The sequence below is a fragment of the Pteropus medius genome, unplaced genomic scaffold (assembly GCF_902729225.1).
Source record: "Pteropus medius unplaced genomic scaffold, Ma_sr-lr_union100, whole genome shotgun sequence".
Lineage (NCBI taxonomy): Eukaryota > Metazoa > Chordata > Mammalia > Chiroptera > Pteropodidae > Pteropus > Pteropus medius.
This window is the reverse complement of record NW_024349798.1, coordinates 17,813,368-17,885,456: the sequence shown is the minus strand read 5'-3', so window position 1 is coordinate 17,885,456 and position 72,089 is coordinate 17,813,368. Positions and strand designations below refer to the sequence as shown.

At 36.8% G+C, this 72,089-nt stretch overlaps 1 protein-coding gene across 11 annotated transcripts; it reads left to right on the top strand.

Annotated features, from left to right (window-relative positions):
* Positions 1-14,480: 14,480 nt before the first annotated feature.
* On the top strand, positions 14,481-63,821 carry LOC120620475 (putative selection and upkeep of intraepithelial T-cells protein 1 homolog). Of its 11 annotated transcripts, XM_039885549.1 has the most exons (15): positions 14,481-14,729; positions 17,424-17,771; positions 28,463-28,741; positions 30,019-30,135; positions 31,563-31,583; positions 33,233-33,253; positions 34,329-34,349; positions 35,000-35,020; positions 36,154-36,174; positions 39,288-39,308; positions 59,636-59,656; positions 59,734-59,760; positions 59,887-59,913; positions 62,085-62,243; positions 62,524-63,820. In XM_039885549.1, exons 1-15 carry the CDS (start codon positions 14,630-14,632, stop codon positions 62,544-62,546), a joined length of 1,227 nt encoding a protein of 408 aa, XP_039741483.1. In that variant the 5' UTR covers positions 14,481-14,629; the 3' UTR covers positions 62,547-63,820. The 11 variants fall into 11 exon arrangements, with proteins under 11 accessions (XP_039741483.1, XP_039741485.1, XP_039741475.1 ...); XM_039885551.1 differs by lacking the exon at positions 59,734-59,760 and having other exon boundaries at positions 59,636-59,687; positions 62,524-63,821; XM_039885541.1 differs by having other exon boundaries at positions 62,085-63,818.
* Positions 63,822-72,089: the final 8,268 nt, after the last annotated feature.

The following is a 72,089-nucleotide window of genomic DNA, read 5'->3' as shown; positions in this document are numbered from 1 at the left end:
AAATTACAACATATCAAAACTTTTGAGACAACAAAAGCAGTAATAGAGAAAAGTTTATTATCATTACAAGCCTATCTAAAGAAAGAAGAAGCATCCCAAATAAATGACCTAACGTTATATCTTACAAAACTAGACCAAGAAAAATAAAATGAAGCTAAAGTCAGCAGAAGAAAAGGAAATAATCAAAATTAGAGCAGAATTAAATGAAATTGAGAACAACAAAAAAAAAAGAAAAAAGAAAAAATTACTGTAACAAGGAGCTATTTTTTAAAAAAAGATTATTAAAACTGACAACCTCCTGGCTAGACTTACTAAGGAAAAAAAAAGAGAGAGAAAATACAAAAACAAAAGCAGAAATGGAAAAGGAAAAGTTACAACAGATACTACTGAAATAAAAAGGATCATACAAGAATTCTATAAAAGTTTATATACCACCTAATTCAATAACCTAGAAGAAATGGACAAGTTCTTAGAAATATACAACCTTCACAGACTCAGTCACAAATAACTGAAATATCTAAATAGACTGATCAATAGTAAGGAAATTAAACAATCATCAAAAACCTCCCAAAAAGTAAAAGTCCAGGACCAGATGGTTTCATCAGTGAATTCTACTAAAAACTCAAAGAAATTTTAATATCTGTTCTTCTCAAACGTTTCCAAAGAATTAAAGAGGAGGCAATACTTCCTAACTCATTTAATGAAGCCAACATTACCTTAATACCAAAATCTGGTAAGGATAACACAGAAAAGAAATGTGCAGACCAATATATCTGATGAATGCAGATGTAAAATTTCTAAACAAAATACTAGCAATTTGAATACAACAACACATTAAAAAGATTATACGCCATGTTCACATGGGGTTCACTTTGGTACACAAGGATGTTTCAATTTATGCAAATTGATTAATGTGACATACCACATACACAAAATAAAGCATAAAATTTATATGATCATATCAATTAATGTAGAAAAAGCATTTAGCAAGATACTTCATCCACTTATGATTAAAACTCTTAATAAAATAGATATAGAAGAAATGTACCTCATAATAAAGACCATATATGACAAACATCATCCTTAATGGTGAAAAACTGAAAACCTTTCTTTTAAGATCAGGAACAAGATAAGGCTGTTTGCTCACATGTCTCCTACTCAATACAGTGTTGGAAGTCTTAGCTAGAGCAATCGAGCAAGAGAAAGAAATAAAATGCATCTAAATTGGGAATGAAGAAGTGAAATTGTCACTTTTCAAAAATGACATGATTCTGTATATAGAAAATGCTAAAGACTCCGCTGAAAAAATATTACAAACAATAAGCAAATAGAATAAAGTTTCAGGAGACAAAATCAATGTAAAAAATCTATAGTGTTCTTATACTCTAACAATGAATTTTCAAAAAAAAAAAGATGAAAACAACTTATTTTCCAATTGCAACAAAAGAATAAAATACCTAGGAATAAACCTAATAAAGCATTTATACTAAAAACTATATGCCATTATTAAATGAAATGGAAGAAGATACAAACAAATGGCAAGACATTTTGTAGTCATGAATTAGAAGAATCAACATAGTTAAAATAACCTCATTACCTAAAGCATATACAGACTTAATAAAATCTCTATTGAAATCTCAATGGCATTTTTTTTTAAATAGAAAAAAGAACCATCAGATTTGTATGAAAGCACAAAAGACCCCAAATAGTCAAAGCCACTCTGAGGAAAAAAAGAAAAAAAGAAAAACACAAGGCCAGATGTATCATCACTATGCCTAACTTCAAGTTATACTACAAAGTGACAGTTATCAAAACAACATGGTATTGGCAGAAAATAGACACACAGATCAATGAAACAGAACAGAGTCCAGAATTAAACCCCCATATAGATGGGCAAATAACTTTCAACAAAGGAGCCAAAACATACAATCAAGAAAGATAAGCCCCTACAATAAATTGTGCTGGGTAATTGAAAAGTCACATGCAAAAGAATGGAAGTAGACTGCTATCTGTCACCATACATCAAAATTAACTCAAAATGTATCAAAGATCTGAATATAAAACCTGAAACACATAGAAGAAAACATAGGTGCCAAATTCATGGACCTTGGATTTAGAGAGGAATTTATGAATTTGAACCTCAAAGGCAAGGAAAGTAAAAGCAAAAATAAATAAATGGGACTATATCAAACTAAAAATTTTTGTACAGCAAAAGAATCCATTAACAAGACAAAGAGGCAAGCCAATTAATGGGACAAGATATTTGCAAATAATACCTTTGATAAGTACCAAATATTCGAAATACACAAATAACTCATACAACTCAACAACAAAAAAACCAAACAGTCCAATTAAAAAATGAGCACAGGACCTTAACAAACATTTCTTCCAAGAAAACATACAAATAGCCAACAGATATACGGAAAGCTGCTCAACTTCACTAGCCGTGAGGGAAATACAAATCAAAACCACAATGAAATACCACCTCACACCTGTTAGAATAACTATCATCAACAGGACAATTAATAACGACTGTTGGAGAGATTGTGGTGAAGAAGGAATTCTCATACACTATTGATGGGAATGTAAATTGGTACAGCCACTGTGGAAAACAGTATCAAGTTCCTCCAAAAACTAAATAGAATTACCACATGACTCAGCTATCCCTCTTCTAGGTATTTACATACACAAAAACTGAAAACATTTATCCACTAAGATATACGCACACCGGTTTTCATAGCAGCATTATCCACAGTGGCCAAGACATGGAAATAACCAATGTGTCCTACAATGGGTGATTGGATAAAGAAGTGGTACATATATACAATGAAATATTACTCATCCATAAGATGAAATAGTGTCATTTGTGACAATATGGATGGATCTTGAGATTATTGTGCTAAGCAAAATAAGTCAGTCAGAAAATGTTGAGAACCATATGATCTCACTCATATGTTGGATATAAAATTGAAAGCAACAAACAAGACAAACAAAGTCTCTTGGACCAGGAAAGTAGATTAGTCATTACTAGAGAGAAGAGGGGGAGAGAGGAGGTAAATAGGGGTAAAGGGGGTCAAATATATGGTGACAGAAGGAAATCTAACTTTGGGTGATGAGCACACAATGAAATATACATATGATGTATTATAAAATTGTACACTCAAAACATAATTTTATTAATAAATGTCATCCCAATTTATTAATTTTTTATTATGTTTTAAGATCAGTTTGTGGACTCATTAATTGTATGTCTTTATTTCTAACACTTATCTATTCAGAGTGTGTATGTATTTTTAAAATTGTGAGTTATTTTATTTAGCATCATATCCTCTAGTTTCATCTATGATTTTACAAATCATAACATTTCATTTCATGTATGGCTGAGTAATATTTTAGTGTATATTCCTTTTACATATCTTTATCCAATTGTCTATGGAACAGAGACCAAGGAATGGTTACCAGAAAAGATGGAGGATGGGTAAAAAAGAGAAGAGGATTATAGTTGATAATAATCATGTTACGTTTTTGCAGTGACAGATGATTATTAAAATTAGTATAGTGATCACACTGTAAGGTATAAAAATGTGAAATCACTATATTGTACATATGAAACTAATATAACCAATATAAGATTCTATACCATTTTACTTAAAAAAAACTCTCTTCTTGTCTTTGATTTTGTATAATGTGCCTTTAAGAAGGTTGTTTCAGATTGAAATTTTTAGTTAACCTATTACCTTCATGAACTTCTGTGTCCAAATTTCTTTTCAGAATTTGGAAGTTCTTAGCCACTATTGCTTTAAATAAACTTACTTTCACTATCTCTTTTCAATATGAGATTTCAATAATGTGTAGTTTTTTTTTAATGTTTTCTCATAATTCATATAAGCTCTCTTTACTTTTTTCTTATTCTTTTTCCCCTCTATGACTGGATTATTTTAAATAATTTCTCTTCCAAATTACTGTTTTTCTTTCTGCTTATTAAAATATGCTTTTGAAACTCTCTTGAGTTTTTCAGCCAAATTATTGTATTCTTCAGCTCTGGCATTTCAGTGTTGTTTCTTTGCTTTAGTGTACTCTATTTTTTTGTTGTTGTTCTTGAGCTTATTTTGTTTATGCATAATTTTTCTATTTAAAAATTTCTCTGTGTTCTTCTAGTTTACTAAATTCCTTTAAGAAGATTGTTATGAATTTTTGTCAGAGTATATAGATCTGTATTTCTTTTGGGTCAGTCATTGGTATTTCTTTGATGACTTCATACATTTTTAGTTATTCAAGATCCTTTTGGCCTTGCGTTTGTGTCTGCACATTTGATGAAGGAGAGACCTCTTTCAGACTTTGAAGACTGGCTTCAGCAGGCAACATATCAAATATTCTGGGTGGGCTGTCCGGTGGTGTCTGCAGCCAGGAGTGCTTCTGGCGTTCTCATGTAGGCCAGCCTGGTGCCCGGGTGAGCAGGTGGCAGGCCTGATGCTTAGTTCCCTGGACTCTACTATGGTACCTGTGACCATGGGGGTGTGAAGCCTGAAATCACTGAGAGTCCTGGCACTTCGGTCTGTGGTAATATGATTGATTCTGTGTAGTTACCCCTGCATCCTGATTTGTGGGTGGCCAACCGAGTACCAGGGCCCCTGGGAATGGGCGTGGCATCTCAGTCTTCAGGCCCTCACTTGGTCCTAAAGAGGGCTAAGACCTTTGGTGTTCACTCTCTGGCCTGGAGGCTAGGGATGCATAGGCTAGCCTGCCACTGTGTTTGCCTGCAAGTTGTGCTTCAGGAGGCAATATAAGACTTGGATTATAAAGGAGCCTGAAGCTGTAGGTTACAGCATGGCACTTGGGCAGGGCAGTAGCCTGGGTATGTGAGACCCACAGGAACTAGCTTGGCATTGGTATGGATCTGGTGCTGAGGTCTGAGGTGACACTAGGTACTTATTTTACTTTACCTTCTCCACGAGAGGGTGTCTTTCTCAGTGCTGGGGTGCCTAAATTGGAAGAGGGCTGATAGGGGTAATGTGAAACTGCCTTTCCTATCTACTTTAATGCATATATTTTTATAATTGTGCTTCAGTGAGTTCTGTATCCCTTAACTGGAATTTTTAACTCCTTTGGAAGTATTTGTGGAAATATATATGTGTCCAATTTGATGTTTTTTTGGCACGGACACGTGATAAAAATTTCTTTACTGCCATCTTGTTGACATCACCCTGAGAAAGTTTTCTACTCTTTTTTTGCCTGTACATTTTAAATACATATAGTTTATTTTAATTCATTACATTCTAATAAGTTAAAAGAAAAAAACGATGTATGACTCATAGAAGGGTCTATATCACAGGTAGTTGAGTCACATTGCACAGGTGTGTAATATATGTCTTTTATCTGGACAAAAGTATTATTTATGGCTATAGATACAGTAGAATTAAAATAAGGCAAATTACATTTGACAAAGTCATTTTTGTTAAACTAGATGACCTTAGATATAGAAAGAAATTAACTTATCATAATTGGGTTTAAGACAGAAGAGCAAAACAACCATGCAAAGATTGATGAGTGAGCCTTAGCAAAACAATATTGAGGTCAATAGCTAATTACAGACTCGTTAGGAGCCCACAGAGCTCAAAAAATCTCCCAACCATATCATCCTATTCAGTAATAAAATCGCTATGTTAAACCAGATGGCTAGTTATGTAGAAATAGCTATAGATACAAAAATTAACAGGAGTGGAATTAAGGGCAATGATAATCTACTGCTTTTAGTTTTTGCCTTTTGTTCTGACATTTAAAGACATTTCTGATTACTCTATTATTCAAGATTTTTCCAGATAAATGTATTAAATGGTAAATGTATTTATGTTTCTTTCCAGGTACCCAGGCAAGCTTATAAATATTTCAGTGTTTCTGAAGAAAAGCTGCTGACACTGAATCATACAACCAGGTAGGAAATCAAGTTATCTTATGAATCAAGTTTGATCATAAAAATTGAAGAAATATCTTTCTATATAGGAGATAGATAGTGAATTATATCGTTTATTTAGTGTCCTGTTAGAACTTCTGACAATTTAGAAAAGAATTAAATATTTTATTTAAAGTAGTGGAAACAAAAACTTAAAAAATTTGGCACAGTGAAGACAGTGAAGGAAATCATTAAAAAAATACAACTTACTGAATGGGAGAAGATATATGACAACAATACATACAATAAGGGGTTAATATTAAAATAAATTAGAAACACAGACACACACACACACACAAAACCCCCCACAACAATCAATTTAAAAATGGTCAGAGGATTTAAGTAGACATTTCTCCAAGGAGGACATATAGATGGCTTACAGACACATGAAAAGATGTTCAACATCACTAATCTTCTCTGAAATTCAATTTAAAGCCACACTGAGATGTTACCTCATACCTGTCAGAATGGCCGTCATCAATAAATCAACAAACTACAAGCGTTGGCAAAGATGTAGAGAAAAGGGAACCCTCAGGTGCTGTTGGTAGGAATGTAAAATGGAGCAGCTACTATGGAAAACAATATAAAGATTCCTTAGAAAATAAAAATAGACCTGCTATTTGACATAGAAATCCCACTTCTGAATATTTATACAAAGAAACCCAAAACGCTAATTCACAAAGATCTATGTACCTACCCCTATGTTTATTGCAGCATTATTTACAAAAGTAAATTGGATATGGAAACAACCTAAGTGCCCATTGATGGATGATTGGGTAAAGATATGGTACATACATACGATGAAATATTACTCAGCCATAAATGGGAATGAAATCTAGTCATTTACGACAACATGGATGGACCTAGAGTGTGTTCTGCTAAGTGAAATAAGTCAGAGAAAGACAAATACCATATGATTTCACTTATATGTGGAATCCAAAACACAAACTACATGAAGAAACAAAACAGAAAAAACTTAGTTACAGAGAAGAAATTGATGCATGTCAGATGGGAACTAGGCTGGGGGAATGGGTGCAAAAGGGGAAGGGTTAAGTGTACAAATAGCAAGTTATAAAAAGTGCCATGGGGATGTGAACTACAGCACTGAGAATATAGTCAATAATATCATAATAACTACATATGGTATCAGATGGGTACTAGACAGATTGGGGTGATCACTTTGTAAGTTATATAAATGTCTAATTTTCATTTTGTACACTGAAAACTAATATAATATTCTATGCCAACTGTAATTGAAGAATAAGTAAATAAATAAATAAAATCTAATTATAGATAGCCATCCTCAGGGGCCATCCTCACCACTTTCTAATGCTAAAATATTCTACTCATTAAATATATTCGGAACTATATAAGTAATATATTAATATATCTAATTTAGAAGATATTTTTATTTTTTAAATATAGAATTTTCCAAATCATGAACTATAAGATACCTCTCCAGTAATTCATATCCTTAAATTTATTCAGTAAAATCTTGTGGTGTTATGTATATAGCATATCAATATTTTTCAAATATGTTCTTTGATGGTCCACATTTGTATAGTGAATCTCATTTTTCTTTAACATTTTCACAGTTTTAATAACATAAAATCAATATTGAAGTTTGTCCATTTATTTATCCAACATAATGTTCTGAATTATCTTATTAAGTGGTTTATTCCATTATTTTTTATGAAGAAGTCTACCAGCTAAAAAGACCGCTGCATTTATCTCCTTTTTTCAATAATTATATGACATGTTAATCTATCCTGACATTTGACGTTTACCTGAGAACAGCATGAATGTACTGGTAACCTGAAAGCTGTATCCTTGTGTTGTGCCTGATTTTAGTGGAAATCCTGCTTTAACCCATTACATACAGGTTGACTGACCACCTTCTAGAAAATTGTTTATTCTTAAAACAACTGCATAGATATGCATTACTAGTCTTATTTCACAAATGAAGAAATTGAAAAGAACTTTATTCTCTTATGTCACAAGGAAGCTCCATGGCTGACAGTTCTGACTCAGATCCTGACTGCACTGTCCGTGGTCATTTACTACAGAGTGGTGTAGGTGTACTGGTCCTTTTCAGGAGAGTAATCACTCTTATCAAAGACCGTATTCATCATTTCTATCCACAGATCTCTTGTGGCTATTATTGTATTCTAGTTCAAAGTGCTTCTTTATGAACCTTCAAGTAATTCTTAGTGTAAAGACCAATGTACCTTCTTGTCAGAACCTGTTGATCAACTTCCTCATGACTAAGTAGGAGAATTGCCAGTAAGAGCATTCACCCCAATTTTGCCTATTAATCATTATCAAGAGGCTTATCAGCTCTATGTAGAACACTGCAAATTCCACTAAAAACACTGATCAGGACAATTTAGTTTTACTTTTATTTCATTATATCTATTTCTATTAACAGAAATCTTAGAGAAACTTTGCAGAGACAGTTAGAATTTACTCAGGTAAGATCCAATCCCTATCCAGTAATTAACAACACATTAAATATTAGCTCTACTTTCTGTGTTTTCTCAATGCTAGTGATAATTGATTTATACAAAATAATCTTCAAACCAAAGGAGTAAAAAATATTTTATAACCAGCTAAACTTTGAGCTGAAGTTAGGCAAGGACTGGAACCCAGTCGTGAGTAGAACCGGGACATCTAGTTCATGTTATTTTACTTTGTGGGGAGAATACAGTCTGGGGAAATATCAATAGTTTGTGACAGAGTTAGAATAGGCTGGGTTTTTAATCTAATCAGAATTCAAGCACTGTACTACAAAACTCCTTCAGTATCAAAATTACCTTATTTCCTGAAGTAAGTTGAGGACTGTGAGAAATTATAGTTGATGTTGAAAAACACTTTTGAGAGTTGTGATGAGTTTAAAGGTTCAGTGTTCACAGTATTTATATAATCTGTACAAAACCTTAAATCATAGTCTTAAATAACACTTAAATTTTACATGTTATGGAACACACATAATTAGAGCCAGGGCGATGCAGGACAGGGCAAATTTCACCAAGTCAGGGAAAGACCAAGCCCTGTACTGAGAGAAGAAGAGGGTCCTTTGGTGGAGAGTGATAAAAGAACTCAACACACATGCCAAACTTAGTCAAAAGGAAAGTTTATTAGAAAAGGGATAACAGTCCACAGACAGAGTGGTCTCCTCTCAGAGGCAGAGAGTGAGAGGGACAGTGAGAGAGTCAGTGAGAGAAAGACAGAGTAAAGGCACTGAGAGGGACCCTGAGTGTTCAGGGAATTAATTAATTCCTGTGAGTTATTGTTTAAAAGACTTTGTTAACCCATTTCCTTTTATATGGACATATAGTGAGGAAGGGAAAGAGTATGTAGCATGAAAAGGTAAAAATATGTGGAGTGAAAGGCTTGCAGCAGTTCCCAGCCTTTAATCCTTAAGTTCCCCATGGTTTTAGCCATGTGGAATGACTCTTGGTTCCTGTTTCCCCTTCACAGGTGTGGAGAATGGATCATTAGTAATCCAGCAGAAATCTTCTTTTGTTCTGCAGGTGTCCTCCTGGCCTGGCTGCAGGGCTGATCAGCATAGTGCAGTCTCTGAAGGTAGCTTGATTAACATTTTTAATTTGTCTCCTCCCTACACTAAGGGTACTTGCCCTAAAAGGAAAGTCTGAAACTAACAGAGATGATTGGATGATAGGAAAGACCAACACAAGGCCTAATAGGGGCTGAGAAAACGTACATCATGAGGAGTTGGAAATGGAGGGATCACACAGAACTGATGAGGAGGGAAGAATTCTGAAGGAAGAGTTTTCAAATTGCCTTCTGCCTATTTGTATATCTTATAAGCTGCAGCCTGAGAGTCAGGTTCCTTTTTTAACACAAATCCAGAGGCCCACTGCAATCCTCTCTAGAAACCAGGGAGGCCTACAGGCACCATCATTGTGTTCTCTCTCTGCTCTTCCCCAGGTTGCTGGTATCATGCAGGAAGGACCTTATGCTCTCTCCAGCATCTGGCTATTACGGCTACCACCCAAAGGACACGCCTGGTGATCACTTGGCTCCAGTTGCCTGTAGGGTTACATTTTTAGGTCCCACAGTACTGTAGCAAACAAAAAATAGTTCTTAACCAGCTATTCTCCAGGGCTCAGTGAAGAGAAAGCAGACACAAAACACCCATCTCCCATTTCACATCTCTTTCCCTCAGAGAAACTTCTTTGCATACTCTAAAAGCTGCTGCCCAAGGGTCTGGTTCCCAACAAGCTGCATCTGAGTCCTAACAGAGACCCCCTTTTTTGGGACCCTGACAAGTCTTGGCACACCTTCCACTACTGGGAGCCACTAAGAACAAAGTGCATCTCAGACCATCACAAAGGTTTGGGAGACAACCAAGATCGAGAGCAGGGATAAACAACAAAGTCCATCTGCTATATTAGACCATCTGCCAAGACCGGAGGAGGATTTCAATGCACAGAAACCAACGTGGAAAGTCAAAGAAAATAAAGAAGTACAAATTGCCAGTTAAAAATAATCACGGGGATAGAAAGTACAGCAAAGAAATATAGCCAATAATATTGTAATAACTATGTATGGTGCCCGGAGGGTACTAGACTAGTCAGGGGAATCACTTTGTAAATTATATAAATGTCTAACCACTATGCTGTACCCTTGAAACTAATACAAAAACAAGCTAAGAAAGAAAGAAACAGACTCATAGAAACAGAGATCAAACTGATGGTTGCCACTGGGGAGGGGGTTGCGGGATGGGTGAAAAGGTGAGAGAAAATATAGTCAATAATATTGTGATAAGTTTGCATGGTGATGGATCATTACTAGATTTAATATGATGATCACATTGTAAGATATATAAATATTGAGTTACTATATTATATACCTGAAAATAATATAATATTGCATCCAACAATATTTAAATTAAAAAGATAAAATATTATAGCTTTCCTTGGGAGCAGGTGTTCTTAAGAAAAGGGTGGTCTGGGAATATTTCAAAAAGGCCACTTTTCTCCTGTCTCTGCTGATTGTATGAGGGCTTTTTCTCCAAACTCTACTGTGAGGATCTAGAATGATTCCTTGAGGCAAATTTCACAGAGGTGCTGGTGTCCCTTTGGGGTTTTTAACTCCCAAACACATCCACACTGAGCCTCTGGCAATTTGTCAATTACAGAGTAAGCTTCTCTCCCTGATTCTCTGTGTGTGCTTGTCTCTCTGATTTGAGGGCAGCAGTGAGCCTTGTGACCTCAATTTCTTTACAGAGCTAAGAAGAGTTGTTGGTTTTCAGTTTGCTCTACTGTTTTTGTTGTATAAGTGAAAGCAATAACTTCTAAGATGCTGACATGCCAGGTCTAGTTTCTCTGCATGCTTGCCAGTTCCAGCATAAGTTTTAAAGTTTTAGTTGTTCCAACATATGTAATGATATCTCATCATTGTTTTATGTTAAAGATTCTTCATAGCTAATGATGCTGTACATAGCTTTATAAATATATTTGTTATAAATTTGTACTTTATGGTTATCATAGAGTAACCATAAACCATATCTGTTTATGTATTTTTCCCATTTTTCCAACTAGATTTATCTTACTATTGAGTTTTTTATTTTATTTTTTTCCCAGCTTTATTGAAATACAATAGACAATTAGTTGCTTTTATTTACATTGTACAATTCAATTAGTTTTTAAATTATAGTTGGCATACAATAATATACCAGTTTCAGTTGTATAGCATATTGATCAGAGATCCACATAACTCACAAAGTGATCATCCCACTAAATCTAGTACCTCTCTTCTCCCTTACATATTTATTACAACATTATTAACTATTGTCCTCATGTTATATTCTACATCTCCATGTCTATTCTGCAACTGTCCATTTGTACCTCTTAATCCCTTTGCCTTTTTCTTTCGTCCTCAAATCCCCTCGCATCTAGTCTCTCTGTAAATAGTTTCTGTATCTATGAGTTTATTTCTGCTTTTGTTGTTGTTATTTGGTTCTTTAGATTTCACATGTATGTGAAATCATGCAATATTTGTCTTTCTCTATCCGACCCATTTCATTCAGCACAATACCCTCTAGGTCCATCAATGCAATTTCTTTCTCCATCCCCTTCCTTTTAGTCTGTGTGTGTCTTTTAATCTGGTGAATCTCTTGTAGGCAGCTTATGTAGGAGTCTTGTTTTCTTATTCTTTCAGTCACTCTATTTTTTGGTTGGAACACTTAATTCTTTTCCATTTGAGGTAATCGTTGATAAGAATGTAGTTATTACCATTCTTTATTCCTATTTTTGATACATATTTTTTCTTCTTAAAGAAGTCCCTCCAACATTTCCTGTAATACTGGCTTGGTGTTGATAAATTCCCTTAGCTTATTTTTGTCTGGGAAGTTCTTTATTTGCCCTTCAACTCTAAATGATAGCTTTGCCGGATAAAGTATTCTTTGTTGTAGATCCTGGGTTTTCATCACATTGAATATTTTGTGCCAAACCCTTCTGTCCTGCATAGTTTCTTTTGAGAAATCAGCTGCCAGTCTTATGGGTGATCCCTTTTAGATAACTAATTGCTTTTCTCTTACTGCTTTAATATTCATTCTTTGTATTTAACCTTTGACATTTTAATTATGATGTGTCTTGGTGTGAGCATCTTTGGGTTCCTAGTTTTTGGGACTCTCTGAGCCTCCTGGGATTTTATGTCTATTTCCTTCACCAGATTAGGGAAGTTTTCCATCATTATATCTTCAAATATCTCTTCAACGTCTAGTTTTCCTTCTGTACTCCTGTAACATGGATATTTTTATCTTTAATAGTGTTCCATAGGCTCCTTAAATAATTTTTATAGTCTTGGCTTCTTTTTTCTTGCCATTCTGATTGAATATCCTTGGCTTCTCCATTCTCTATATCGATGGTTTGATCCCCTTCCCTATCCATTCTGTTGATTCCCGCTAATATACTCTTCCTCTCAGGTAATGTGTTCTTCATTTCTGATTGTTTTCTTTTTATAACTTCCATTTCCATTTTTATGGTTTTTATCTCTTTGTTAAAGTTCTCACTTAATTCATCTACATTTCCCCTAAGTTCCTTGAGCATCTTTATAATCAGTGTTTTGAACTCTGCATCTGTTAGAAGTGCTTGACTTTATTTCATTATTTTTTGATCTCTGTTCTGCTCTCTCATATGGTTTCTGCTTCTTTGTCTTCTCATTTTGGCTGCCTTTTTGTGTCTGATTCTATGTACTAAGCAAAGCTCCTCAGTCTCCCAGTCTTATTAGTGTGGCTTTGTGAAGTAGGTGTCCAGTGGCAAAGTCCTGAGAGGGGTTCAGCTGCAGGCCAAGTTTAGCCCCAGACTTTGCCCCTATGGGGCCACCTGTTAAGATTCAGGAAGCAATCCACAGATGCTGTGCTTATAGTTGCCTCAAGAGGCCACGCCAGAAATTGCGGTCAGCTGCCACCAGTGTGAGTCTAGACACTGCTCAGCAAGGGGCACCTGACTTGCCAAGGATACATTTGGATGTTTCTTGGGTGAGGCCTCAATTTGGGAGAGGTGGAGTTTCAGGGAATCCTCTGGGTTGAATGACCTCTGTCATCCAGTTTGATGATGTTTCAACAATGGCAGCACTGAGTCTGCACAATTAGGTAGTGGGGAGGGCTCAAAAGAGGAACAATGGATACTGTAGGCACTTCTGTACAGAGTCATCTCACCTCCGGCCCTCACTCCAACAACTCAGTGTCCTCCTGTAAATCCTTAGTGCCCCTTGTGCAGCCCACCGGGTGCTGGTGCTCAGAGCAAGCAGGTCCATCACTGTGAAAGTCTGTTCGCAAACATGGCCTCTTTAAGAGGTATCTGCAGCTGCCAGCTGCCAGCTGCCAGCTGCCAGCTGCCACTGCTATGGCCTCTGTCCCACTCAGCTGCTTGGGACTGGGCAGCCTCGCATCTTCGCCTCATCCTACCTCCTCCTGTTGCAGGGTGATTTCTTAATTCTCTCCCTAGTTGTAGAGCTTCTTCATCTAGATCTCAGGTGATTTCCCTTGCTGTTTGCTCCTTGTTTCTGTCACAACTTTGATTTGGTCACAAGAAGGATGAACAGAGCCTCTATCATCCATGCTATTTTTTTCTCTCTACTACTGAGTTTTGAGGTTTCTTTGCATATTATATCCAAACTACTTATACAACAAGTCTGCTCCCAAAAACATAACAACAAAAAAAGAGCAGAGCCCTGTCTGGAATACATCTTGGCTGAAACACCACTCTACATGTGATTCCCACCTGCATTCTTCGGCATTGTTGGGTTTTGCCGTGTGCTTATTATGAGAATAAGATAGTCACTTAAAGTTTTTTTTCCTTGAAAGTGTAAATGAGTAATTTTTAATACCATTCAGAAAACCAAGTATAGAAACTAAGATGAAAAGAGTTGAGGGTCACAGTTTTCTTCATGCTATGAAGTGGTTTTCTCATCATGCGATCAATGCTCTGCTCTGGTTTTCTTCTTTCCTTGTTTGGCCCTTTAATACATAACAGACTGACTCAGAAGGCTCTGAGTCTGCTTACTTCCTGCTTTCACACTCCCATATGTGGGCGGCCTGACAAGTCAGGTTTCTGTTTAGGAATCACGTTCACAGTGTTTTAAAGAGGATGTGAGCACCAATGGGCGAGAAAACAGGACTGTTGCCCCCTGACAATCCATGGGAGGTGAATGTCTGGCCCCCCAGTACTGAGACCTGTTAGGATGCAGCCCTTGTGGATAAGCACCGGGACTCTCCTGCTCTCAATCCTGCTACCGTGGCCAGTCACAGGTAAGTGGGGCAGGACAGCCATGCTTTTCTTTATCCTGGAGCCCAGCATAGAAGTCACCTTAATGCAGGGAGGAGGCAAGAGAACTAAATGTTAATCAATCTACGTTCAGAGACTACAACATGCTGACCAGTCCTTCAGAATAAAGGAAGATTTTTGCTGAGATTGCTAACAACCCATTCCCTACACTCTGAAGGGGAAACAAGAAAATAGAGGCTTTAAGTGGTGCCCTACACAAATAAAATTGTTCATTCCCTATGTCTAAAATCATAGAGACCTGTGGATTAAAGGCTGGGAACTGCCAACAGGCCTTTCACACTACATATTCTTACATTTTCAGGCTACATACTCATCCTTCCTCACTGTATGCCCATGCCATCAAAAGGAAATGGGTAAACAAAGTTTTTAAATCATAATTCACAGAAATTAAGAATGATATAGAAACTGAATTCCCTGAACACTCTGGGTCCCTGTCAGTGCCTTTAATCTGTCTCCCTCACTGTCCTTGTTTCTCTCTATTGTCTCTGTCCTTCTAAGTCTTTCTCAGGCTCTCTCACTCTGCCTCTGAGAGGAGACCATGCTCTGTCCATGGAGCATTACCTCTTCTCCAATAAACTTTCCTTTTGACTCTAACTTTGGTGTGTGTTTGAATTCTCTCTTAAGCTCTGCCCAGAACCCACTTCTCTCTCCCTGCAGGGCTTGGTTCCTACCCTCAGGGAAATTCACCCTGTCCTGCCTCAACCTTATCTCACAGAAGAACATCTGCAGAGCTGCAGCTCTTTTCCTGTTTCCTGGACCTGCAAACCTGAGGACTTTTCTCATCCCTGGCTCTTTATCTCTATCTTTCTGTGTCCCTTTCCTTTTCTATTTTATCTATTTTATTGAAGATAAAATAATATAATTATTTTATATATAACTATATAATTAATTATATATAACTATATATAATATAATATAAACATGGTATGTATAATATAAACATGGTATCTTAAAATACACTTCTTGTTATTCATTCTGTTCAGTTTTACATGACACTACTTCTAAAGCTTAACCTATGAAAAAATCCACATGCCTGCTAGAGGGATGTTCTGTGCCCATTGAACTCAGGACCTAGCACAGTGTCCAGATAATTTGGGCTTCAACAAATACCCTTATGTTTATAGTTGTGTGTTTGTGCTCTTAAAATCGTTACTTCCAATGTGAAATTTTATTTTAACAGAAGAAAATTGGTCCAATTGAGAATGCACAGGATTGCCAAGCAATGGTTTGGTTGAAATAAGTACAAAGTATTCCATTTAAATGCAAAAGTATACAGTGGAATATTCATATATTTTAACAGAAAATCTATATTATAATGAAACATGCTATTGAGCAGTAAAATTAATATAGTTATTTTGTCAACAAATAAAAGATAACTTTAAATTCTAAAATCATAGCCCAGTCTACCACCTCAGAAATATCATCTACTAAAAACACAAGAAAACAATTGAAACGTTGAAAAAAATTATAACAGAACTGAAAAAAACCTATTAAATTTATGAAGTTTCCTTTTTTTTAAAATTACCTTCATGGAGTAGAAATTGATATACAAACAGTGTTTTTACTACATACAATTTGATGAGTGGATGCCACACGTGCTGTTTTCTATTCTGAGATAGTAGGTCAGGTGCAGCCACAAGAAGAGACATAGGAGAGGCTCAGGACAACAAAGTTTATTTTACAACAAATCTTAGGGATATGGTCACATTCTGTGAGGGGGCTGTGGGAGGGGGCAGGTAACAATGAGGGGAGTAAACCCAGCAGTTTGGAAGCAGAGAAAGGGAGAGGACTCATGAGCAAGTGACTTTATTGGGGTGAAACACACAAGTAAAAGGCACAAAGAAATTTCTGCTTTTGAATGTCACTAAGTCATAGTCAGAGGAGGGTAAGCAGGAAACTTGTGACAGAAACCAGCCTTGTCACACTTGTGCACGTAGCCACCTGGGTGAAGTGTTCTCAGCCTGCTTGCAACAATGTTGAGGCCACAGGAAAAACTGAAGTGTAAAAATTTACAACACATATACAAACACTTGTGAAACTACCACCACAATCAAGGCAATACTCATACTCATCGCTTTCAAAAGTTTTCTCCTGCCATTTCGTTTTTTTATTGTTTACATTATGTTCGTGTGTGATAAAAATCTAAGTGAGTTCTACACTCAAATCTAAGTGAGCACAGTATTTTAAATATAAGCCCCGTGTTTTAGCAGATCTCTGGAATTTATTAATCTTGCCAACTGTGAAGGTCTCTTTAACTGAAAAACAAATGTGAAATGAGATGCAGTTGTTTTTGGTAGACTTGGGAAAACATTTTAATGTCAAGAAGAAATAAACAAGCAAAGAAAATAACTTTAAATATTTAAATTTTAGCAATTCTCTTTAAGATTTTGTTACTGAGAAAATATTCAGAAAGACATAGATAAGACTTACAGTAATTTACATGCATTTGAATTCCAGTCCTAGGCAAATGGAAAGATAATTAAACTGTAGTTAGGGTCATATTGATGTCACACACGGGTGTGTGTCCTGTTCCCTGTCACACTCACAGTGTGACTGAGCACCCTTCCTCTAGGTCTGCCCCACCCTACCATCAGAGGGTCACACCCATGCCTGCCACCAGCCCACAGATGACACATCCTTGTATTCATTATTTCCAGGGCAATTCCACGTGATAGGACCGAGGTCGCCGGTCATCGCTGTGGTTGAGGAAGAGATTGTGCTGCCCTGTCAGCTCAGCCCTCCAAGGGACGCTGGAGACATGGAGGTGAGGTGGTACCGAGCCCACTCCCCGGGTCTGGTGCTTCGTTACCCAAGCCCCCAGGACCCCGCGGAGCCGCAAAGGCAGGATTACCGAGCAAGGGCAGAGGTCCTGCTGGAGAACGCCACCCGTGGGCTCGTGTCCCTGAGGGTCCGTCCTGTCCACGCTTCCGACGGCGGGGAGTACACGTGTTTCTTTGAGAGTCCCACCTACTACAACGAAGCAAAATTCGAGGTGTTGGTCACAGGTGAGCCTCTGCAACGAAACTCTCAATCTGTATTCTTTTTCGGTCCAGTCAGCAACCAACAGTGTAGGAACAGCTGCAGGGCGCAGATGGTTGGGTTTACACAGACACCACGCTGGGCTACAAAACTGTCGCAGAGGCGAGACTCGCCTGACGAGCTTCCTTCAGCTCCTGCAGATTATAGAAGAAATATATTCACATCTGTTTTCTTTGTCAACACAATTGCTTAAAGAGAGGAGAGAGCAGGGATTCTAGGGTGCCTCCTTTCTGAAGTCCTGAAACATGCCTCCGTCTACCTTCCAAAGCCAAAGGGGCTGCACCTGAGCGGGAGGCATCTGACCAGCCCGCCCCAGGCCTGGGACTCAGCGCCGGGACCCTGATCGCACCACACTCCTCATTACCCAGTCAAAAGTGGTCTACTCACTCTTGTTAAGGCATCTTGCTTTACTCAGACCCTTGTGCAAGTCTGTTCTCTTAGGTCCCGCCCAGCTCAGACATTTTCCCCAGAAAAATTCCCCTTGCCAGTGTGAATGGGTAAAAAAGGTTTTAGTTCCAGTCATACATGAGCCCAAATCAGCCCTTTTTCTACAAACATCAGAGGGCCTTGTGCCAAGCTCAGGTGATGAGTTTCTGTATCACCTCCCCTTATAATCTATCAGAGGGAGTCCAGTAACATTCGCCTCTCAAAGAGAGAAAAAACTTAAATACTCCCTCCCCTTCAGTGACAGTCTGGATATGCCCCAGGTAACTGTTGGACTCACATTTATATAAGTAAGAAACTTACATGATTCTTCATCAATTAAAGGAGGCTACTGCAAAGAGACTTGTTTGCAAGTTTTAAACAACTTTTTTGCCAATTTTTTGCTAGCCAGACGCTTTGGTTCATACAATTCCCTAATAAAATTTCTGCCATCATGAAGAGCATACATACCTCCCTCTAAGAGTCATTTCTGAGTTCGTAACAAAAGTTGCTTCTTTTAGCCAGCTCCCTACTGCAAGTGTCTACTGTATGCAAATGAGTGCCGCCCCTGCAGGAGGCATTTACCCAGGCACTGCCAGAGCTACAAGAGTGAGCCCTGCTGTTGTCATCCTTCATTAAGTCTCACCTCTGGACAAGGATCCAGACTTTACTGTGGTGACTTCTGAGACAATCTAGGAGTCAAACATACACTAGAACATGTCCCAAACCCTGAGTAAACACTTATCAATGGCTTTCAATTTGAAAGCCAGCTGCTACCGTTGCTTTCTAATCGAGCAATATATCATTTCTCTGGATCATCTTGTTTATCTTTACCCCAGATGCCTTTGTTCTTTGCACAAATTCTACTACTAAATAAAGTGTTAGAATACCAACTTTCCACTGCTATTCCTCTTTATCCTCTGAACCTGCATTTTCAGTTTAAAATTTATTGGCACTAAATTGAAGCGTTGTGGCTATAGCTGTTTGTTCTGAGCTCCAACAATGGTTGACATGTTCAAGAATCTTCTTTACAATCTCCTATGTCCCAGCAGGTGAGGTTTCCAGACATATCACTTCCATGACTTCTCCAAGTCAGAGAGGCAAGAGCAGTTGTGTTTGCCACCCAAGCACAAAAATACTCACATTTTAAAAAATATAACTAAGAAAAAGTCTCTGACAAACTTCTTAATTTGTGCTGTGGACATATACTACAACAATGCCTGTGAATTTCACTCACCTTTTTATTAAGCCAAATAGAGCCCACCACACCCAAAGAAGTTTGGATCACTTTCTCATGTTGCCTAAGAGCAGTAAAATACCCTGGATTTGATACTCCAAGTAGTACAATATTTGCAGATGCAATTTTTCAGTGCACCCATGGGATGAATTCAGATCTATGGACTGAGATGTACTTTTGAATATTTAGGCAAATTCTATTACCCCATGGCCCATGAGAGTATGTTTGTGTATAAATACTGAAATAATACGTAATCCAGTTTTTATTCCAAAAGAAAGATTTCTGTGCTCTCTAACTTCAGGGGTTTGTACTTTGCATGTTCTTTTTGCCATGTTTTTGTTGTTGTTGTTGGTGGTGGTGGTGGTGGTGGTGGATTTGTTTGTTTGTTTGTTTGTTTTTACGTGAGAACCATCTCATTTTGGTATGTTATCCTCCATTATTATATATAAGAAAAATAAAGTTCTGTGCTGATTCAGTGCTCTTACCTTGTCCAGGTGAACATTTTCCATTACCTTGGGTTGTCCTTCCTGAGACAGATCCACTTGTACCTGTCACCCACACATACTGTTCAACATCAAAGATTCTCATTCGTGCCAGTCTTGGCAAATGACAGTTCCTCTTTGATTCTCTCTACTAGGAGACCTCAGGTTTTTCTTTGATTTTCACGGTAGTGTGGTTTCATGCATGCATTTCTTTAATGCACCCCTTCATCCTGGAGCAGTGGTTTGGCCCAGGGTAAGTAAGCAGTTCCCACTGGATATATAGTCCCTGCAGGTAGTTATCCCCAGATTCCCATCTATCTCCAGAAAAAATTTAATCCACACCTAAAACCAAGTATACCCAGCTCACTTCCTGTGATGTTTAAATATCTAGAGAGTGTGGGTAATAAAAGTTCTACTGTGTGTAGACCTGTAGTGAATTCTGAGTTACTTTCTGCTTAAAGTCACCACACACCACTGTCCTATACATCTAACTAGTTTATCACTAGTAGGTGACAAGTAAGCAAATCCATGAACCAACAACTGCAACATTTTTGTTTGCAGCAAACAAAAATGTATTGCTGCAAACTTAACCAAAATATTTTCTAACATATCAATAGAATATGAAGGCTTGAAAATCAATAACATAATTAGAAATGCTCATTATACTAGTGAAAATTATAAGTTCCTTCTTCCCACTGTGATCATAAGAGAGTAAAAATACTAAACTCTCTCAAAATTGATAGAATAAAAAATTGATCAAATTCAGCTTTGCTATGGCAGGAACCACCCAGGCCTCAAATGAGCAGATGACAACTCTCAGGAATGGGAGAACCGAAGAAACCTGGCTTTTCTCTGGTACTGGCATTTTTCCTCCTTGACCATTGGCATCATAAATCAAATTAGAAAATTGGTGACCTAGACAACATTTAGAATACTCTTTCCAAGCTTCTTAAATTATGACTACCACCCCCCACCCCCGTTGCCCTTCCTATTCTGTAAGTGATGCTGGAATCAGCTACTATAAGTACCTATTTGCAAGATTTGCTTACCTTAAGCCCACACATTTAGTAAGGGAAACAGAACTGCATGATTCAAAGGGCAACTTTACTGTTTTGTTCCCCCCAAATCTGACACCTTAATTAAACATTTATTATGTTTTAACAAATTCCTGTTAAATATAATGACTTTACAAAAAACTTATACATAATCACATTTTTCCTCAAATTTTAGGATATCCAGATCTAATATACAATTTTTTTCAAATGAAAATATCCCAAAAGACAAATGTAAACCATCTTTTCTTTTAATTTTGACCGATTAACATTTTATTTACTAACTTTTTATGTCTTTTTTTGTGGTCATAACTTTCTTCTTTTTTTCAGTTAGAGTTGACATTCAATATTATTTTATATTAGTTTCAGGGGTACAGCATGGTGGTTAGACATTTATCTAATTTATGAAGTTATCCCCCTGACGAGTCTAGTACCATTTGATTCCATACATAGTTATTACAATATTATTGACTATATCCCCTATGCTTTACTTTATATTCCATGACTCTTTTGTAACTACCAATTTGTACTTCTTAATCCCTTCACCTGTCTTACCCAGGCCCCAAAACCCCTGCCCACATGGAAATAATCAGTCTGTATTCTGTGCATATGAATCTGTTTCTGTTTTGTTTGTTTTATTCTTTAGATTCCATATATGGTATTTATCTTTCCCTGTCTGACTTATTTCACTTAGCATAATACCTTTCAGGTTCATCCAAGTTGCTGCAAACGATAAGATTCCATTCTGTTTTATGACTGAGTAATATCCCATTGTATATAGGTATCACGGCTTCTTTATCCAATTGTCTGTTGATGGGCACTTAGATTCTTCCATGTCTTGGCTGCTGTAAATAATGCTGCAATGAACATAGAGGTGAATATAGTTTTTTGAATTAGTGTTTTGAATTACTTTGAATCAATACCCACAAGAAAATTGCTGAGTCATAAAATATTTATATATTTTTTTTATTTTTTTGAATATTTGTTAGCCAATATATTTTAAAATTAGTTTTTTTTTTAAAATTAATTAATTAATTTGGGGGTGACATTAACAAAATCCAATAAGTTTCAAGTGTACAATTCAGCAAGTCATATATATATATATATATATATATATATATATATATAGTATTATGCGTTCACCACCCATAATTAGATTTCTTTCCATCAACACATATTTGACCTATTAATGCCTATCTACCTCCCCGCTTTTCCCCTTCCCCCTGGTAATCACTAGTCCACTCTCCATGTCTACCAGTCTCTGTTTGTCATGTTTGTTTGTTGCTTTTAGATTAATATCCCACATATACACGATATCATGTGGTTTTCAATTTTTTTCTGTTTGGCTTATTTCACTTAGCATGGTTATTTCAACATCTGTCCATGTTGTTGCAAATTAAAGTATTTCAACTCTCCTTATAGCTGAGTAATATTCCATTGTATATATGTGCCACATCTCCTTTATCCAGTCATCTATTGTAGAACACTTCAGTTGCTACCATGTCCCAGACACCATGACTAATGCTACTATGAACATCATTGTGCATATATCTTTTTGGATAAATGTTTTCAAGTTTTGGGGGTAAATACCCAGTAGAGGGATTACTGGATCAAATGGTAGATCAATTATTAGTTTTCTGAGAAACCTCCATACTATTTTCCACAGTGGCTGTACCAACTTACATTCCCAATAGCAATGTTTGAGGGTTCCTTTTTCTCCACATTTTCTCCAACACTTGTTACTACTTGTCCTGTTGATAATAGCCATTCTAACAGATGTGAGATGGGATCTCATTATTGTTTTGTTTTGCTTTTCCCTAATTGCTAGTGAAGTTGAGGATCCTTTCATATGTTTATTGGCCATTTGTATGTCTTCTTGGGAGAACTGCCTGTTCAGATCCTCTGCCCATTTTTTAATTGGATTGTTTGGGGATTTTTTGTTGTTGTTGTTATTGAGTTGTGTATTTTGTTGTTATATGAGTTCTTTATACATTTTGGATATTAGGCCCTTATCGGAGGCATTTCTTGCAAATACACTTTCCCATTCGGATGATTCTCTTTGCCTTATTGATGGTTTCTTCTACTGTACAGAAGCCTTGTAGTTTGATATAGTCCCATTCATTTATTTTTGCTTTTACTTCTCTTGCTTTTGAGGTCAAATTCATAAAATCCTCTTTGAGTCTAAGGTCTATGAGTTTAGTAAATATGTTTTCTTCCATGAATTTTATTGTTTCAGGTCTTATATCCAAGTTCTTAATCTATTTTGAGTTAATTTAAATGTGTGGTGATAGACAACAGTCTAGTTTCGTTCTTTTGCATGTGGCTTTCTGGTTTTCCCAGTACCATTTATTGAAGAAGCTTTCCTTTCCCCATTTTATGTTTTTGGCTCCTTTGTTGAAAATTTTTCACTCATATAACGGGGGCTTGCTTCTGGACTCTCAATTCTGTTTCACTGGTCTGTGTGTCTATTTTTCTGCTAATAACATGCCATTTTGATTATTGTCACCTTGTAGCATAATATGAAGTCGGGCAGAGCTTATTCCTTTTTCTCAGGATAGCTTTGACTATTTGGGGTCTTTAGTACTTCCATACAAATCTTATGATTTTTTGTTTTATTTTTATTTTTTAAAAATGCCGATGGGATTTTGAAGGAATTTCATTAAATCTGTATAATGCTTTAGGTAATTAGGTAATTTCAACTATGTTGATTGTTCCATTCTAGGAACACAGAATCTTTTTCCATTTCTTTGTGTCTTCTTCAATTTCTTTTAATAGAATCTTATAATTTTCATTATACAGGTCCTTCACATGTTTTGTTTTCTTTTTTTTGTGTGTGTTATCTTTACCAAGTTTTCGTATCAGGGTAATATTAGCTTCATAAAATGTTAGGAAACATTTCCTTCTCTTCAATTTTCGGAAGACTTTGAGGAGAATAGATGTTAAATCTTCTTTGATGTTTGGTAGAATTCACTGGCAAAGCCATCTGCTCCTGGACTTTTACTTTCTGGTAGGTGTTTGACGATGGTTTCAATTTCCATGCTCCTGATCAGTCTATTTCGATTTTTCAGTTTTTCTTGATATAGTCTAAGAAGGTTGTTTTTCTTCTCTTGGAAGCTCTTTATCTCCTTTAATTCTAAATGTTAGCTTTGCTGGGTATAGTAATCTTGGTTGTAGGTCCTTGCTTTTCATCACTCTAAATAGTGCTTGACAATGTTTTCTTGCCAATCCCTTCTGGCCTGCAAAGAAAGTTCTGTTGAGAAATCATCTGACAGTCATATGAGAGCTCCCTTGTAGACAACTAACTGTCTTTCTCTTTCTGCTTTTACAATTGTCTCTTTGTCTTTAACCTTTGGCATTTTAGTTATGATGTGTCTTAGTGTGGGCCTCTTTGGGTTCATCTTGTTTGAGACTCTGTGTGCTTCCTGGACTTGTATGTCTATTTCCTTTGCCATGTAAGGGAAGTTTTCAGTCATTATTTCTTCCTATAAATTCTCAAAATTTTAATCTTTCTCTTATCTTTCTGGTACCCCTATGATGCAAATGTTGTTACTCTTGATGTTGTTTCAAAGGCCCCTTATACTATTCTCATTTAAAATTTTGTTTTTCTTTTTTAATTTCAGGTGTAAAATTTAACAGTAAGGTGCATATATATTGCATTGTGTATTCACCGCTCATAGTTAGGTTTCTTTCTGTCACTAAATATTTGACCCCTTTTACCCCATATACCTCCCTCTTTCCCTCTCCCCACCACCCTCTGGTACCATTAGTCTGTTGTCCATGTCCATGAGTCTCTGTTGTTTGTCTTGTTCATTTGTTGCTTTTAGGTTTATATCTCACATATAAGTGATATCATGTGGTTTTCAACAAAAAAAAATTGTTTTTCTTGTTGCTGTTCTGATTGAGTGTTTTCTGCTACCTTGTCTTCTAAATTGCTGATTCAGTTTTCTGTTTCATCTAATCTGCTATTGGTTCTTTCTAGATGGTTTCAGTTATTACTTTCTTCATTTTGGACTAGTTCTTTTTATGTTATTTTTTTGTCCTTTTATATGCTTATTATCTCTTTGTTGAAGTTTTCACTAAGTTCATTGAGCATCCTTATAACCAGTGTTTTGAACTCTGTATCTGGTAGGTTGTTTGTCTCCATTTTGTTTAGCTTTTTTTCTGGAGTTATCTCCTATTCTTTCATTTTGGATACATTTCTTTGTTTCCTTATTTGGGCTGCCTCTCTCTGTTTCTATGTATTAGGTAGATGTGCTATGTGTACCAGTTTTGGCAGGGTGGCCTTAACATAGCGGCATGAGAGAGAGGCCATGCTGTGAACCAAGGCCAGCTGCCACTAGTACCCAGCCTGGGGCAGCTCAGCAAAAGGCCCAGGGTACCCCAAGGCCTGCCACCACCTGCTGCGTGCTCATAAAGCTCAGCCCTTGAAAGAGCCCTAGGTGGTGTAAGATTGAGTGAGGGAGGTCTCAGTGAGTCATCTGGGTGGGGTGAGTGGTGTTTACCAGGTTAATGCAAATTCAGGTCTGGCACTAGTGCTGAACCTGTGGTCAGTGAGCAAAAGGCTCAGAGCACACCAAGACCAGCCACTGCCATTCTCAGGCTCATGAACCCTTGACAATTGTCCAAGAAAGACTGCAGTGCAGGCAGAGCTGGCTGCCCACCACTGAAAGAGCCCCTGGTAATGTGTGAGTTAGGTTCAGCAGGGTCCCAGGGAATCACCAGGGTGGAGTGAGCAGAGTTCACCAGACCAATGCAGACTCAGATTTGGTTGTGTGTATGTGTTGGAGCGGTGGGTGGAGGGAGGGGGCGGGAATCTTAACACAGGAAAGATGGAGCCTGCCCATGAGATGCAAAGGAAGAGGCCTCAACACAGGGACAATGGCAGCTGCTCCTGCAGCCTTCACCTTGAAGCCAGACAATTGAGTTACTCCCGTATGTCCCTGTTGTCTTTTAAGCAGCTGCTCCAATGTTGGAGCTCAAAGTGAATGAGTAACTCCATCAATGAGTAACTCCATCCATGGGCCATTTAAGAGGAACTCTGGCAACTTCTGCCATCCTGAATCTCACTCAGCCACAGTCTCTGCAGATTTTCAAAGCTAGAAATAGTGGAGAATTCTCTTCACAGCACTGGAACCCTGAGCCTGGTATGTGGCTGGGACATCTCACTCTTCAGTGGAGACCTCTGCAGCTGAGCTATCTCTCTTGTGGGTTTGAGGCCAGCCTGTTTCTCACCTCAGCTCCCATAGTCTCAACGTGGCTTATTCTGTGTGTCCTTAGTTATAAGACTTCTGTTCAGCTAGACTTCAGGTGATTCTCACTGATGGCTATTCTGTAGTTGTAATTTTGATGTGGTTATGGGAGGAGGCAAACACAACATTTACTTACTCTGCCATTTTGGATTCCCATCTGATTAACTTTTTTATATAACTGTTTTTATTCATCAAGGCGAGAGATAATGAAATCTTAAACTCAGAATAGGAGCTGAGGAGGTGGAAAAGAGATGGCCATTTAGAGGCATAAGTGGTGGAATTCGATAGCCTATTTCTTGATTAACTCCTTAAAGTGATTCACGTTTATTTATTAAAAAATAGTAAGCACTTTGCATGGCATAAGCTTTACTTCAACCCCATGAGTTGAGGCTGTTATTATCCTCATTTCAAAGAAAGGGATTTGAGGCATGAGGCTCTTCAGTGCTTGGTTGTAATCTGGTACTGTGTCAGGAGGTATAGATCCAACCCTTTGACTCAAGAGCCTACCCTCATAACCACAAAGCCCTACTGCTTTTGAAAGCTATTATCTTTTGAAAATACTATTTCTCAGTTCTGTTACTGGAGGCCCTCACTGTGCCATCTAGGTTGTCAGAGGCTTAGAGCAACATTCACTAGTTACCTCATGGTATATCTTTAGGACCTGATCATCTATGCACATCAGATGGCATTAGATAATTTTCCTTTATGAACATAATAGATGGTTGTGCTAACTCTGTGCTGCTGTGACAAATAGCCACATATTAAGTGGCTTAAAACAACAGATTTTTATTTTCTCAATGTTCTGGAGGCCAGAAGTCAAAATCAGTGTGTCAGCAGGGCCATGCTCCTGCCAATGCACCCCGTGGTGAGTCTTTCCTGCCTCTTCCAGTTTCTGGTAGCCTTAGGCATCCTGTCTTGTCACTACAATCTCTGTCTCTGTCTTGCATGGCTGTCTTACCTGTGTGTCTCCATCTCTTTGTCCAAATGTCCCTCTTCTTTTTTAAAGACATCAGTCATTTTGGATTGGGACTCACCCTAATCTAATGTGACTTCATCTTTACTAATTCAGTTACTGTTTTCAGATGCTGTTTCTATATAAGGTCACATTCCCAGCTGCCAGGGGTTAGAACTTGAACATATTGTTTTAGGGGGGGAAATTAAACTGACAACAAAGATGGTTCAATTCCAGTGAATTTGATCTTGATTTTGGTATAATTGTGTTGGTTAGGGAAAGACTGCCACTATACATCAAACTGCAAAGCACTGTAGCTGAATCTGAAGCTTCTCCTCATCTGAGTTCTCAGGAAGAAGGAGCACAGGGATGAAGAAACCTGGGCACTGTGAGGTGTCCACGTCACTTTAATTTGGATGCTCTGTTGCCTACAGCACAACCTTCATTTTCATATTTGAAGAAGACTCCCTGCCACCCTTGGGAAAAGAAGGAGTAAGGGGAGGGTATGGCCCCTTTTCTTTTAAGGATGTGATGCAGACAGTGCTCATGCTATCTCCATCCACAGCCCTTCACTAGCATCTCAAGGCCACTCCTAAATGGTACAGATGTTTTAACATGTCATCTGTACCTAGGCAGACATGTCCATAGCTATAACATACATTATCCTACACTATGCTACCCGTTACACTAGCTACAATCTACACATTGATATTTAAACTTAAATTTAATTGATCCTAAAAATATAAAAATAAGTCATTCATTCAGTTCTACTAACCTTATTTCAAGTACTCAAAGTCTGTTGTGTTGGACACACTGACATAGGATCCCCACCTTCACAAGAAGCCCTAATGAAAGCACTTTGCTGCAAGAAGAGTTAAATGGATATCGTGGGCATGACTAATAATTTGCCACAGAAAGCCACTAACTGAGGTGTGTTCTTAATTTCACAGGTTGCAGCTGGATTGATAGAGTAATTTACCACCCAAATTTAAGAATCATCAGATAAAATGATGAATCTCAAAGGGCAGGGAGGAAAAAGAAAACAATCAATATGTATATGCTTGGTGTTTGAGTACTTTGTTAAATACTGATATTCCTCCCCAAACTTCTATGTGGTCAGTATATTTTTATCCCCACTTTCACAAGTAAGAAAGTTGAGATACACAGAAGTTAATTAGCAAACACGGATTCATTGGCCAATGTGAGATGGATAAAAAACTTTCAGAGAAGCATACTTTCTCTACTTTTTTTTTATTTTCCAGGCACAGGTATGGCTCCTCATATTCACATTGAGTCTGGTAACACCAAGGGCATTAAGGTGACCTGCACATCCACAGGGTGGTACCCAGAGCCTGAGGTGCAGTGGAAGGACCTGCAAGGACTGCATTTGACACCAGCCTCTGAGACAAAGACAATAGAAGGAAATGGCCTATTTCACGTGCAATCATCTATCATAGTGGACAAAAGTTCAAAAAATGTGTCCTGTGTCATAAGAAACCCAGTTCTTGGTGTGGAGAAGGGAGCACGTGTTTCTGTGGCAGGTCAGTCCCTTCCAGAGTCTGCATCCCCAGCTGTCACTATTGATTAAGGTCTGATTGTCAAAGACTCATGACTGACAGGCCAGAAGGACATTCTAGCTCATTCATTTGTAGCTCTTATGAGGAGAGCTAGGAAAAGTACATCTTTTGTTCTGCTTTGTATTCCTCTCTGTAGCAAAGATATTTCAATATTTTACTTAGTAAAAGTGAATGTATGGATATACAAAAGCATTCAACAGGGGATGAAGTGTTCTGAGGAACACGCCAAAGTCCTTTCTGACTCTCCCTACTGTCACCACCAAGGAAAACACTCATACCACTTTGAGTGTTATGAGTGTTTTCTCCCATCTGTCAAACTGAGTTTGAATCCTGGCAGTGCCACCTACCAGCTTGGTGATCTTGGGCAACAATTGGCTTTCCTGACCCAGCTCCCTACTATTAATTAGATATAATAATAATGTCTAACTCATGAGGTTTTTGTGAGGATTAGCATGTACAAATTGTATCAGACCTCGGGCACCCCAATCTATTCTGTTCTTACTCAAAATGACTCTCCAAAGCCATGGGGTTTTCCCCACACACTCCCCTGCAACTCTCCTACAAGGTTTACCATAGACAGGGAGAACTCTACAGCCCATTGATAATGCTCTTTCTCTCTTGCTTTTTCTTCTTTCTCCAACTTTTTTCTGTCCCTCCTTCCCTTTCTCTCACCCTCTTCCTAATGCACACCAATCTTCCAGATGTACTTAATTATCCGGTGCACCATATTTGCCATGATTGCCACATTCTTATTTTGTCATAACTAAGAGTTTTCCACTGGCCCTTCAAGGCCTTATCTGGATATCTCCTCTCCTAGGAAACTACTCCCCACAAAATATGTATTGAGTGTCCCTCTCATTCTTCCTAAACTACTTTGGATTCTATATTTTATTATCTCCCCAAAGAGAGCCTAAACCTATATCTTAATTCTTTTATTTCTTCATAACTTAGCAAATACTTAGTCCCAAATATATTTTGCACAAAGGATACATGAATGATTGTTTGTGGGACTTTTGCAATCAGTAAAATGTCATTTTTCATATGCTTCAGTTGGAGAAGGCATATTTGTTTAAGATAGAGAGAACTTGAGATTGAACACTGCAAGAGAAGAGCAGTTGTCAGAGGAATGTCTGCACTTTCTACAAATATCTCCAAAGAGAAAACTTCTGGGGATTAATTTCTAACAGCCAAGTCACCTGATGTCAATCTGGACCTTAATAGAGACAATTTCTGTTTTTCAGATGCCTTGTTCCCAAGGAACAGTCCTTGGATAGTGGGACTGGCTGTGTTCGTGGCTCTGCTGGTATTCAGCATGATAATTATCAGTATATTATTTCTGCGTGCTAAAAAAGCCAAAGGTAAACTAGAAAAAGTGGGGAAGAGTGACTTCACTTGTGAAGAAATCAAGAGATAATAGTTTTAAAAACTCAGAAATGCACTGTTGGGATTTTTTATCACTTAAAATTGTGGAGAAAATGTCTAAAGAGAAGAACTTCTTCTGTCTTTACACTCTTAGGTCTGTGTATTTGTCAGACATTAGAGATTTTTCTGGTCAAGATCAACTATAGCATCCAGAAAAGTACACATATATGGAGTTCATTAGTGACATGACACATAAAGTTATGGTTCTGGAAAATTCATTCATTCATTGTTTATGTACCTACAGGTAATCTAATGCTCTGACATTTCTTGCTAACTAAAATCTTTTTTAAAAAAATTACATTCTATGATGAGAATGCATGTGTCCTTGGGTTTTTGTTTGTTTGTTTTGGTGAGGATAGGGATTGCAAACAAGCTGCATCAGGAATCAGAGCATTTCTTGGTGAGTGTGAGATGGTTTTGGCAGATTAGAGTTTTCATCCAGACCACAACCTGCCTGGGCCTCACCTTTCTCTCCTGGTGAAAATGCCTCTAAAGAGATGTCATTTTTCTGTCCCTTAATTTGGATATTTTTTTCTCCAAGCAGAGTTGGCTTTTTACTTTTTGATGTTGCCAAAAACCTTTGGTATTGCTGCACCTCACTTTTCTCTGTGGTCAGGGAGTTCTTTAAATCAATTCTTTCTTTAGAATTATTAATGTCACTACCTCATCTAGCCTGATGTGGTTATCCCTGTGGCATAGAGATATAGTTCTAGTTAGTTTTATTCTCTGTTAACTAAATTAGTTATTCTACTTTCTGTTTCTTGAGGGTGACCTGCCTGCCAACACAATTTACCTCATCTAGTCCTTAAAGTGGTAAAGTCAATAATCAAAGGTTAACAAAACCCAGAGTGAGATGGGGTGCATACCCTGCTGTTAAAGTGCAACTCTCATCACCTGCTGGTCTATGCACTTGGTAACCCACATTCTCATAATATAGCCAACTCTGTTAATTTGGTTACTTTGGTCAATATTGAAAACAAATTTTTTTGAGTGGGAACTTTTATTAAGGAAGAAATGAGGTATTTGGCTGCTGGAGCACAGGATGGTAACATATTGGAAACTGGTTGAAGAAATCAAAAATTGGGTGAATTTAGAAAATTTATCAAATTAATCACTCAAAATATCACAGCTTATCATTTATCTAAAATATTTAATTCGGTTAACCATTTTGGTTGTTTTTATTTTACATATGTTAATTTTATTAACTAAGTATATTAGCTTGAGCTAATTCTAGGAAAGAAATGACTAAATAATTTTTTAAATGAGAGACAGATTTAGAAAATCTTTTCATGAGCTGAAAGAGCACTAAACCAGACCCTAGATTAGTCTTAATAATGAATCTCTTTTGTAATATTTGTTTTAGGTTCTCTCAAGGAGGAGAATGGTGAGTTGGTTTAGTTCTAAACTCAGATAACTATAAATAGATGGACAGAAAGACAGTTAGATGATGGATAGATAATAGAGAGATCGGTAGGTGATTGAGAGATGATAGATTAGATAGATGATAGATAGATAGATAGATAGATAGATAGATAGATAGATAGATAGATGATAGATAGATGATAGAGATGATAGATATAGATATAGATAGATGCTCAGCTTGTTAGTAGTATTTATATAAAATAATTGGTGAACTAATCTTGCTATTCTGTTAAAACTGATTACTTTATGTTCATGTGCCTATTTTAAACCTGAGTATATATAGTAAGTTATAAGATGGAATAACTAAAGAAGACTTTCTACAACCTTACAATAAAGGATATACATCTTCATTCATTTATTTGACATACATTTATTGAGCAGATACCATGTGTCAGGAACTCTGCTAGCTGCTAAACATATGACAGGTGCAATGCAAATGTGATACCTATTCTTTTGAAAAAAGAGAGTCTGTTTTATTAATTTGTTTCTCTAGCTCTTAAGATGGTGCTCAGTACATAGATGTATCTTCATCAAAGTCTTGACATTAAATAATAATAACAGCTTTACATTTATTATATGTTTAATTTATTTTTTACGGTGCCATTGGTTAATGAAATCCAATAAGTTTCAGCTGTACACTTTAACAGTAAGGCATATATATATTTACATTGTGTGTTCACCTCCCAAAGTTAGATTTCTTTCTGTCACCACATATTTGACCCCCTTTACCCCACTTACCTCCCCATCCCCCCATCCCCTACCCTCTAGTAACTACTAGTCTATAGTCCATGTCCATGAGTCTCTGTTTGTTTGTCCTGTTCATTTGTTGCTTTTAGTTTTACATTCCAGATATAAGTAATATTATGTGATTTTCAACTTTTTCTGTCTGGCTTATTTCACTTACCGTGATTATCTTGAGATCCATCCATGTTGTCACAAATGGCAGTATTTCATCTCTTCTTATGGTTGAGTAATATTCCATTATATATATGTACCACAGCTTTTTTATCCAGTCATCAATCGTAGGACACTTCGGTTGCTTCCATGTCTTGGCCACCGTGAATAACATTATGTTTTTAAGAATTAATCTTTCTCTGACATTGCACCCTACCCTCTAAACTTGTGGTATCAATTCTTATAATAATATATGAAAATAATTAGAACTTATGCTGATTGTTGTTTAGAACAAAATGTAATCTAATTGTAAAATAAAATAGTATCTCATTCTTGCCTAATATAAACTATTAATATTCCATTAGAGGCATCCTGAAAACACTCTAAGCAAGAGTGATATTTTGTAAACTATTTCCTCTACGATGATTGCTTCGAAGGTCAAAATACTCATTTGGTAAATAAATTCTGGTCTATTGGCTTCAAGCAGCACACACACACACACACACACACAATTTTATTGTCTCTCAGTAGAGAAGATGAATACAAGTAGGTAAATACTTCATGCATTTAGGACCCCTTTAGGCAATGCAATAGAAGGGAGCAGTCAGGGTACCTGGTCCTAACAGGGTCTTCATACCATCTCATAAGCTGAAAGGTAGGTCAACCAAACCTTAGAAGATTCTTACTAATAAATTCATTTGTGTGTATTTTTTTTAGGTTCCCTCAAAGAGAAGCATGGTGAGTTGGTTCAATTTTAACTCATATATACATGCTCTAACTGTAATATATGTATATTACATATATTATATATTATATATACACACATGCACACACACATATACACACACACACACACATATATACCCAGCTGAGGTCATGCACTAATATATATATTAATATATATTTCACTTGTTAAAATTATATTTTTTAAAGAATTAGTCAACAAACATAACCTTACTCTTAAAACTGATTTCTTTGTGTCCATACGTACATTTTTTTCAGCTTACTCTAAAATATATGTGATTAGTTATTAAATGGATTTACTGAAAGACATCTGCACACCTCTATACTAAGAGATATACCTATCTGTTCATTTATTTAATACATTTATTGAGCACTAGTGTGTGTTGGAACTCTGCTAGCTGTTGAGTACATGCCTGGTGCAATACAGGTGTGACTCTTGTTTCTTTGAGGAAAGTGTGCTTAGCCCCTTAGATGGTCCTCAGTACACATCTGTCTCTCCACCAAGATTTTGACATTAATTGAGATCATATGTATCAATGATCTTATATTCACAATGTGTTTGATACGTGTTAATTATTATCTCACATCACATACTACCTTTCTAAAAATTTATTATACATTCTTACGAAAATGTATGAGGAAAACATAGCTTATGCTGATGACTGTCCAGAATAAAATGTGATCTGGTCATAGAGTAAAATTTTATCTCATTCTTACCTGATAAAAACTCACAATACTATTCCCTTAGAGGCATTCTGAAAATAGTCCAAGCATTAAAAAACAAACAAACAAACAAACAAGAAAAGCTATTATCCTTTGTAATGATTACTTGGAAAGCCGAAATACTCATGTGGTTGATACTTTCCCCCTACATTCTACTGTCTTTGGATAGGAAAGGTATGCACATGTACATAGGCTCTTTACAGTCCCTTCAGCCATTAGGAGGGAGACATTTGCATACCTGACTCTGTCCAAAGGATTGGGAAAGCATCTTCCTTTGAGCTGAAAGATAGTTCAACCAGACCCTAGAGGAGTCATACTAATGAAAGCTTTTGTGTCTGTGTTTTAGGTTCACTCAATGAGAAGCATGGTGAGTTGCTTTAGTTTTAACTCAGAGGACTTCATTCTTCTACTTAGAAGAGAAAGCCACAGATGCAGGGTGTTCGTAATGAACACACAGCAGAAAAGGTTACAAGAAATGTATATTCTTGGAACGTCCCCATGAAACTCAACTTATCCATGTTAAAATAGAGAGATTAAGGTGAAAACTTAAGTAAAGGCTAGTGTCCTATTCAGTTTGTTATGTATGTGGCTATGTTTTGTCAGTTTCAGACACTGATTGTGCCCATCGAAGTATTTCTAAGAGCTGGATAGAGCAGAGGTTCTCAAACTTGAGCGAGCATCAGAATCATGGGGGAAGGGATCTTGTTAAAACATAGATCCAGATCATTGGGCATACAGTGTTTGGAGGATCTCAGTGAGAAGGCCTTGTCACAGACCATTCTGAATCATGGCACAGGATCTCAACAGTCAACCAAGAATCTTCTCTTTCCTATGCGGGTGTAACTGATCCCTAATCCCAACCCTGTTATACAACTGTTGGCTCACACACATCAAATAGGCAATTTGCACACAGGTTCACACTCATCACAGGCTGTACTGACTTCACAGAGCAATGAACCATCAGAATGTTTAGTTAGACCTTTGCCCTGTAACCTTTTTGTGGTTTTGTTTTTAAAGGTGAGCTCCGAGAACAATATGGTAAGTCTTTAATTTCTTCCCGTGTTTAAGGACTTGGTCACAATTTAAAAGGTCAGGTGATTTTGAGGGAGATATTTTAGAAGAGGAAAAGTCTGCGTAGATATAAGGGAATGTAGATCAACTTGGGACATCAAATGTTGTGTTCCCACCTCTTTGTCCTAACTAACATGTTCAAGAAGCCCTGAACTTTGTTGGACCCTTGTCTCTATAATCCCTTCAAGTCTGTAAGCAGTACACTTTGATTCTACAGGAAAGAGAAACTGTCTAATACCTGCATAAAGTACCAAATGAAGGCCTGCAGTAAACCCTGCAGAAAATCCTGAATAGGCCCTTGGTGCTCAGTTGAAATTCAGAGCACAGCCTGCTCCACCATCAAAAGCTCCCCTGCTGTTTGTCCTCTGTTCTCATTCTTTTTGTTAGTTTGCTTTGTTTATCTAGCTTGCTGACCGACTGTCACTGGATTGAGAAGAGGAGGGCAGTGTGACATGAACTTGGAGCACCATCTTCCTTTGCATTTGCAAAGCCTGCTGGTGTTTGTAGGGTTCTCTCTAACCCACCATGACACCCTCAACTGGAGAAATGCTTGGCCACTCGCTGCACACCAGTTTCCAAGATAGGAAGTAGTGTTTGTATTATGACCAGATTATGCTCCTTACAAAGTATTCAGGGCAAATTTGTATATTGTGATTCCCAGGACATCTTTTGGGACAGAGCAGTGCAGCTGGTTGGCTGCTTCAGGTTGTTCCTGACTCCTAAGCACTCGCCGCTGCCCAAAGCTCACTGGATATGGCCCAGCAACTTGGGTCTCAGACTCATGGATACCAGATGATCTGCTTTTGGGAATAATCTATGATGAGCTCCACATGATCAGCAGGAGGATTTAGATGCAATGAGACTCTGGATAATGGAGCATGTGGCCTTTTAGCATCTCTTAGAAACCACCCAGCCAAGTCATACACAAAATGCCATTTCCCTTCCCGCTCGCCACCCCACTCCATCCCAAATTTTATGCTCAGCTAATATTTTACCAGGGCATAACTTGAGAGATTTAAGTCAAGATTGCTTCCCTAGAAATTCTTCCAAAGTTTGATGATTGTGGACTTATTTTTATTATATATCTTTTTTTTACACAGAACACTTAATTAAACAGAAAGGTGAGTATATTTGTTTATATTTTAAAGACAAATGTATCATATAAAATATATTTGATCTACTAATAATTGATTTTCATACCATAAAGTATCACTTCTTCTTAATTGTCTATACATGACAATTGTCAATTCATGACAATGATTAGTTATCAGCTGAAATTATGTTATACTTTTATATTATAAATTAGAGATTATATAATTTTTTTTGCACTTGAATAGTCACACTGAGGCATCTTTTTTCTTGAAAAGCAAAAATGTAAATACTTTATTAGTACTTTGTTTTAAAACAATCTGTCATTACCTAAGAAGTAATAAGCATATTTACAATGACCTATTTTCAAGGCATCTTTGTTGGAATATTTCCCTGTTTATCAGATGTATTTTAATTTTTAAAAACCACATAAAATATTTGGATATTTCTTCATGGTCTTTACTATTATGACTTCTAAGTTTAGAAATCAACACCTGAATTTTTTTTTTTAACTTTTATTTTTCAATTACAGTTGACATTCAATATTATACTAGTTTAAGGTGCACAGCATAGTGATTAGATATTTATATGCCTTACAAAGTGGTCCCCTTGAGAAGTCTAGTACCCACCTGGCATCATATGTAGTTATCACAATATTATTGACTATATTCCCCATCTTGTAGTTTACAGTCCCATGACTATTTTGTAACTGCCAATTTGTACTTCTTAAGCCTTTCACCTTTTTCATCCACCTCCTAACTCCCCTCCTACTTGATAATCACGTTTGTTCTCTTTATCTATGAGTTTGTTTCTGTTTTGTTTATTTCTATTATTCTTTAGATTTCACATGTAAGTGAGAGTATATGGTATTTGTTTTTCTCTGTTTGACTTATTTCACTTAGCACAATACCCTCTAGGTTTATCTACATTGCCACAAATGGCAAGATTTTATTATTTTCCATGACCTAGCAATTCCATTTCTGGGTATTTACCCAAAGAAATTTAAAACACTAATTTGAAAAGATACACTCAACCCTATGATCACTGCACTGTTATTTACAATGGCCAAGATATGGAAGAAACCTAAGTGGCCATTAGGAGACAATTGGATAAAGAAGATGTGGTACAGCACCTGAATTTTTATTTTCACCTCTGTTTTCTTCTAATTCTTGAGTGCTTTATTATTAAAAATAATTAATATTAATTTGTCTTTTGTATGATAAGATGCCAACCAAATGTGTTGACACCAACATTCAGCTCTTTAAAAGGCTTTAACAATTTTATATATTTTAAATTGTTAAAATATTATATGCATAAGCTTTGTCTGTGTCTGTTTTGTATTTTTTTTGTTTTGATTTGTTTTTTAGTTCACTTTCAACCTTCTTTCACTTTGACCTCTGAGTGTTGACATCTACTTTTCTCGATCCCTAGAATCTTTGCTTCCTTGGTAATTTCCTGATTGACCTTGTTTTCTCTGTGGGGTCCTGGTAAACCTCACTTGTTCAGAGAGGAACCTGAGTGCTCTCTGGGACACCACAGTCTGTGTCCTCTCACCATGGCATTCCATGGTGCTCTGTGAATATGCACCAGGTCTGGATATGTGTCTTTTATCACTCACAGTCAGTGGCCTTCTCAGAGATCAGGCCACCAGTTCACAAATGCTTACTGAGTAGAAAATGATTCTTATTTATGATTTTTTTCTTCTGTGTTTGTTTTGCTTCTTATTTTTTGATATAATGTAAGGCAAGAGTAATATGAGCTCTGATTTTTTTTTTGATATAGGGTTTAAACATCATATAACACCTGATTGCCACAGAATCTCTTATATCTTATGATTAATCTGTTAGATTGACTTAACCTTATATTGATGTGAACCTCACATTTTTCATCTTTCTCCTCTGGGCCAAAGGTGGGCCCAGATGAAGAAATTTGGCCTGAGCTGCCTTGAAATGGACCTATTCATGGGCTTTTAGCAAGGTTACATATGACGTCAAAATTGTGTGGAGAGAGGGGTACCTAAGGGTATTCTTGGTAGTCAGTCTACTTTTGATTATTCGAAAGGCTAATAGTAAGATTAAATAAGATTGCTTCTTACCTAAACGTAATGATTTCCAGGTCTCTCTGTGAAGCAGTTACAAAGGCACATATAACAATGGGTCAGTCACATTTTGTGCAATATTTAATAAATAGCTATTTTGCAAATGTATTTATTGAGATGAATTTGCCACTGTCCAAGAAACATAGTAGATTATTACCTACCTAAGAAACTTCTTATGACGTTTCTGGGCTCTTCTTATCTGAAATCCTCAAAAGCATGAGTCAGTTGAAGTGATTGAGGGAACCACTGTGGAATCGTGGCCGTCCTTCAGTCTGCTGCCATGCAGAGTTCATTCTCAGGGCTGAAACAGTGTGAGGTTTAGATCAACACAAGACCAAGTGTGACAGGTTCCCAAAGCTGTAGGGAAGCTAAGCAACCTACGGTTTGAAACATTTTAAGGGGTAGCTCAGAAAAGTAACAGCCTATTTCTAAACTTCAGGGGATGTGACTTAAGTTCTGTTGTAAAACTAAAGGTTCTATCACTCAGGTTGACAGTGCAAAAGCCACCACTTCACTGGCCCCAGTTGAAGTGATCCAGCCTCCTGCCAAAACCCCCTGTCCAGTGACTCTTCTCCCTCTGAGAAAAATTTCTTCTTTTTCTTTTTCTTTTTTTTTTTTTTTAATTTCTACAGATCATTTGCCAAGTCTTGTAAATAATCTTGTGATAAAGTGAGAATATGTGAGCTAGTTTTAGACTACCCTCTTTGGAGGTCCTGGGAAGACTGATTATAGTTTGTAGGTAATTGGCACCTATTTTATCAGCTTTCAGATCTCATTTAAAAGATCTCATCATTTAATACCCTGTTCCATCTCCATATAAACACATTTATCAACCAGAAAGTAGTTGTCCATTTGAATTGTGATTTCTTTTCACTCAGACAAGAGGAGTTCACCTTTGTGTTGTATATGCTAGACATTCAGATGGTTCACCTCAGGATGTCTACTGTTAAGTGAGGACCAAGTTCTGGGGTGGATGTTCTGTGGGTAGAGACAGGAGAGCACTTACTAACACACTTTTGTTTTGTTGTGTTGTGTTTCTTTATACAGAGGAAATAGAGAAAGAAAACGGTAAGTGATATTTATTTTTGACTTAAATAATGTTTGAATATTTCATACCCAAAGTTTTTTTTTTATTATAACAAAGCCAAAATCCAAATACCCTATTGATGACCTAAAAAATGTTTAGAGACAACTAAAATATCTTTCTGCAACTTTTTTAAAAGGAAGTAGTGGTATTCGTAGAATGGGGAAGGTTTTAGGCATAAATGGAAAAGGACAAGATGTCTCCATTTGTGGTGTGTTAGAACTGGGACTCCAAGGTCTTGGATCTGACCCACCAGTGAGAGCATTTTTGTGCATATAGTAATTGACTACCTCTTCCACAGTCGATGCTAAAGAAACAATAAGAAAAAGGATTCCCTGCCCTTAGGAAGGTTCTATCATGGGATAGAGGTATGCTTTGCATTTATAAAATAAATGCAAAACAAATGTTCTAATAAGTGTTAAGGAAGAGAGTTCGTGGTGCCATGAAAATGTACAATAGTGATTTGGGTTTGGTCATGGGTTGTGCACTTCCTGAGGAAGCAATGACAGAGCTGAGATGAAGGAGACAAGTAGGTCACATAGGGGACCAGCATTAGCAAGGCAGGGAGCACAGCAAGCACTAATATCTGGGAAGGGCCAGCCCCTGGTTCCATCAAAGCAGAAACATTAGCCAGGTGACTCTGCATCAGAAACCGGGCAAGGCTATGAGCTAGGACTTTTAGTGTGGTCCAAGAAACAAAATTGTCCAAAAAAACTGAACATTCTCCAAGAAAACCAGAAAATCACTGAAGTATTAAACAGAAAAAGGTATAGTGACAAGATTTTTATTTCAAAAATGTCATTTTTCTTGAAGATAGGAAATGGATTATATGGCTAAGAGTAAAAGTTTTCAGAGAGAAAAGTTAGGAGGAATTTACAGGGAGATATACATTTAATTAAATAATCTTCAATGCCATATTATATTTATTTTTTAGTCATTATATAAATATAATAATCTTTATAATAAAAAAATTCTGTATAAAATCTGTGGTTGAAAGAAAAAAGAAATTCTGTGTAAAATCTGTGGTTCTTTTTGATATTTTTTATTTGTTCATTGATTAATTCACTTACTTTAGCTCATCTCAAAGTGAAAAAAAAAGTGGGCTAATTTTTTTAATGAGCACTGAAGACAGACTGGGTTTATTTCTAATTTATTTTTTAATCATTTTTTAGTTTTTAATTACAGTTGATATACAATATTAAATTAGTTTCAGGTGGACAACACAGGGTGAAGTGATCAAATCACCCTGGTAAGTCTAGTACCCATCTGACACCATACACAGTTATTACAATATTATTGACTATATTCCTTATACTATACTTTATTATTCAAATTTTTTATCTTTTTTTCTTCTTCATCTTAAAGAAGTCCCTCTAATATTTCCTGTGTTACTAGCTTTTGATGATGAACTCTTTTAGGTTTTCAGTGTCTTGGAAGCTCTTTATCTTTTATTTGTGATAGCTTTTCTAGTAATTTTTGTTATGGGTCCTTGCTTTTCACCACTTTGAATATTTTGGGCTAATACCTTCTGGCTTGCTAAATTTCTATTGAGAAATTATCTGACAGTCTTATGAGAGCTCCCTTGTAGGTAACTAACTGCTTTTTTTCTTGCTGCTTTTAAGATTCTCTCTTTGTATTTAACCTTTGGCATTTTAGTTATGATGTTGGTTAGTTATTATGTTTAGTTATTATGTGTGGACCTCTTTGGGTTCATCTTGTTTAGGACTCTCTGTGCATCCTGGACTTGTATGTCTATTTCCTTCACCAGGTTATAAAATTTTTCCATCATTATTTCTTCAAATAGGTTTTCAATTGCTTGCTATCTCTCTTCTTCTTCTGGTATCCCTATCATGTGAATCTTAGTATGCTTGATGTTATCCCACAGGCCCCTTAGACTATCCTCATTTTTTTAAACTCTTTTCTTGTTGCTATTCTGATTGGGTGTTTTCTTTATCTTCTAAATCACTGATTCAGTCCTCCACTTTATCTAATCTACTCTTGATTCCCTTTAATGTATTCTTTATTGCAGTGATTGAATTCATTTCTGACTTTTTAATTTTTTAAAAAAATTTATTTATTTAAATTAATTTCAAGTGTACAGTACATTGGTTAGATGTCTATATCATTCATAAAATGATCCCCCCAATTGCTCCCTCTCTTCCCTGGCCCTCCACCTAGCCATCACATTAATGCTAACTGCATTCCCTCTGCCATGATCCCCATCCCCATGACCAGCTATCAACTACTAATTTGTGCTTCTTTAACCCTTTACCCCATTCTCCCAGCCCTCCAACCCCCCTCTCCTCTGTCCACCCCCAAATTGTCCACTATATTTGTGAATCTGTTTTTGATTAGTTTGTTCTTTTTGTTCCTTAGATTCTGCATATAAGTGAAATCATATGGTATTTATCTTTCTCTATCTGACTTATTTCACTCAGCATAATAACCTCTAAGTCCATTCATGCCATTGCAAATGGTACAATTTCATTTTTAATGGCTGAGTAATATTCCATTATATGTATGAACCATATTTCTTTATCCAATTGTCTGATGATGGGCATTTATGTTGCTTTCATATCTTGGCTATTATAAATTGTGCTAACATGAATATTGGAGTGCATAGATCTTTACAAATTATTGTTCTGGTTTTCTTCGGATAACTACCCAGAAGTGCAATTGCTGAGTCAAAAGGTATATCCATTTTTAATTTTTTGAGAAACCTCCATACTGCTTTTCATAGTGACTGTACCAATTCGCAATCCCACCAACAATACAGGAGGGTTCCCTTTTCTCCACATCTGCACCAACACTTGCTGTTTTTTGTTTTATTGATGATAGCCATTCTGATAGGTGTGAAGTGATATCTCATTGTGGTTTTAATTTGTATTTCTCTGTGGTTAGTGACCTTGAGCATTATTTCATGTCTATTAGCAATCTGTATTTCCTCTTTGGAGAAATATCTGTCAGGTCTTTTGCCTATTTTTTAATTGGATTGTTTGCTTTCTGATATTGAGTTGTATACGTTCTTTATATAGTTTGGATATTAACCCCTTATCAGATATATCATTAGTGAATATCTTTTCCCAGTCAATTGTCTTTTAGTTTTGTTGATGGTTTCCTTTGCTGTACAAAAACTTTTTAGTTTTATGTAGTCCCATTTGTTTATTTTTTTCTTTTGTTTCCCCTACCTGAGGAGATATATCTGAAAAGAAATTCCTATTAGTAATATAAGAGAGTTTATTGCCTATGTTTTCTTCTAGAAGTTGTACGGTTTTGGGTCTTCCATTTATGTCTTTAATCCATTTTGAGTCTATTCTTGTATACAGTGCAAGTAGGTGGTCCAGCTTCCTTTTTTTTTTTTGCATGTATCTGTCCAATTTTTTCAACACCATTTATTGAAGTGACTATATTTATCCCATTGTATATTCTTACTTCCTTTGTCATATATTAAGTGAGTGTATAGGAGTGGATTTATTTCTAGGCCCTCTATTCTGTTCCATTGATCAATGTATCTTTTTTTATGCTAGTACAGTGCTGTTTTGATTATTGTAGACTTGTAGTATAGTCTGACATCAGGTAGTGTGACACCTCCAACTTTGTTCTTGTTTCTCAAGATTGTTGTGGCTATTTGGGTTTTTGTATGGCTCTATATAAATTTTAGGATTATTTGTTCTAGCTCTCTGAAAAATGCCATTGGTATTTTGATAGGGATTGCATTGAATTTATAGATTGCTTCGGGTAGTATGGTCATTTTAATGATGTTGATTCTTCTTACCCATGAACATGGTACATGCTTCCATTTATTTGTATCTTCTTCAATTTCTTTTTTCAATGACATAATTTTCTGAAAACAAATCTTGTACCTTCTTGGTTAATTTGATTCCCAGGTATTTTATAGTTTTTGACACAAATGTATTTGTTTTCTTAATTTCTCTTTCCGAAAGTTCATTGTTGGTGTATAAAAATGCCACTGACTTCTAAATATTTATTTTGTAACTTGCTACTTTACTGAATTTATTGAACAGTTCTAACAGTTTTGGGGTGGGATCTTTAGGGTTCTCTCTATATAGTAACATGCCATTGGCAAATAATGAGAGTTTTACTTCTTCCTTCCAATTTGGATGCTTTTTATTTCTCTTTCTTGTCTTATTGCTGTGGCTAGGATTTCCAATACAGTGTTGAAGAGGAGTGGTGAAAGTGGGCATCTTTGTCTTGTTCCTGATCTTAAGAAAAACGCTTGTAGCCTTTCCCCACTGAGTATGACGTTAGCTGTAGGTTTGTTATATATGGCCTTTATTATGTTGAGGTATGTCCCTTCTATCCCCACTTTACTGAGAGTTTTTATCATAAATGGATGTTAGATTTTGTGGAACACTTTTTCCGGATTTATTGATATGATCATACACTTTTTATCTTTTGATTGTTAATGTGGCATATCACATTAATTGATTTGAGGATATTGAATCAACCTTGTATCCCAGGAATAAATCCAACTTGATCATGGTGTACGATATTTTTAATGTATTGCTGAATTCAGTTTGTTAATATTTTGTTCAGGATTTTTGCATCAATGTTCATAAGATATATCGGCCTATAGTTTTCTTTTTTTGTAATGTCTTTTTCTGGTTTTAGAATCAAGGTAATGGTGGCCTCATTAGAGGAATTAGGGAGCTTTCTCTTTCTTGAATTTTTTAGAATAGTTTGAGAAGAATAGGTAATAATTCTCCTTTGAATGTTTGGTAAATTTCACCTATGAGGTCATCTGATCCAGGACTTTTGATTTTGAGGATGCTTTTGATTACGGATTCTATTTCATTGGTGGTAATCATGTGGTTCATATTTTCTATTTCTTCTTGACTCAGTCTTGGGAGATTGTATGTTTCTAGGAATGTGTCCATTTCTTCCAGAATGTCCAATTCATTGGCATATAATTGCTTTCAGTAATTTCTCATGATCCATTGTATTTCTGTGGAGTCTATGGTTATTTCTCTTCTTTCATTTCTTATTTTATTTATTTGAGTCTTCTCTCTTTTTTCTTTGATGAGTCTGGCTAAGGGTCTGTCAATTTTGTTTATCCTTTAAAAGAACCACCTCTTGGTTTCATTAATCATTTGTATTGTTTTTCTAGACTCTATTCCATTTATTTTCACCCTGATCTTTATTATTTCCTTACTTCTACTTGCTTTGGACTTTCTTTGCTGTTCTTTTTCTAGTTCTTTTAAGTGTAAGTTTAGATTGTTTATTTGAGCTTTTTCTTGTTTCTTGTGGTAGCTTGTATTGCTACGAATTTCCCTCTTAGGATTGCTTTCACTGTGTCTCATAAATTTTGAGTTGTTGTGTTTTCATTTTCATTTGTCTCTAGGTATCTTTTGATTTCTTCCTTGATCTCATTAATATTAATATCCCATTAATTATTTAGAAGTGTGTTATTTAGCCTCCATGTGTTTGTGTATTTTCCAGTTTTTTTCCCCTTGTATTTGATATCTAATATCATACCATTGTGGTCAGAGAAGATGGTTGATATGATTTCAATCTTCTTAAATTTGAGATTTGATTTGTGTCTTCAAATGTGTCCTATCTTTGAAAATGTTCCATGTGCATTTGAGAAGAATGTATATTTTGCTGCTTTGGGGTAAAATGCTCTGAAAATATGTATTAAATATATCTGTTCTAGTGTGTCTTTTAGGCCCATTGTTTCTTTGTTGATTCTTTGCCTGGAAGATATGTCCATTGGTGTCAATGGGGTATTAAAGTCTCTTACTATGAGTGTATTACTACTGATCTCTCCTTTTATGTCAGTCAATAATTGCTTTGTAGGTGCACTTATGTTGGGTGTGTATATGTTTATTATGGTTATGTCCTCTTGATTTATCGATCCCTTTATCATTATGCAATGCTCTTTGTTTTGTCTCTTATTATAGACTGTTTTAAAGTATATTTTATCTGTACAACTTATACTTATAAGTATTGCTATTATATTATAAGTATTGCTACCCGGCTTTTTTTTTTTCTTTTTCGTTTGAATGAAATATCTTTTTCTATTCCTTTACATTCAGTCTGTGGGTGTCATTTGATCTGAAGTGGGACTCTTGTAGACAGCATATGCATGTGCCTTGTTTTCTTTTCCATTCGGTTACCCAATGTCTTTTGATTGGAGCATTTAATCCATTTACATTTAAAGCAATTACTGATAGATATATCGTTACTGCAATTTTATTATTTGTATTTGTTATTTCTATTTTCTTTTTTACCCATTCTCTTTTTATAGAAGACCCATTAAGATTTCTTGTAATGCTGGCTTGTTGTTGATGAATTCCTTAAGCTTTTTTTCCTGTCTGGGAAGCTCATTATCTCATCTTCCATTTTAATCAAAAGCCTTGCTGGGTAGAGTATTCATGGTTGTAGATTCTTGTTTTTCATAACTTTGAATGTTTCTTGCCATTCCCTTCTGGCTTGCAAAGTTTCCATTGAAAAGTCAGCAGACATTCTTATGGGAGTACACTTGTAAGTAACTAGCTCCCTTTCTCTTGCGGCTTTTAAGATTCTCTCCTTGTCTTTTACCTTTGGCATTTTAATTATGATGTGTCTTGGTGTAGGTCTGTTTGAATTCCTCTAGCTTGGGATTCTTTGTGCTTCCTGAATTTGTATGTCTAATTCCCTTTGCCAGGTCAGGGAAGTTTTCTTCATTATTTCTTCAAATAGATTCTCAATTCCATGCTCTCTCTCTTCCTCTTCAGGTACTCCTATGATCCGATATTTTTACGCTTCATGTTGTCCCAGAGATTTCTTAAACTATCCTCATTTTTTTTAATTCTTTTTTCTTTTTGTTGTTCTGATTGGGTGTACTCTGCTACCTTGTCTTCCAGTTCGCTGATTTGATCTCCTGCTTCATCCAATCTTCTGTTGAATCCTTCTAGTGTATTCTTTATTTCAGTTATTGTATTCCACATTTGTGTCTGGTTCTTTTTTATAGTTTCTATATATTTTTTATGCTTACTGTCTCTCTGTTGATGTTTTATTGTGCTCACCATTCTCCCCATAAGTTTGTTGAGCATCCTTATAACCATTATTTTGACTTCTGTTTCTGGTAGGTTGCTTGCCTCCATTTCATTTAGCTCATTTTCTGGCATTTTCTCCTGTTGTTTCACTTGTGGAATGTTTCTTTGTTTTCTCATTTTATTAACTTCTCTGTGTTCATTTCTATGTGTTAGGAATATTTGTTTTATCTCTCAACCTTGGCCAGATAGCCTAGTGTGGAAGGTGTCCTGTGTGGCCCAGTGGCGCACTCTCCCTGATCCCTTATGCCGGGGGCTCTGGATGTAATCTTTGTGTGGGTTGTATGTGATCTTCTATTGTTGCCAAGCCTTTATTGTTGATAGTACATTAGTGGATGGGATTAACGCTTAGGCTGACTAATTGTGAGAACTGGCTGCACCCACAGGATAAGAGTCGTGTGGGGGCTGACCCCATGAGTGGGATTTACCCTAACAGGCTGTGTACTTATTGCAACCATCCTTTATATGTATCACTAATGAGACTAGTCAAGGGTTGCTCCATTGTGGTCTGATGCCAGCCTCTAGATGCACTGGTTTTGTGGCCCCTTGAGAGAGGTTCCCCATAGGCCAAAGTTAGCCACTGCTTTTGATTGCTGAGGGCTACCCAGTGAGAACTACAAAGTAATCCACAGATGGTCGTTGCCTATGCTGGATCTATAGGTAAGTGGAAAAGATAATGCTGTAGGCAGCAGTTGGTAATCCCCCATTCCTGACCTATGGCAGTTTAGCAGAGGTACCAGTGCTCTTCAAGGCCTGACACTGCCTGTCAGTTGCCTTTAAGTCTCTGAAACTGGATGAGCCACTGGGCGATATGTTTGTTGAGTGGGACAGGGACCATAGGAGTCTCCTGCGTCTATTGAGTAAATTTCCCTCTGCCACTGCAATGTAAGTTTATGTGCCAACGCTGTCTCTGTGGCTCCCTGTACAAGTTTCCACTCATAGCAAGGTCAGCTGCTGTCCACCCTGGGCCTAAATGCAATACCTCAGGGCAGGGGCAGCTACCTATTGATGTTCAGTGGGCACTTTGTGTTTCGAGTGGGGCAGGAGCTCAGGGAGTCAAGGGCCATCAGGCTAATACAGACCCCTGAAATCCCCTCAAGAGATATTGCAGCTCGTACCACAACTGTGATCTGTCCACAACTGTTTTCCTTGAAATGTACTCACTGCACTAGCCAATGTCTATTTCCTGCGCTGACTGCACAACCCAAGAGCCAAGCAGGGCAAAGGAGGCTGCTTGTCAATGGGCTGCAGGCACTTAGTAGCTTGGGTGAAGTGGGATCTCAGGGAGACAAGGTCCATCCAGCTAATACAGCCTCAGTTTTGCTGCATCTTCTGTACCAGGGCATTCCCGCAGCTTCAATGTGGCTCTTTTATATTATCAGATGTAGGTGTTATGGTCAGCTGGACTTCAGGTGATTCTTCATGTTGATTATTTTATACTTTGGTTGTAATTTCAATGCAGACCTTCTGTTGGAAGATGAACTCTACTTTTACCTATTCCATCATCTTCCCCTCTCCCATTTCTGACTTTTTAAAAATTATTTTTTAGCTCCACTTTTTATTTTCTATCACCTTGTTAAAGTTCTCACTAAGTTCATCTACTCTTCCTCTAAGTTCATTGAGCATCTTTATACCAGTGTTTTGAACTCTGCATCTGGTAGATTGCTTGTCTCAATTTTGTTTAGTTCTTATTCTGGAGTTTTGTTCTGCTTTTTCATTTGGGACATGTTTATTTGTTTCCTCATTTTGGTTGCCTCTTCATGTTTGTTTTTATGTCTTAGGTAGAGCTGTTATGTCTCCCAGTCTTGGTAGAGTGGGCTTATGTAGTAGGTGTCCTGTAGGAACCAGTGACACAGTCTCCCTGGTCACTTGAGCAGTGTGCTCTGGGTATGTTCCTTCTGTAGGATGTGTGTGCCCTTCTGTGGTAGTTGAACCTTCTTTGCTGTTTGCACATTAATGGAAGGGATTGACCCTCAGGCTGATTGGTTGTAAGGACTGGCTATGACTACAATGGAGTAGCCGTTGTACAGGGGCTGACTCTGTGGAGCAGGATTCACCTTAACAGGGCTCTGGTGCCTGCCAGGTCTTCCTAGTAGTTGTGTGTTTGTGGAAGTTGTTGCGTGGTGTTCTGGTTTGGTCTTAAGTTGGCCACTGACTGCCTTACTTTTGGGGCCTCTTGGGAGGGGCTTTGGTGGAGATCAAGGTCATCTACTATCTGTGCCCTGTCAGGGGCCACTTGGTGTGAGCTACAAAGTGACCTACATATAGTTGCCACTTGTGTTGGGTTTGGAGGTGCCTGGGAGAAGGTAAACTGTGAACTGAAACTGGCTGCCACAAGGCGAGCTTGAGGCTGATTAGGAAGAAGTATGAAGCATGCCGAGACCAGATGCTGCTTTCTGGGGTTTGTGAACCTCCGAGAGATTTTAGCAAAGCCCAAGCATAAGCCAAGAGAGGCCATTTGTATGTGAAAACCACTGAAAGTGGGCCTGCAATTTGTATGGAGTCAGGTCTCAGGGAATCACGAGGGTGGGATGAATGATATGAGCCAGGTTGATAGAGACTCAGACATGGAGCTTGCCTGTGCATGCAGGCTGGGAGAGAGGAGGGTTCAATACAGAAACAATGGCTCTGCTAACACTTTTTTTCCTGGGAGAAATCTGCCCCTCCAGGCCTCACCCTAAGGCCAGAGAATTTAGTTCACCCACATATGTTCCTTCACCTTTCGAGCAGCTGTCCCAGCACTGGAGCTCAGGGTGAGTGAGTCCATCAGCAAGTAAGTGTGTGTGGTCCCTTTAAGAGGAGCACCTGAAACTCCAGCCATCTTTTATCTCACTCAGCCACCATCTCCCTTGTTTTCATGGGCCAAAGTTATTGAGACTTCTCTTCCTGGCATTGTAACCCTGAGTTAAGGAGCTTGGTATGGGGCTAAGACTCTTGTTTCTTTGGGGGGACATCTGTAGCCAAGATATCTCTCATAATTTTTAAATACCACACATGGGTGTGAGACCAGCTCACTCCACATCTCTGTCTCTTGTACCAATCTTGAGGTGATTCCTTCCATATGTTCTTAGTTGTAGGACTTCTGTTCAGTTAGACTCAGGCAGTTCTCAGTGATGGCTGTTCAGTAGTTTAGTTATAATTTGGGTGCGGTTGTGAGAGGAGGTGAGCACATTGTTTATCTTCCCTTCCATCTTGACCACAAACATCTCTGTCTGGGTCTAACTTGTATCTCTATCACTTAGCAGTTTTAAGATTTTGCAAAAATTTTTAACCCACCAAGACATATTATATTTTTCATTTGCAATATAGCTATGATAGTGGCATCTATTACATAAAGTCACTCTCAGTATTAAAAAAAATATACATTTAAATACATAATACATATATGCATATACTATAATTATTAATAGTAGCAAGAGTGTAGTTATTGAGTGAGGAAAAGAGATATTACTACCTGAGATCCAGTAAAACCACAATAGATCTACTGAATCTATTTAGTTTTGACTCCATTGTTTTTGTGAATAAAAGTTGACTCATTTTAAATGACCATAATGTATCATCAGATTGTATATTCTCCTATCAGTGGATGCTTTTTGCCATTACATATAGACAAGTACGAAAGTGCAACGACCACTCGGCTGTCCCGATGGACCAGAAGGGCTTCCCTTTACTGCCTCTTGAATGGCACTGGAAATTGCTCTACTACACACAGCAACACCACCAACCCAATGTCTACTAGGGAAAGTTTGTCCTACTGTCCTGACTAGGCGGGCCCCAGTCCACTCTTGGGGCCTCCCCAGGCCTCTATGGCTTATCAATAATGTAAAGTTGCAGCATGAGATGATTCTGCTGTGGCTGCCACCTCCATGGAAAGAGGAAGCAGCTAGACCAGGCTTTGGTCTAGCTCTCCCAAATTTCTCAAAGCTGTGCTCCTCTTCTGGAGACTTTTGTGTTAAAACAAACAAACAACAACATAAACTAAAACTATTTCAAAGGTTTCATACACAGTGTCTCACACCTGAGACATTAGTAAAATTCTATAATTCTTGGCCCAGAGACCTATATGTCAGTATGTGTGAAGTGGTCTCTGCTTCATCAAACTTTGGAATTATACTCAGATTCAGCTTTTATGCCTGGCAAAATCTTCTCATATAAAAAAAAATCTGTTCATCAAATGTAAAAGTACTTCAGATGGGCCTATACAACAGAAACCAATTCTGATTGGAATCGGTATTAACCTTACATTAATCCAAACCTGAAAAACACTGCACAGTAATAATTATATTTCCAATAATTCTTTTTTTAAATTAAGTTTATTGGAGTAACATTGGTGAATGCAATTATATAATTATATAATCAGGTGTACATTATCATTTGACATCTGTATATTCTATTGTGTTTTACCACCCAAAGTCCAGTTTCTTTCAGCTACCATATATTTGATCCCATTTACCTAATTCACCCTCACCCTAATCCCCTATATTTGACCCCCGTTACCCCATCTACATCCTCTGTCCTCCCCCACCCAGCTAGTAAGCACTATTCTATAGTCCTCTGGTAACCACTTAACTATACTCCATGTCCATGAGTGTCTGTTTGTTTGTCTTGCTCATTTGTTGCTTTAAGGTTTATATCCCACGTATAAGTAATATCATGTGATTTTCAACTTTTCCTATCTGACTGATTTCACTTAGCATGATTATCTCGAGGTCCATCCAGGTTGTCGCAAATGGCAGTATTTCATCTCTTCTTGTGACTAAGTAATATTCCATTGTAAAAATGTACCACAGCTTCTTTAGCCAATCATCTATCGTAGGACACTTTGGTTACTTCCATGTCCTGGCCACCACGAATAATGCTGCTATGAGCATGGGTGTGAAAATATCTTTTTGGATGTGAGTTTTCAAGCCTTTGGGATAAATACCCAGTAGAAGGATTGCTGGATCATATGGTAGATCAATTCTTAGTTTTTTGAGGAACCTCCATACTGTTTTCCACAGTGGCTGTATCAATTTGCAGTCCCACAAGCCGTGTATGAGGGTTCCTTTTTCTCCACATCCTCTCCTACATTTGTTGTTACTTGTCCTGTTGATTATAGCTATTCTAACAGATGTGAGATGGTATCTCATTGTGGTTTTGATTTGGATTTCCCTAATAGCTAGCGATGTTGAGCATTTTTACATATATTTGTTGGCCATTTGTATGTCCTCTAAGGAGAACTGTTTGTTCAGGTCCTTTGCCCATTTTTTGTTTAGATTATTTGTTTTTTATTATTATTGAGTTGTATAAGTTCTTTGTATATTTTGGATATTAGGCCCTTATCCGAGATGTTGCTTGAAAATGTATTTTCCCATTTAGATGATTGTCTCTTCACCTTGTTGATGATTTCTTTTGCTGTGCAGAAGAGTTTGATGTAGTCCTATTCATTTATTTTTGATTTCACTTCTCTCGCTTTTGAGGTCAAATTCATAAAATCCTCTTTAAGTCCAAGGTCCTTGAGTTTAGTTCCTATGTTTTCTTCTATGCATTTTATTGTTTCAGGTCTTCCATTCAGGTCCTTAATACATTTTGAGTTAATTTTGGTGTATGGTAATAGACAACGGTCTAGTTTCATTCTTTTGCAAGTGGCTTTCCCGTTTTCCCAGCACTGTTTATTAAAGAGGCTTTCCTTTCTCCACTGTATGTTTTTGGCTTTTTTATCAAAAATTATTTGCCCATATAAATATGAGTTTATTTCTGGACTCTCAATTATGTTCCACTGGTCTGTGTGTCTGTTTTGCTGCCAATACCATGCTGTTATGATTATTGTCACTTTGTAGTATAATTTCAAGTCAGGCAGAGTGATGCCTCCAGCCTCGTTCTTTTTTCTTAGGATGGCCTTGGCAATTCGAGGTCTTTTGTGCTTCCATACAAATCTGATTATTTTTTATTGTATTTCTTTAAAAAATAGCCATGAGATTTTGACAGGGATTGCATTAAATCTGTATAATGCTTTAGGTAATATGGTCATTTAAACTATGTTGATTCTTCCAATCCAAGAACATGCAATACATTTCAATTTCTTTGTATCTTTTTCGATTTCTTTTAATAGGGTCTTATAGTTTTCATTACATAAGTCTTTCACATGTTTCATTAAATTTATTCCTAGGTATTTTATTCTTTTTGTTGCAATTGCAAAAGGAATTATTTTTTCCACTTCTTTTTCTGACACTTCATTATTAGAGTGTAGGAAAGCTATGGAATTTCGAACGTTGATTTTGTATCCAGAAACTTTACTGTATTTGCTTATTGTTTCTAGTAGTGTTCTTGTAGAGTCTTTAGGGTTTTCTATATAGAGAATCATGTAATCCACAAATAGGGAAAGATCGACTTCTTTGTTTCCTGTTTAGATGCCTTTTATATCTTTCTCTTGTCTGATTGCACTTGCTAGCACCTCCAATGTTATATTGAATAACAGTGGCGATAGTAGACAGCCTTGCCTTGTTCCTGATCTTAGAGGGAAGGTTTTTAGTTTTTCACTATTCAGTATAATGTTGGCAGAGGGTTTGTCATATATGGCCTTTATTATGTTAAGGTATTTTCCTTCTATACCAATTTTGTTAAGTGTTTTGATAATAAATGCGTGCTGTATCTTGTCAAAGGCTCTTTCTGCATCTATTGATATGATCATATGATTCTTAATTTTTAATTTGTTTATGTGGTGTATCACATTAATCGATTTGCGTATGTTGAATTATCTCTGTGCCTCTAGGATGAAGCCCCCTTGATTGTGGTGTGTAATCTTTTTAATATGTTACTGTATTTGGTTCGTTAGTATCTTATTTAGGATTTTTGCATCTGTGTTCATGAAAGATATTGGTCTGTAGTTTTCTTTTTTTGTATTATTTTACCAGGTTTTGGTATCAGAGTAATACTGGCCTCATAAAATGTGTTGGGAAGTATTGCCTTCTCTTCAATTTTTGGAAGAGTTTGAGGAGAATAGGCATTAAATCTTCTTTGAAATTTTGGCAGAATTCACTGGTGAAGCCATCTGGTCCTGGACTTTTACTTTTTGGCAGGTTTTTGATTATTGTTTCAATTTCCATACTGCAGATCAGTCTATTTAGATATTCCAGGTCTTCTTGATTCTGTCTAGGAAGGCTGTATTTTTCTAGGTACTGGTCCATTTCTTCTAGGTTATTAAATTTCATGTTATATAGTTTTCATAGTATTCTTGTATGATCTTTTGTATTTCTGCGATATCAGTCGTAATTTTCATTCTTTCATCCCTGATTTTGTTTGTGTTCTTTCTCTCTCTCTTTTTTTTTTTTTTTAGTCTAGACAGGGCTTTTTTAATTTTATTAATCTTCTCAAAGAATCAGCTCTTTGCTTCATTTATTTATCTATCTTTTTTTTTTCTTTGCAATTTCATTTATTTCTGCTCTAATATTGATTTCTTTCCTTCTGCTGACTTTAGGCTTCATTTGTTCTTCCTTTTCTAGTTTTTTAAGATGAAGCGTTAGGATGCATATTTAGACTCATTCTTGTTTTTGGAGATAGGCCTGTAATGATATGAACTTTCCTCTTATGTCCTCTTTTGCCATGTCCTAAAAGTTTTGATATGTCGTACTATCATTATCATTCATTTCTATGTATTTCTTGATCTCTCTTTTCATTTCTTCTCTGACCCAGTTATTCTTCAGTAGTATGTTGTTTAATCTCCATGTATTTGTGGTTCTTCCTGATTTCTTTCTGCAGTTAATCTCTAGTTTCAAAGCATTATGATCAGAGAATATGATTGGTATGATTTCAATCTTCATATTTGTTGAGGCTATCTCTGTGTCTCAGTATGTGGTCAATTCTCGAGAATGTTCCATGTACATTAGAGAAGAATGTATAAGCAGCTGGTTTGGGATGGAAAGCTCTGTAAATGTCAATTATGTCCAATTATGTTGGTCTAATGTGTCATTTAAGGATGTTGTTTCCTTATTAATTTTCTGTTTGGATGATCTGTCTATATCCAACGGTAGGGTATTTAGATCCCTTACTATGATAGTGTTTTCATCTGTTTCTCCCTTTAGTTTTGTTAGTAATTTCTTTATATATTTTGGGGCTCCCTGATTGGGAGTATAGATATTAATAAGTGTTATGTCTTCTTGGTGTATGATTCCCTTTATCATTATGAAGTGTTCCTCAGTATCTTTCTTTACCTTTTTTATTTCAAAATCTATTTTGTTCAATATTAGTGCCGCTACTCCCGCCTTTCTCTGAAAGCTTCATTTGCTTGAAATATCTTTTTTTGCCCTTTCACTTTGAGTCTATATTTGTCTTTGGAGCTGAGATGTGTCTCCTGGAGGCAGCATATGGTTGGGTTTTTGTGTTTTGATCCATTCTGCAACTCTGTGCCTTTTTATTGGTGAGTTCGGTCCATTTACATTTAGGGTGATTATTGAAATATGAGATCTTCTTATAGCCATTTTATCCTTTGCTCTCTGATAGCTCAGTCTTTCCATTACTTTCTTGTACGTGTGTTTCTGTTTTCTTTAATTTGACTGGCTTTTGTGGGTTTTCCCTCTGGTCCCTCTTATTTTATGTTACATATTTTAGTTCTGAATCTTTGTTGTGTGGTTACCATTAAAATGTGTAAAAGATAGTATATACAGTCGTTCATTTTCTTCTGCACATGCTTTATCTCCACTCCCTTTTACTATTAGGATCTTTGAATCCTCCTCTTTTCAGTTATTGTTGTCTCAATTTGTCTCTATGTATGCTGAACATTCATTACTATCTTACTATAGCAAATCTCTATTATTGTTTAAGCTTATAATGCCCTATTCTTAGTAAGGGTTGCACTCCTCTGCTTTTATTTGCCTTCTCGACACCTTTTGCGTTTGTGTTATCTCCATTCCACTTTGCAAATTGGGTTTTTGATTCTTCCCCTTTTCTGTTGTTGTTGCCTCAAATTGTTCCTATGTATGCTAAATGTTGCTTTCTAACTTTTAATAGCAATTCTCTTATTGTTCACGCTTGTAATACCCTGTTCTTAATAAGGGTTGCACTATCCTGCTCCTGTCTGCCTGCTAGTCATCTTACTCATAGTTAAATATTTTTTTGTCATTTTGTTTCAGGTGGAGTGACCCCTTTCAGTATTTTCTGTAATATAGGCATCATAGTGGAGAATTCCCTCAAATTTTGTATGTCTGTAAAGGTCTTTATATCTCCTTCATAACTAAAGGAGAACTTTACTAGATACATAATTCTTGGCTGGTAATTTCTTTTTCAATAGTTTGAGTATTTAGTTCCACTCCTTTCTCGCTTATAATGTTTATTCTGAGAAGTCCAAAAATAGTCAATGAATTTTTCTTTATAGGTTACTGTCTTCTTTTCCCTGTCTGTCTTGAGAATTCTGTCTTTGTCATTGATTTTCGATAATTTTAATACAATGTGTCTTGGAGAAGGCCTTTTTGAGTTGAGATAATGGGTGTTCTGTTGACTTCTTGAATTCCAATCTCTAGTTCATTACTTAGAATTGGGAAATTCTCATCAACTATTTGTCTGAAAATGCTTTCTAATTCCTTCTTCTTTTCTTCCCCTTCGAGAATGCCCATTATTCTTTTTACTCTCCTGATGGTATCAGCTAGTTCTTGTATTTCTCTTTTATTATTTTTCTTTCTTCAGTTTCTCTCTTCTTACTCTGCTTTATTTCCAGATTTCTGTCTTCAGTATCACTGATCCTTCCTTCCATTTGGTCAACTTTATTTCCCAGGCTTTCTATTTCATTTTTCAACTCCAGAAGTTCTATTTGGTTCTTTTTTTTAAATTAGTTTGAAAAATACAGTCCATTGGTTAGATATCTATATAGTTCATAAAACGATCTCTCAATTGCTCCCTCCTCCTCTAACCTTCCACCTAGCCAATATATTAGTGCTATCTGCATTCCCTATGCCATGCTCACCATCCCCTTGACCATCCATCACTTACTAATTTGCACTTCTTTAACCTTTCACCCCATTCTCTAAGTCTCACAAACCACCCTTCCCTCTGTCCATCATCAAATTCTCCACTATATTTGTGAGTTTTTTTTTTGATTAGTTTGTTCTTTTTATTCCTTAGATGCTGCATAAAAGTGAAATCATACAGTGTTTATCTTTCTCTGTCTGACTTAAATACCTTCTAGGTCCATCAAAGCAGTATCTTTTTCCATCTTCTTCTTTTCAGTCTGTGTGTGTCTTTGAATCTGAAGTGTGTCTCTTATTGGCAGAATGTAGGGGTCTTTTTTTTCCTTTCCATTCATCCGCCCTCTCTTTTAGTTAGAGCACATAAATCTTTTCCATTTGAGGTACTTATTAATAGGAATGTAGTTGCTACCATTCTTTATTCCTGTTTTTGATACATGTTTTCTTTTTCTTTATAAGAAATCCCTCCAACATTTTCTGTACTACTGGCTTGGTGGTGATATATTCCTTTAGCTTACTTGTGTCTGGGAAGCTCTTTATCTGTCCCTCAACTCTAAATGATAGCTTTGCTGGATAAATTATTCTTCATTATAGATCCTGGGTCTTCATCTTGTCAAATATTTTGCCAAGCCTTTCTGTCCTGCATAGTTTCTTTTGAGAAATCAGCTGCCAGTCTTATGGGTGTTCCCTTGTAATTAATTATCTGCTTTTCTTTTGCTGATTTTTAAGATTCTGTCTTTGTATTTAACCTTTGGCATTTTAATTATGATGTGTCTTGGTGTGGGTCTCCTTGGGTCACTGATATTTTAGAATTTTCTGAGCTTCCTTGGGTTATATTTCATCAAATAGCTGCTCAACATCTTGATTTTCTTCAGATATGCCAATCAGATGGATATTTGGACCCTTAATAGTGTCCCATATGCTCTTTAAATTATTTTTATAGTCTTGGCATCTCAGCTCTTGCCATTCTGATAAGTGTCCTTGGCTTTCCCATTCTCTAGATAGGGCATTTGATCCTCTTCTTTATTCACTTTGTTTGTTCCTTTGTTTATTCCATTTAACATACTTCTGATCTCAGATAATGTGTTCCTCATTTCAAACTGGTTCCCTTTTATAATTTCCTTTTCCATTTTTATGTTTTTTATGAAGTTCTCACTGAATTTATCTACACTTCCAAAAAGTTTGTTAAGCATCTTTATAACCAGTGTTTGGAACTCTGCATCTGTTAGAGTATTTGACTCCATTATATCAGGATCTCTGTTCTGTTCTCTCATATGGCTTCTACTTCTTTGTCTTCCCATTTTGGCTGCCTTTGCATGTCTGTTTCTATGTACTATGCAAAGCTCCTAAGTATCTCGGTCTTATTAGTGTGTATTTGTGTAGCAGGTGTCCAGTGGCACAGTCCTGAGAGGGGTTCAGCTGCAGGCCAAATTCAGCCCAAGCCTCTATCTGTCCTGGACCACCTGTTAAGATTCAACAAGCAACCCACAGATGCTGTGCTTGTAGTTGCCTCAAAAGGCCATACCAGAAACTGATGCCAGCTGCTTCCAGTGTGAGTCTAGGTGCTGCTCAGCAAGGAGCACCTGACCTGCTGAGGCTATACCTGGATGTGGCTTCAGTGAGGCCGTAAGTTGGGGGAGGCAATGTTTTAGGGAATCTTCTGGTTGGAGTGACCTCTGTTATCCAGTTTGATGACTTCATGGCTATGGTGGTGCTGTGTCCCCTCACTGGGAGAGGGGAGAGCTCAACAAGGAACAATGGATACTTCCAGCACTTCTGTACAGAGTGAGTCTCACCTGGGCCCTCACTCCAATAATGTCTCCTATAAGTCCCTGGTGTCCTCTGTGTGCAGCCGAATCAGCACTGGTGCTCGGAGTGAACAAGTCCATCACCGAGAAAATCCACCCATGATGCAGCTCCTTTAAGAGTCTTCTGCCACTGCCATTGCCACAGCCTCTATCTCACACAGCTGCTCGAGACCAGGCAGCCTCGTGTCCTCACCCCATTCTACCTTCTGCTGTTGCAGGGTGCTTTCTTGGATTTCTGCCTAGTTGTATGGCTTGTTCCTCTAGATCTCAAGTGATTTTTTTCTTTCTGCTGTTCCTTATTTCTGTCACAACTTTGCTTTGGTCACCAGATTGATGAACAGAACCTCTGTCATCTATGTCATTTTTTTTTCTTCTTGTATGTGTGATTCTATTCGGTTTTTTGAGGGTTTCAATCTCTTTGCTAAGAACTCATTCTGCTCATCTAGTTGTTTTTTTCAGTTCCTGAAATTGTTGTAATGATTCGTTTTGGATCTCATTAAGTTTTTTAAGAAATACCATCCTGAATTCTCTGTCATTTAAGTCACATATTTCTATGTCTGTAAGCTTATTTTCTGGAGATTTTTCTCTTCCTTTTTGCACTGCCTTGTCACCTTAGTTGTTCATGGTGTTTAATGGACTATTTCTTTTCCTGGGCATTCAATGGAAGTGTATTCTGCTTTTCCTCCAGAAAGGTTTATTATATAAGAGTCTCTAGCTGTTGCAAAGAAGGCGTTTTTCTTTTGGTTTACAGTAGGTGGTTCTATGCCTCTTGGATCCCTGTTTTACATAAACCGTTAATAATGTCTTTATCTCCCCTTATAGATGTTTAACAATGCTCACTACCCTCGCTTTCATTTCCTGTCAGTGTTAGCAAAAATTTCGGTAGCTTTTACTCTGATTCCCCTGGGGCTCCGTGGTTTTCAGTCTCTGAGGATATGTGGGAGGGTGGAGAGGCGGAACTTTCTGGGGTGGGAGTGGGGGCTGTGGCTCAGTTCAGTTTTGCAACTGTAGCTGGTAATAATCAACTGTTGTTTCTCTGCTGTCCCACTTCTCTGCTTTTTGTCCTGATGTCTGTGCACTGCCACCTGCCACGTGGAGCTCACAGCTCTCCCAGGCAGGACTATTCAGGGAATTTGCCATACCTTTTCCCCTCTCCCTCCTCCTGCAGGGAGCTCCAGCTATAAAAGGCAGTTTCTTTGTTTCTCCCAGTCCACCACCCAACACCTGGGGTTATGTCCTGTGGTAGTTTTTATGCGCAGATCCCACACTCAGACGTACTGGTGTGCAGTTTGGGTGTTTTTTGTTAAGTTTTAGATATTCAGCTTGTTGTTTCAAGGGGAAAGATCTGGAGACATCTCTCTCTGCCATGTTTCTGATGTCACCCTTTGTTTTTTGTTTGTTTATTTTGGGGGATTTTTTTGCTCCAATTAATTACATGTGACAACATCAGGAAGCGAGCCTAGTTAGCAACTCTAAACAACTCACAAGGATTTGTCTCTGCTTTGTATTTCAGGAAAGCTTCATGAAGAACTTGGTAAATGGTGGTTTTATGTGAGCATAGGTAGGTAAGTGTGTTTCACAGCAAACTCTCACTGCATCTTGTTCTTTCAGAAAAAAGAAAGCTCCTGGGAGAAGAAGGTAAGTGATGAAAATGGCCGCCTCAGGTGTCTCCACTCGGTGGCCTTTTGACCCCTCACCTATTTCCTGTTTTATTCATTGCTAAATCTTGGTTTGAAGGTGTAATATCTATAACTTCTTTTTTAGGATTGAAACTTGCTCGGTGTTATGCAGGTAACTAAAGACAAGAGTATTTGGATATTGATTCTTAGTTTTAACTCACACAATGGAACACTAGAGCAGGGCACCTGCAACACACACGCACACACACACACACACACATACACACACACACACACACGCACACACACACATCCCTTTTTTCTTTCCAAACTTCCGATTTTATTATGCTCTTTATTGAGTAGTTTATAACTAAAATTTTAACTAATTTAATTGCTAATTTGCATATTCTTAATATCTTTCAAAGTCTTTTCATCTATGGTTTCAAGTATATTAAAATAATCTTGATAAAAAAATGAAGTGGTATTATTATCTCTAATATCAAGTCCAAGAATTCTGAGATTTCAGGATAAGATTATTTTTGTATGTTGGCATTGAGATTGTAGAGTCAAATTAGAAACAGAGGTCAGCCCGAGGCCAGATCCTGGGAATAGCTCGGATAATGTGGAAGAAATTCAGAGTCAGGCAGGGATTTAGGTCCTAAGTGCAGCCCTTGAGTGTGGCTGCAGAGAAAGACTACAGATTCAGCAGACAGATCTGACGCCTAACTAGAATGGAATGAGAAAGCAAGCAGAAAAGAGAAAAGACCAGCATTTGTAGTAGGTCCAGGTGAATTTGCCTGATGGGGCTTCCTTAGCTAAGATGTCATGTGTTTGTCCCATAACCTTTCCCCTTTCTTTTATCAAATGAAAAAAAGCAATGGTTCTGTGAGACCATGACTTACCTGATATGTCACATAGTTGACATGTATTAGAGTCAGGGTTGCCCAGGGTTGACCCCAGGCCTTCTAGCTGAGAGAAAGTGAAATAAAGGCAGTTGACACTCATCCATGTTAGGCCAGTGATACAATGACAAAAAATTGTATATGAGTCACAATCAGGTGTTCCTCATTTGACTTGTCAAATTGAAGCTATTTTTTCCTTTAGGTTAGCTTTGACTTCTAAAAAATTGTCAAATGTTTGGCCTCTGTTTGACAGTAGAAATAAAAAGTTTGTGTTACATTTTTTCAGCTTTGCATTAATTATTTTAAATATAGTATCTTTATTTGATTCCCACAAATGCACTGAGGAAAAAAGCCCAGGTATTAATATACTGTTTTATAAACAAATATAGGATGAGTATCCTTAAGAGGCTTCTCCCAGGTCATATAACTAATTGGCATAAAATCTACCTTCATTAGACAACCTGATAAGCATAGTTTCCAGTTGAATCGAGTACAGTGTATATGCCATGCTCTGCTTTGAGAAAATGCCCATGAGCCAGTGAAATGCAATGGCTTCGAGGCACATATTTCTGTATTTACAGTGCTAACATATAACAGGTTTTATTTATTTTCACTTTACTTTAATAGTAATGGATATTTTTGTTTGTGTTTACATTAATACAACTAAAATTTACTTTTACTTCTATGAAAACTTACTCCCAGAAGAAATACCTTAGCTTATATTAATAGAATCCTGTGTGACTAGGTAAATATCTAGATCACTTTTAGCTCTGATTCATGTGTTTATATACTTTTAACACTTTAAAAATAATTTTTGAAGTAATGTATCTATAAATTTGAATAATATGAAAGCATTTTTAGGAAAAATAATTCAGTAAATTTGGTTAAATTCCATCAAGTGATTTAAGGCAGATTTTAAATTTATAAAATGCTGATATTCAATGTAAAATATATAATGATTTTTATTCTTAAGTCATAGATTGAATCAGAGAGATATGGGAGTGAATCCAAACACTGATAGATGTTAGTAATTACAATTGGACAAGCTTCCCTAAACTTCTGTTGTCTCAACTACAAAATAAGATAATTCTCCTTTCCATTGCTTATAAATTAAATATTTATAAGTGTGCTTTAAACATCACTAGGCACATAGTAGGTATTGAAAGTAATATTAGCTATATTCGAAAAGTATTTTAACTAGAACAAATCTGTATGTTCAGATATTCATTTTTTACTTTCTGGACAAATCCTCCTTATCAAGTTTCAGGTGCTTGAGTTGGTGAATAGAGGTGGTATGAGAAGGGTGACCTGAGGTGCAGAAGCATCTTCTCCCTGAGGAAAGCTAGAGGAAGATCTAAGATCGGGAGGGCTCTGCGTATTCTGCAAATTACTGTTGCTTGTTGTTAATCATGACCCAAACTGGCAAAATGTGCTTCCACAGAGGGCGTTACTCTGGACCGAAAAACAGCTCACCCATATCTCCAGATTGCAAAGGACAACAAAAGTGTGAGAGGAGGGGATGTCTTCCAGGATCTGCCCAAGTGCAGGCAGCGGTTTGATACCCTGGTGTGTGTATTGGGTCAGCAGATTTTCTTCAAAGGTAAACACTACTGGGAAGTGAGTGTGAAAGAGAAAATAAAATGGACCTTAGGCATTTGTAAGGATTCTGTCTGTAGACAGGGGGAAATCCAGCTGTCCCCAGAGGTTGGGTTCTGGACCTTATGCTTAAATAAAAAAAATGACTACCAGGCCCTTGCAAATCCACGGGTGCCACTCCATCTTGAAGAGTCTCCTGAGATTGTTGGAATATTCCTGGACTATGAAGCTGGGAGGGTCTCCTTTTATAATGTGACCAGCCTGACCCACATCTACACCTACAGAGAGTGCTTCAGAGAGGCTCTGAGGCCATACTTCTATCCTGGCCCCCTCCACAATGGTCAAAATGGACACCCTCTGATCATCCAGAATTAGGTTGTATCGATAAGCCACAAGTAGAAGATGCATCCTGTGACTGACAAAAACTCTCTCCATTTGACTCTGCTGATATTTGAGATTTATATATACTAAATTCAATATTTGTTTCAGAACATTTAAAATTCTAAACTTCTTCTAATAAATGTAAAAATTATTTTGAGCCATAAATTATATATTTTTATCATTTTAGTCACCGATACGCCTATTTCTTAATAAACAAGAAATGCCTATTAATTTGAATTTTATGCTATAAAATTTATTTTGATGACATTTCAGAGCCACAGAACATAAATACAATTCCCAATGGAGGCATCTGCCTGTGTGATAAAAGAAAGTTACCCCTCAGTTGATTACTTATGAGTATGACTTTTTCTTCATTTGTGTATTGAGACAGATGAGGGCAAGGGCTTCACTCCTCATTCTGAGGACATTAGCTTAAGCCCATACCTTATTGATTTTGTTTCAACACAGAGAAGCATATTTTAGAGTTCTAAACCAGGGCTATGTACTGTTCATCGCCACTCCTCTCAAAGAGAAACTTCAAGTGAATACCACTTCAGTCCTCGTTTCTTTATCTCTTCACATCAATGCAGTTTTGAAGTTTAAATTATTGTAATCTTCAAATTAAAATAATAGTGGCATTTATTCATCTACTCAAAAAGTACTTATTAGATATATAGGTATTATAAACATCCAATATCTATAACATTGTAGATTATCTATAACAGTAACTATGTAGCTAGCACTGGCAATAAATTGGTAAAAAATGACAGTCACAAATTTCAAAATGTTGGGTAGTAAAGGAGAAACGTATTCAGATATAGAATGATGGTTGATTGTTTTAAATCTGTTCATCTGGAAACTCTGACTAAGAAAGTGATACATTTAAGATGTAACTTACTACATGTATAGCTGAGAGCATTCAATTCAGAATATGTGAAGTGTAGAAAGTATGAGCCTGGATAACAAAGAAAAGAAAACTATGAGGAAAGGTGTATTCAGGTCTTTACCCATTATTTAATTGGATTATTTGATTTTTTGGTGTTGAGCTGTATGAGTACTTTATGTTTTGAATATTAACCCCTTATCAGATTATCATTAATAAATAGCTTCTTCCAATCAGTAGGTTGTCTTTCTGTTTTGTCGATCATTTCCTGTGTTGTGCGAAAATTTTTAGATTGATGTAGTTCAATTTAATTATTTCTTTATTTTTATTATGGTGACATTAAAAAAATCTAATAAGTTTCAAATGTGTGTGTATATATATACATACATATATATATATATATATATATATATATATATATATATATATATATATATATATATATATATTACATTGTGTGTTCATTGCCCATTATTAGATTTCTTTCTTTCACCACATATTTGACCCCTTTTACCCCAGCTACCTCCTGTATCACCCTACCCTCTGGTAACCACTAGTTATTGTCCATATCCATGAGTCTTTGTTTGCTTGTCATGCTTGTTTGTTGCTTTTAGGTTTATATCCCACACCTATGTGATATCACGTGGTTTTCAACTTTTTCTGTCTGGTTTATTTCATTTATCATAATTATCCCAATATCCATCCATGTTGTCACAAATTGTAGTATTCCATCTCTTCTTATAGCTGAGTAATATTCCATTGTATATATATGTACCACATCTTCTTTATCCAGTCATCTATTGTAGGTCACTTCAGTTGCTTTTGTGTTCTGGCCATTGTGAATAATGCTGCTATGAACATCGATGTGCATACATCTTTTTGGGTAAGTGTTTTCAAGTCTTTTAGGTAAATATCCAGGAAAGGGATTGCTGGATCATATGGTAGATCAATTCTTAGTTTTTTGAGAAACCTCCATACTGTTTTCCATAGTGGTTGTACCAATATGCAGTTCCACTAGCAGTGTATGAAGGTTCCTTTTTCTTCACATCCTCTCTAACAACAGTTATTACTTGTCGTGTTGATAATAATCATTCTAACAGATGTGAGATGGTATCTCATTGTGGTTTTGATTTGCATATTCTTAATAGCTCATATGTCTAGTGGCCATTTGTATGCCTTCTTGGGAGAAGCATCTGTTCAGGTCTTCTGCCAATTTTTTAAATTGGATTGTTTGTTTTTCTGTTGCTATTGAATCATATGAGTTCTATGTATATTTTGGATATTAGACCCTTATCACAGGCATTGCTTGCAAATATATTTTCTCATTCGAATGGTTGTCTCTTTACCTTGTTGACAGTTTCTTATTGCTGTGCAGGAGCTTTTTAGTTTGATATAGTACCATTCATTTATTTTTGCTATTACTTCACTTGCTTTTGAGATCAAATTCACAAATCCTCTTTAAGTCCAAGGTCCATGAGTTTAATACTGATGTTTTCTTCTATGTAATTTATTGTTTCAGGTCTTATATTTAGGTCCTCAACCAATTTTGAGTTAATTTTGGTGCATGGTGATAAACAACAATCTAGTTTCATTACATGATCATATCAATAGATGCAGAAAAAGCCTTTGACAAGATACAACATGCCTTTATTAATAAAATACATACAGAAGGAAAGTACCTTAACATAATAAATGCCAAATATACATAACATAATATACATAATATAAACATAATATATGACAAATCCTCAGCCAACATACTTAATGGTGAAAAACGAAAAACTTTTCCTCTAAGATCAAAAACAAGACAAGGCTGTCCACTGTCACCACTGTTATTCAATATAACATTGGAGGTCTTAATGAGTGCAATCAGGCAAGAGAAAGAAAGAAAAGGCACTCAAATAGAAAATGAAGAAGTCAAACTATCACTATTTGTGGATGACATGATTCATTTTTTTAATTTATTTATTTCAATTAGTTTCAAGTACACAGTCCATTGGTCAGACATCTATATAGTTCATAAAACAATCCCCCCAATTGCTCCCTCCCTCTCTGACCCTTGACCTAGGCAACATTTAATGCTATCTGCATTCCCTATGTCATGCTCCCCATCCCTGTGACCATCCATCAGCTACTGATTTGTACTTCTTTAACCCTTCACCCCATTCTCCTAGTCCCCAAACTCCCCCTCCTCTCTGTCCATCACCAAATTGTCCACTATATTTGTGAGCCTGTTTTTGATTACTTTGTTCTTTTTGTTCCTTAGATGCCTTATATAAGTAAAATCATACAGTGTTTATCTTTCTCTGTCTGACTTAAATACCTTCTAGGTCCATCAAAGCAATATCTTTTTCCTCCCCTTCCTTTTCATATGTAAGGGGGTCTTGTTTTCTTATCCTTTCAGTCACTCTATCTTTTGGTTGGAGTACTTAATTCTTTTCCATTTAAGATACTTATTGATAAGAATGAGGTTGTTACCATCTTTTATTTCTGTTTTTGATACATGTTTTTTTCTTCTTAAAGAAGACCCTCCAACATTTCCTGTAATACAAGCTTGGTGGTGATAAATTCCTTTAGCTTATTTTTGTCTGAGAAGCTCTTTATCTGTCTTTCAACTCTAAATGATAGCTTTGCTGGATAAATTATTCTTCATTGTAGATCCTGGGTCTTCATCCTATCAAATATTTTTGCCAAGCCCTTCTGTCCTACAAAGTTCTTTTGAGAAATCAGCTGCCAGTCTTATGGGTGTTCCCTTGTAAGTAACTATCTGCTTTTCTCTTGCTGCCTTTAATATTCATTCTTTGTATTTAAACTTTGGCATTTTAATAATGATGTGTCTTGATGTGGATTTCTTTGGATCCATGGGGTTCTCTGAGCTTTCTGGAGTTGTATGTCTATTTCTTTCACCAGATTAGGAAAGTTTTCCATCATTATTTCTTCAAACGGCTGTTCAACATCTTGTTTTCATTCTGGTGTGCCGATTAGATGGATATTTTGACCTTTAATAGTGTCCCATATGCTCCTTAAATTATTTTTATAGTCTTGGCATCTCAGCTCTTGCCATTCTGATAAATGTCCTTGGCTTTCCCATTCTCTAGATAGGGCATTTGATCCTCTTCTTTATTCACTTTGTTTGTTCCTTTGTTTATTCCATTTAATATCCTTCTGATCTCAGATAATGTGTTCCTCATTTCAAACTGGTTCCCTTTTATAATTTCCTTTTCCATTTTTATGTTTTTTATGAAGTTCTCACTGAATTTATCTACACTTCCAAAAAGTTCGTTGAGCATCTTTATAACCAGTGTTTGGAACTCTGCATCTGTTAGAGTATTTGACTCCATTATTTCTGGATCTCTGTTCTGTTCTCTCATATGGCTTCTACTTCTTTGTCTTCCCATTTTGGCTGCCTTTGCATGTCTGTTTCTATGTACTATGCAAAGCTCCTAAGTATCTCGGTCTTATTAGTGTGTATTTGTGTAGTAGGTGTCCAGTGGCACAATCCTGAGAGGGGTTCAGCTGCAGGCCAAATTCAGCCCAAGCCTCTATCTGTCCTGGACCACCTGTTAAGATTCAACAAGCAACCCACAGATGCTGTGCTTGTAGTTGCCTCAAAAGGCCATACCAGAAACTGATGCCAGCTGCTTCCAGTGTGAGTCTAGGTGCTGCTCAGCAAGGAGCACTTGACCTGCTGAGGCTATATCTGGATGTGGCTTTGGTGGGGCCCTGAGTTGGAGGAGCTGGAGTTTCAGAGAATCCTCTGATTGGAGTGACCAATGTTATCCAGTTTGATGATGGCTCAGCTATGGTAGTGCTGTGTGGGTGCACTGGGAGCAGAGAGGGCTCAACAAGGAACAATGGATACTGCCGGCACTTCTGTACAGAGCTAATCTTACTTGGGCCCTCACTCCAACAATGTCTTCCTGTAAGTTCCTGGTGCCCCCTGTGTGCAGCCGAATCTGCACTGGTGCTCAGAGTGAACAGGTCCATCACCGCGAAATTCTGCTCATGGACACAGCCCCTTTAATAGGCGTCTGCTGCTGCTGCAGCCTCTGTTTCACTCAGTTGCTCAAGACCTAGCAGCCTCGCATCCTCGCAGCCCTGGCCTACTTTTTTGCCATTGCAGGGTGCTTTCTTGGATTTATCCTTAGTTATATGGCTTGTTCTTCTAGATCTCAGGTGATTTTTCCTTTCTGTTGCTCCTTGTTTCCATCACAACTTTGATTTGGTCACCAGAGGGATGACTTCTATCGTCTATGCCATTTTTTCCCTCCCCCAACATGATTCTTTATAAAGAAAACCCTAAAGACTCATAAAGAACATTACTAGAAATAATAAGCCAATACAATAAAGTTTCAGGATACAAAATCAATGTTCAAAAATCCATAGTGCAACAAAAGGAATAAAATACTTAGGAATAAACATAACAAAACATGTGAAGGACCTATATAATGAAAACTTATAAGACCCTATTAAAGAAATTGAAGAAGACACAAAAAAATGGAAAGACATTCTGGAAGAATCCAAGAACAAGTTAAAATGACCTTATTACCTAAAACATTCTATCAATCCATTGGCACTTTTTAAAAATAATACAACAACAAAATCTTCAGATTTGTATAGAAGGAAAAAAGACTTTGAATCACCAAAGCCTTTTTTGAAAGAAAGAAAAAAGAACAAGGCTGGAGGTATCTCTCTGACTGACTTTAAATTATAGTACAAAGTGACAATAATCAAAACAGCATGGTACTGACATAAAAACAGATACATTGATCAATGCAACAAAATAGAGACTCCCCAAATAAATTCATATCTATATGCTAATTTAATATATGACAAAAGAGGCAGGACCATACTATGGGGTAGAGACAGTCTCTTCAATAAATGGTATTGAAAAAAACTGGACAGGTATATGCGGAAAAAAAAAAATAAAGGAAACTGAACCACCTTCTGACACCATATACAAAAATAGACTCAAAATGGATTAAAGACTTAAATATAAGACTGAAACTATAAAACTTCTAGAAGAACACTTAGGCAGTAATCTCTCTGATATTGCTACTAGTAATTTATTTTTAGACATATCTCCTTGGGCAAGAGAAACAAAAGAAAAAAATAAACAAATGAGACTACATCAAACTAAAAAGTTTTTGCACAGCAAAGGAAACCAGCAACAAAACAAAAATACAACTGACTGAATGGGAGAAGATATTTGCTTATGCTATATTTGATAAGAAGTTAATATCCAAAATATATAAAGAACTCATACAATTCAACGACAACCAAAAAAAATCCAATTAAAAATTGAGCAGAGGACCTGTATAGATTTTTCTCCTAAGAGGAAATACAGATGTCCAATAGACATATGAAAAGATGCTCAAGGTCACTAATCATTAGAGAAATACAAATTAAAACCACAATGAGATATCACCTCGCACCTGTCAGAATGGCTATCATCAATAAATCAAAGAACAATGAGTGTTGCTGAAGATGTGAAGAAAAGATAACTCTCATACATTGTTTGTGAGATTGCAAATTGGTACAGCCACTATGGAAAACAGTCTGGAGGTTTCTCAAAAAAACAAAAATGGATATACCTTTGACCCAGCAATTGCACTTCTGGGTATTTATCCAAAGAAAATCAAAATAACAATTCATAAAGATCTATGCACCCCTGTGTTTATGGCAGCACAGTTTACAATAGCCAAGATATGGAAGCAATCTAAATGCCTAGCAACAGACTATTAAATAAAGAAGTTGTGTTTCATATATACAATGGAATATTACTCAGCCATTAAAAAACTAAAATCCTACCATTTGCAACAACATGGATAGAACTAGAGGTTAATACGCTGAGTGAAATAAGTCAGACAGAAGATAAATACCATATGATTTTCCTCATATGTGCAGAATCTAGGGAACAAAAAGAACAACCTAATCAAAAACAGACTCACAAATATAGAGGGCAATCTGGCGATGACCAGGAGGGAGAGGGGAGGGGTGGAGGGCTGGAAGAAAGAGCTGAAGGATTAAAGAGGCATAAATCTGTAGTTGATAGATGGTCATGGGGCTGGGGAGCATGGCATAAGGAATGCAGTTAGCATTAAGGTAATGGTGAGGTGGAAAGTCAAAGGAGAGAAAGAGCAATCAGGGGGATCATTTAATAAACTATATAAATGTCTAACTAATGTACTATATACTTGAAACTAATAATAAAGTAATTTTTTATAAAATGGCATGGTAATGGCAGAAAAACACACACAGACCTGTGGAACAGAAATGAGAGTCCTGAAGTAAGCCACCATTTATATGGGCAAATAATTGTTTTTTATTCTCTCTTTTCTATTTTATTTTATTTTATTTTATTAGCAGCTTGGGTGGTTCCACAAGTGGAGATTAATGGGGGTCTCAGGAAATCATCTGTTTGGGGTGACCAATATTAGCCAGGTTGACAAAGCTCAGATATGGCAGCCACTTGTGTCTTCACACAAGGAGTGAAGAGGGCTCAACAAAAGAACAATGAATTCTGCCATCACTTCTGCCTGAGATAAAGCTGCCCCTCCAGTCCTCACCCAGTAACCAAAGAATTTAGTTCCTCTTTGTATATCGCTGGTGCTTTCCAAACAGCTGCTCCAGCACTGGAGCTCAGAGTAAGTGAATCTATCCATGAGTACATCCACAGTGGGCCTTTTAAGAGGATTGTCTATGCCTCCTGCAGCCTTCTGTCTCACTCAGCCACAGTCCCCACTGGTTTTCACAGCCAGAGATTGTGGGGACTTCTCTTTCTGACACAAGAACCCTGGTCTGGGGAGCCTGGTGTGAAGCAGGACCCCTCACTTCTCCAGTGGAAACTCTGCAGCTGAGATATCCCTTCTAATTCTCAATTGCCACTTATGGTTGTGAGATGAGCCTTTTTTGTATTTCCACTCCTCCTACCAGTCTCAAGGTAGCCTTTTCTGTATGTCCCCAGTTGTAGAACTTCTGTTCAGCCAGACCTCAGGCAACTCCCAATGATGGTTGTTTTGTGGTTTCTTTGTAATTTTGATGTGGCCATGAGAGGAGGCAAGCACAACATTTACCTACTATTCTATCTTGACTGGAAGATTGAAAAATTAAATTTTAAATCAAATTTATTGGGGTGACATTGGTTAATAAAATTATATGGGTTTCAAAATCTACAATTCAATAATACATCATCTGTATATTGCATTGTGTGTTCACCATCCAAAGTCAAATCTCCTTCCATCACCATATACTTGACCTCCTTAACCCTTATGTACCTACCTTCCTTTCATCTGGTAACCACTAAACTATTGTCCATGACCATGAGTCTCTGTTTGTTTGTCTTATACATTTGTTGCTTTCAGTTTTATATCTCACACATTATTGAAATTATATGGTTCTCAACTTTTTCTGACTTATTTCACTTAACATGATAATCTCAAGATCCATCCATGTTGTAACAAATGGCAGGATTTCATTTTTTCTTATGGTTGAGTAATATTCCATTGTCTATATATACAACTTTGTCTTATCCAATCATCTATCATGGGGCATTTTAGTTGTTTCCATGTCTTGGCCATCATGAATACCATCAGGGTTCATATATCTCTATGGATAAATATTTTTTTTCAAATTTTTTGGGTTTCTAGTTTCTAGATACCCAGAAGGGTGATTACTGGGCCATATGGTAATTCTATTCTTAATTTTCTGAGGAATTTTCACACTGTTTTCTATAGTGGCTGTACCAATTTACATTCCCACCAACAGTGCATGGGGGTTCCTTTTTCTTTACAACCTCTCCAACATTTGTTACTACTTGTCCTGTTGATAATAGTTATTCTAACATGTGTGAGATGGTACATCATAGTGGGTTTGATTTGTATTTCCCTAATAGTGAGTGAAGTCATTCCACAGTGCAGTTATTAGTATGTTTGCTTTACACACATAGAGCAAACATACTAATAACTGCACTGTGGAATGACTTCACTCACAGAGGTTCAGGGTTCAATAACCAGTGGCCAAAATTTTCTTTCATTCTCCCTAAATGACAAGTTTACAGTAAATTTATCCAAAAAAATCATATAAAATCTTGGAGGACCCCAAGTAGCCACAACAATTTTGAAAAATATTAACAAAGTTGGAGGACTTACACTTTCTTGTTTTAAAACTTACTACCAAACTAAAGTAATCAAAACAGTCTGATGCTGGCTAAAGACAAACATATAGGCAGATGAATGGAATAGAGAGCCCAAAAATAAATCCTTGCATATAGGCTAATTATTTTGAACAATGGTGCCCAAATCTTTCGTTGCAGAACAGTCTTTTTAAAAAATAGTGTTAAGAAAACTGAATATCTACATGCAAAAAACAACTTGGACTCTTACCTAATACTATATACAAAAATTAACTCAAAATGAATTAAAGTTCTAAATATAAGAGCTAATATTGTACAACTTATGGAAGAAAACAGGAAAAAAGCTTCATGACATTGGATGTGGTCATGATTTTTGGCATATAACACCAAAGGCATAGGGAACAACAACAAAAATAGATAAATTGGACTTTGTCAAAGTCAAAAACTTTTGT

What these genes read in the sequence shown, in the direction of transcription:
- LOC120620475 (XM_039885541.1), top strand. Translation starts at nt 14,630, where the DNA reads ATGTCTGGCCCCCCAGTACTGAGACCTGTTAGGATGCAGCCCTTGTGG. An exon ending in TGAGCTCCGAGAACAATATG is followed by an intron (nt 35,021 to 36,153) that starts GTAAGTCTTTAA and finishes TTTTTTACACAG; the next exon opens with AACACTTAATTAAACAGAAA. An exon ending in AAAGCTTCATGAAGAACTTG is followed by an intron (nt 59,657 to 59,733) that starts GTAAATGGTGGT and finishes TTGTTCTTTCAG; the next exon opens with AAAAAAGAAAGCTCCTGGGA.